Source organism: Heterodontus francisci, chromosome 34 (genome assembly GCF_036365525.1).
Source record: "Heterodontus francisci isolate sHetFra1 chromosome 34, sHetFra1.hap1, whole genome shotgun sequence".
Taxonomy (NCBI): Eukaryota; Metazoa; Chordata; class Chondrichthyes; order Heterodontiformes; family Heterodontidae; genus Heterodontus; species Heterodontus francisci.
In genome coordinates this window covers 20,555,314-20,627,402 of record NC_090404.1, presented here as the reverse complement: position 1 = coordinate 20,627,402, position 72,089 = coordinate 20,555,314, and the positions used below count along the sequence as shown (strand labels likewise).

At 45.4% G+C, this 72,089-nt stretch overlaps 2 protein-coding genes and 2 non-coding genes across 4 annotated transcripts; 3 read left to right on the top strand and 1 right to left on the bottom strand.

Moving 5' to 3' along the window:
* Positions 1–22,393: 22,393 nt before the first annotated feature.
* On the bottom strand, positions 22,394–23,351 carry LOC137349162 (zinc finger protein 239-like). The gene has a single exon (XM_068014583.1). It carries the CDS (start codon positions 23,101–23,103, stop codon positions 22,846–22,848), a length of 258 nt encoding a protein of 85 aa, XP_067870684.1. The 5' UTR covers positions 23,104–23,351; the 3' UTR covers positions 22,394–22,845.
* A 1,927-nt stretch (positions 23,352–25,278) lies between these two features.
* LOC137349130 (zinc finger protein 585A-like) lies at positions 25,279–44,478 on the top strand. The gene is made up of 3 exons (XM_068014509.1): positions 25,279–25,433; positions 26,997–27,119; positions 41,547–44,478. The coding sequence occupies exon 3, from the start codon at positions 41,656–41,658 to the stop codon at positions 43,417–43,419; it is 1,764 nt and encodes a 587-aa protein (XP_067870610.1). The 5' UTR covers positions 25,279–25,433; positions 26,997–27,119; positions 41,547–41,655; the 3' UTR covers positions 43,420–44,478.
* A 20,793-nt stretch (positions 44,479–65,271) lies between these two features.
* On the top strand, positions 65,272–65,353 carry trnal-aag (transfer RNA leucine (anticodon AAG)). Its single transcript has one exon. It is a non-coding gene; the product is annotated as a tRNA-Leu (tRNA).
* Positions 65,354–69,710: 4,357 nt separating this feature from the next.
* Positions 69,711–69,793, top strand: trnas-uga (transfer RNA serine (anticodon UGA)). Its single transcript has one exon. It is a non-coding gene; the product is annotated as a tRNA-Ser (tRNA).
* The last annotated feature ends 2,296 nt before the right edge of the window (positions 69,794–72,089 follow it).

The following is a 72,089-nucleotide window of genomic DNA, read 5'->3' as shown; positions in this document are numbered from 1 at the left end:
CCAAGTGTATTCAAGTGCTATGACCATTGTAAACATAATTGAACTGACGGCTGTTAACTTGGATATGATTTTATCTCCCTGCACCAGATTTAAATGCAATTGTGACTCTTCTGCTTACAAATCAATTTAGATGTAGCTATATTCTTTATTCATTTTCTCGGCAAGAACAAAGAACAAAGAACAGTACAGCACAGGAACAGGCCATTCGGCCCTCCAAGCCTGTGCCGATCTGGATGCCTGCCTAAACTAACACCTTCTGCACTTCCGGGGCCCATATCCCTCTATTCCCTTCCTATTCATGTATTTGTCAAGATGTCTCTTAAACGTCGCTATCGTATCTGCTTCCACCACCTCCCCTGGCAGCAAGTTCCAGGCACTCACCACCCTCTGTGTAAAAAACTTGCCTCGCACATCCCCTCTAAACTTTGCCCCTCTCACCTTAAACCTATGTCCCCTAGTAACTGACTCTTCCACCCTGGGAAAAAGCTTCTGACTATCCATTCTGTCCATGCCGCTCATAACTTTGTAAACCTCTATCATGTCGCCCCTCCACCTCTGGCGTTCCAGTGAAAACAATCCGAGTTTTTCCAACCTCTCCTCATAGCTAATGCCCTCCAGACCAGGCAACATCCTGGTAAACCTCCTCTGTACCCTCTCCAAAGCCTCCACGTCCTTCTGGTAGTGTGGCGGCCAGAATTGCATGCAATATTCTAAGTGTGGCCTAACTGAGGTTCGGTACAGCTGCAGCATGACTTGCCAAAATTCTGGCTAATTCTGTCTTAAATCAGAAATTATTTTCTACCTATTTATTTCTCTCTTACTCTTCAGTTACAGGTAAGTACATTTATACACAGCACAGATACACTGAAATACATGAAGAAATAACATAAAAATGCACACATATTTATTCATAACTAGCACACTGAAACATGCACAATATATTTACAGGCATTTCAGTTTTAACCATAAATAAATATCTAGTTAGAAAGTGATGTATGTTATAAAAGTAAAGTAAATTTACAATTGACACCAACACACAAAATATCGAAATCATAACACAAACACTCAATTTATATGAAAATATGACACCCATATAGACGCATTCACAGTTTGTATTGTCATACGGCCCTGTCTGCAGTTCTAGGAAAAGTCTACATACCAAAACGTAATAGTTTTTGACAAGCTTCCCGCCCTGTTGTGTATTTGGAGCAGTTTCTATTTGTATGGTGGTGATTCTGAGTGATGATGCTGGGACTCTGCTCAGACAATGGGATTTGCTGCAGTCTGCTGGCAGCAAGTGATGAAATTGTCACAGGCAGCTGAACGCTAAATGGTGAATTTGCTTTAGCTTTTGGAGATATGCTTGTCCATTGTCTATTGTCCACTGTTCACAGGTCATGAAATTTCATTGAATCATGAAATTATAGAAAAACACAGTACAGAAAGAAGTCATTCGGCCCATTGAGTATGTGCTGTCTCTTTGAAAGAGTAATAGATTTAGCCCCGCTCTCCATTCTTTCCCCATATGCTGCAATTTATCTTGTCCTTCAAATATGTACCCAATTTTCTGTTGGAGGCTACTATTGAATCCACCACCTCAAATGGCAGTGCTTTCCACGTCCTAAACAGTCCTGTGTTTAAAAAAAAAAAGAACTGCTGGGTGTTGTTACGATGGAGGTGGGAGAAGTGCACTGTTAACTCAGTCCCACTTCTCCACGGGTCACAGTATGTAAATATTTTTTCCTATTTACCGAAACAACGAATTAGATACTGGATTTGTCTGCAGAATAGAGCACATCAACCAGGCTTCTTTAATCAACAACAAAATTAACTATTTATTGTGAACCCAAGTCTTAACCAATAATGAAGTAAATTTATATACGACAGGGATATTAGAGCTCATTATTTTCCCTAGCCCCCAGGCACACATATTTACATCCAAAAACCAGTTAATCTGGAAAAAAAGGATTTTGGTTTACAGATGTTTCATAGGAATGAAAGGAATAATAAAATAATTGACTCTGTCATGCTCTAGAAGCAAGATCTTCAGTTAGGCGAGGTCTCCCAAAGTCGAATAGTTGGATGCCACTTGAAGTCTTTCCAGGTAAAGTTGATGAACAGTCTGCGATGGGTAAGCATTCAAAGATCTTCAACAGTAGAAGGTTTCACAGAAGGTCTTCCATCAAGGGTGTAGCAACAGGTCTTCTTAGGTCTTGCAGCAGCAGTATAGCACTAGAAGGTTTCTTCAAATTTCAGGATTTCTTAAAACACATGAGGCAACAGGAACCACAATTGATGCACGGATCCTTCAGAGGCAGGAGGGAATAGGACTGCTTAAGACTTGGATTCATAATAAATAGTTAATTTTGTTTTTAATTAAATAAATCTGGTTGGGGCGCTCTATTCTGCGAACAAATCGAGTATCTAACTAGTTGTTTCGGTAAATGGGAAACAATATTTATATGCTGTGACCCGTGGAGAAATGGGACTGAGTTAACAGTGCACTTCTCCCACCTCGGTCGTACCAGCACCCAGCAGTTCATTTTCCTTTTTACACAGAACTGTTTAGGAAGTGGAAAGCACTGCCATTTGAGGTGATGGATTGAATAGTGGCCTCCAACAGAGAATTTGGTAAATATTTGAAGAACAAGATGAAATGCAGAATATGGGGAAACAATGGAGAGCGGGGCTAAATGTATTACTCTTCCACAGAGACAGCGTATACTCAATGGGCCGAATGACTTCTTTCTGTACTGCTCTTTTCTATAATTTCATGATTCAATGAAATTTCATGCCACATTTGAAATATAAGGTTTCTTCTCAAAATATGCAGGATTCTTTTAGAGAGAGGTAAAACATTTTTTTGGTTGTTCTTCTGATCTCTAAGCAGGTCAGAATCAGATTTTAGAATGTCTTTTTGTCCAAACTCACTGGCTTTTAAAGTTCCAAACTGAAACCACAAGTTTCCTGAGACAGGTCACATGTCCAGTCATATAGTGCTTTTCATGACGCAGGACGTCCCAAATAGCTTTACAGTCAATTCAGTACTGCTGAAATACAGTTACTCTTTTAGGAAACAGGGCAGCCAATTTGCACACATCAAGTTCCCAGATGCAGCAATGTGATAATGACGAGATCATCTGCTTTTGTCATGTTGATGGAAAGATAAATACTGAGCAGGGCACCACAGATAATTCCCCTACTCTTCCTCAAAACGTGTTCTCTTATGTCCACCTGAGAAGGGAAATGAGCGCTCGGTTTAACGTCTCATCCAAAAGACAACACCTCCAAACATGCGTCTCTCCCTCAGTACCGGAGTGGAATGTAAGCCTTGATTTTCGTGCTCAAGTCCTGGAGCAGGACTTAAACCCGATTTTCTCTGACTCAAAGGCAGAAGTGCTACCAACTGAGCCAATACGGGTGCAATTCACAAGACAAGAAAGTGCATTTCACAAAAAAAAAGGGGTTGTAAGATGGTAAGGCAACTGCCAAGGCAGCAGCAGTGGTGTGGAGAAACATACAATGGTAGCACAGGGGGAGGCCATTTGTTCTTCTTAGACTGGGCAGTCATTCTTGTTCATTGGGAGTGATACTTACACCAGTTTGAACAACAGGCAAAAAAGCTGTCCCAATGTCATAAACATTGGAGCAAATTTTTCAGACTCTCCGACTTCAGAGGGCGTGGCAGTAGGGCCGGTAAATGCTTCCAGCAGAGGCCTGCCACCGGCTCGACGCTGGGAAGGCTCACCCTTATATTGCCGACAGCTGCGAGGCCTTTTCACTGTGGTTCGATGGAATAAATGGTCCTTCAAAGATAGGAATTCAACAGTTCGGCTGTTGTAGCATTAACTGTCCCTTCAGTGATGAACACAACAATACAGATACTTGGTTCAGAAAAAAAATCTTATTTTCTTAGGGAATTAATTTGGCTTGCTGCTGCGCTTTGTAGAATTTTGAGAGAAAAATAACACAGCTTCTTCAGTTTAGACCGCATCAGAACTCTCTCTGACCAAACCAGTCTGTGCCAGCTAATTTTCAAAAGTCAAATTGCAACATTGAATCACGTGACATCTCTCTTGCTGCTGTTGCTTGGAAACCAGAATGCACTCTGGCAGACTGAGCGTCCCGAACTCTGTCTTAAAGGTGCACTGATCTTTTTACAGTCTTAAAGGCACACACAATATTTCCAGGGAGAACAAAAAAACAAGACCATGACACCTCCGTCCCTGGCGAAATGAAACACCATTCCCGAAATGCATTTCAATACTGACAAAAAAAAAGTTGGAAAAATACGAACAATTATTCCCGTGTTTACGCACCATTCACTCCACTAATAATTTCAATATTTTCTTTATACCATCGCCATTTACATAAGTTAACATGGTTAAATTGGTGACAAAGTGTCAGTGATAACATTATTTTTCCTCAAAATATGTGCAACCCTTAGACGGTAAGTCTGTAACAACACACTCCATCTAAATATTCTAGCATTTCTGTTTTTAAACTTTTCCACAAACGTTAATAGGTTGTGGTCAGTGTATATTAATATTTCTTTATAGTCCCGGACATATATTTCAAAATGTTTGAGAGCCAGTAAAAGTCCCAATGTTTCTTTTTCCACAGTGGAATACATTTTTTGATGACAATTTAGTTTTCTGGAAAAATACCCTACCGATTTCTCTGCACCTGATTCATCATCTTGCAATCGGACTGCACCAGCTCTAGGCTGTGAGCATCAATTGCTATTTTAAAGGGCTTAGCAAAATTTGGAGCAGCCAACGCTGGTTCATTAGTTAGGATTGCCTTTAGATTTTTAAAAGTTGCCTGGTATTCATCTGACCATACCACCACTCCATTTATCTTTTTTAGTAGTGAGTCGGTTAATGGTGCAGCCATAATATTAATATTTCGTACAGATTTCCAGTAAAAACCACACATCCCTAAAAACCTCATTATTTCCAGTTTAGATTTAGGGATAGGGAACTCCATTAAGGCTTGTACCTTTGCCGTTTTTTTTGGCAATACCTGTCCTTGCCCCACTATGTGTCCAAGGTAAGTTACTCTTGCCTTTCTGAATTTTTTCCCCCAGATATATCACTAGGCTTGTAACTTTTTAAACAGATTTTTTTTTTTTTAGATGGTTTGAGTGTTCTTGCCAAGTGTTACTCTATATTAGCACATCATTTAGATATACTACACAGTTGGGAACACTGGCTACTACCTGATTCATTAATCTTTGAAAGGTGGCTGAGGCATTTTTTTTTTTAGCCTGAATGGCATCACCTGACACTGATAAAGACCGTCAGGTGTTACAAAAGCTGATATCTCTTTGGCTCGAGGAGTCAAAGGAACTTGGCAGTATCCCTTTAACAAGTCGATCTGGATAAGAAACTTAGCACTGCCCACTCTGTCGATACAGTTTTCTAAATGCGGAATTGGGTAGGAGTCTGCCTTTGTTATCGCATTAACTTTTCTATAGTCTATACAAAATCGTGTTGACCTGTCAGGTTTAGGTACTAGAACTACTGCTGATCTCCAGCTACTTTCACTAGGTTCGATCAAATTATTTTCCAGCATGCACCAGATCTCCTCTTTCACTTGGGCCTGTTTGTCCGGATTCAAGTGGTAAGGATGTTGTTTTAAAGGAATGGCTCCCCCTATATCCACATCATGTTTGGCTAAGGTTGCGCATCCCTCTTTTAAATGTTGTGAAAAGCCTGGTTAGGTCTTCACGTTGTTTTGCCTCTAAGTGCAAAAGCATGTGGTCTAATTTTCCTAACCATTCTGTATTCGCTAATCTGATAGTTGAAGGCTCAATTTGAGAGTTTCCTAGGCCTGCTTCTGCCGCCTCCTCACTACCCTTTCCCTTCTCAACAGTCCCGATTACCTGACATACCTGCACTGGCTTATCCTCATCCCTACGATAATATTGCTTTAACATATTGATGTAACACAACCAGTTCTTCGTCCAGCGATCAGGGGTGTCAATCAAGTAATCTACATTACCCACTCTTTTGATCACTCTGTATGGGCCACTCGTTCTCCCTGTAACGGTAACAACACCAATACTTCATCCCCTGGTTGGAAATCGCGGGATTTTGCATTCTTGTCTGCCCATTTTTTCATATTGGCTTGGGATGCTTCAAGGTTTTCCTAAGCCACACCACAAGCTTTTCTGAACCATTCCTGGAACACAGATACGTAGTTCAGTATCGAAGATTCATTCTTTTGTTCCAAGAATCTGTCTTTTATAAGTTTTGGAGGACCTCTTACTGCATGTCTGTAAACCAATCCAAAAGGACTGAAGCCTGTCGACTCATTCTGTGAGTCTCTGGTGGCAAATAAAAGAAAGTCTGGTACTTTATCCCAGTCATGTGGATATTCGTGACTGTATGTTGCAATGATTGTTCTGAGAGTCTAGCGAAATCTCTCTAAAGCTCCCTGTGACTGTCGATGATGTGCTGAAGATTTCAACTGTGTAATGCCCAAATTGTCCAGGACTTCTTGAAATATCTTAGACCTGAAATTAGAACCTTTATCTGATTGAACTTCAAGTGGTAAACCATATCTCGTAAAGAATTGGGTTAACTTCTCTACCCTTACTCTAGCAGTAATTGCCCTCAAAGGAATGACCTCTGGAAATTGAGTAGCCATATCCATGATCATACGTATGTATTTATGTCCTGCTTTTGTTTTTGGAACGGGTCCTACACAGTCTACTAATACCCTGCTAAATGGTTCCTCAATCACGGGTATGGGAACTTGTGGTGCCGGTTTTATGGTAGGTTGTGGTTTTCCCACAGTTTGACAGGTATGGCATGTTCTACAAAATTGTCTCACATCCTTTGTAAGACCTGGCCAGTATGGTGGTGCATGTGTGATTTGGTCTTCCGAATTCCCTTATGTCCTGCAAAAGGAATATCATGTGATTACCTTAATAATCCTTGACGATATTTAGGTGGTCCCACTATCTGTTCAACTGTCCAGTCTTCGTCTAGAGGTCTATGAGGAGGTCTCCATTTCCTCCTCAAAACCCCATTTGCCTTCCGGAACTCGTTTTGCCTCAGCTTCTGTCAGAGCCATCTATGCTGTTTGGTATATCTCTGGATCAGTTTTCTGCGCTGCAATGATAGAAGATCTGCTAAGCATCTCATTGGGAATATCTAGATCCCCAAATACAGTTTCAGATACTCGGCTATCTGTTTGTGCTGCCACTTATAGCTCCAACAATGGATCCTATTCAGCTATTGCTTGGGTGACTACACAAGTAATACACAGGTAATATTCCCGTAACTTGTTCCTTTAATTGCTCCATTTCCCTAATTTCACTTGGTTCTTCTGTAATTTTAGGGGAAGCTGATACTTTTGATGCAGCCAAATCATTTCCGAGGAGTAGATCAATTCCCTCTACTGGCAAACTGTGGACAGCTCCTACAGTTCCTAGTCCAGATATTAAGTCACTCTCTAGGCATATTTTATACAAAGGTGCAGGTATATACTCCCCGCCAATTCCATTAACTGAAACTTTCGCATTCTCTGGCGGAAACGGTATATCTTTCCCCAGCAAGAGTGTTTGAGTTGCTCCTGTACCGCTGAGTATAATGATTGGTTTTCCTGCCTCACAGGGTATGGAGTTAATTTCCCCTTTGACAAAAAATCATTATAACTTTCGGGTATCTTATTCTTAACCTTTACACTCTGCTTTGTATCTGTTTTTTTTTTTAGCTGTCATTAAAGCTACAGCCTGGTCTGCTGTACTCTCAGTCAGAGTCTTTTCCTCTGCACTAGCTTTGTGTACCACAACAAGTCCTATGGGTTTACCTCGCAATTTCCAGCATTCTGACTGAAGATGACCCATTTTGTGGCAATGATAACACTTTGGCTTGTGAACCTCACTTCTACCCTCAGCATCTTCTTTTCTGCCCTGAGGAGGTGATCCTGGGGCTTTCCCAGCTGTTCCTTCTTGCCGCTGGCTACTTGCCTTCCTTGCACTCTCCCACTTTCTATCCTTCTCGGATGTATGGGGGTGATTGACAAACGGTTTAGGCTTATTCACAAGCTCAAAATCATCAGCAATTTCCACTGCTTGTCTAGTTTTCAAAACTTTCGGGTTATCTATATGAGTTCTCACCACCTGAAGGAATGGAATTTTAAAATTTTAAAGAGAATCAACTCCCGAAGGTTCTCCTATGTGGTTTCTGTCATTAATGCCACTCGGCTGTTCTTTCCCCATTTCCCTTCAATGTTTTTCTTTTACACTTCCCTTTTGAAAGTTACTGTTGAATCAGCTTTCACCGCCCTTTTCAGCAGTTCATTCCAGAATGCAACAACTTGGTGAGTAAAAATAAAATCTCCTCAGCTTATCTCCCCCATGGCGGCTTTTTTTCCCCACCAATTAGGTATCTTAAATTTGTGTTCCCTGGTTACTGACCCTTGTGTCAGTTGGAACAGTTCCACCCTATCTGCTCCATCAAGCGGCCTCCCACCTCCAACCCAAACCCGATAATTTTGAACATCTCTATTAAATCTCCACTTAGCCTTGTCATGCTCACGACAAGCGCAGGAATGAAAATTCAGAACCAAACTGAACAGTTATAAAAATTGACTACGTGCTGCAAATTGGCTGCTGAAGGTCAGCTGACTTTGACTGTACATTCAAACTGTCTCACTGTCCGTTAAGGACAAAAGCATAGGATGTGTCAATTACACCCATACAGAAACTATAAAGAGACATTCTTGAATTGAAGCAAGGAAGGTATGAAGTAGCCTCAACTTTTTACAATTTATTTAAATGACTTAAATGAAGTGACCGAATGTATGGTTGCTAGATTTGCTGATAACACAAAGGTAGGTAGGAAAGTAACTTGTGAAGATGACATAAAGCGGCTGCAAAAGGATATAGATAGGGTAAGTGAGTGGGCCAAGACCTGGCAAATGGAATATAATGTGGGAAAGTGTGAAATTGTCCACTTTGGCAGGAAGAATAAAAAAGAAGTATATTATCTAAATGGTAAGAGATTGCAGAGCTCTGAGATGCAGAGGGATCTGGGTGTCCCAGTGCAAGAATCGCAAAAGGCTAATATGCAGGTACAGCATGTAATTAGGAAAGCTAATAAAATGTTATCAATTATCACGAGGGAAATTGAATACAAACGTAAGGAGGTTAAGCTTCAGCTATACAGGGCACTGGTGAGACCACATCTGGATTACTGTGTACAGTACTGGTCTCCATATTTAAGGAAGGATGTAAATGCATTGGAGGCAGGACAGAGAAGGTTTATTAAGCTAATGCCTGTAATGAGCGGGCTGTCTCGTGAGGAAAGATTGGACAGGCTAGGCTTGTATCCGCTGGAATTTAGAAGAGTAAGAGGTGACTTGATTGAAACATATAAGATCTTGAGGGGTCTTGACAGGGTGGATGTGGAAAGGATGTTTCCCCTTGTGGGACAATCTAGAACTAGGGGGTCACTGTTTAAAAATAAGGGGTCGCCCATTTAAGACAGAGATGAAGAGAATTTTTTTTCTCTCAGAGAGTCGTAAGTCTTTGGAATTCTTTTCCTCAAAAGGCGGTGGAAGCAGAGTCTTTGCATATTTTTAAGGCAGAGGTGGATAGATAGATTCTTGATCAGCAAGGGGTGAAAGGTTATTGGGAGTAGGTGGAAATGTGGAGTAATCAGTTCAGTCATGAACTTACTGAATGGCGGAGCAGGCTCGAAGGGCCGAGTGGCCTACTGCTGCTCCTAATTCATATGTTCATATGTTTGTGGAAGATAAGGGAATTAAGATGGGAAAATGGAATTAAGGCACAGATCAGCGATGGTCTAATTGAATGGTGAAACCGTCTCTAAGAGCTGAATGGTCTGCTCCTGTGCTTCCAACCACAGCAATAACTTGTATTTATTTAGCGCCTTTAACCTCGAAAAAATGTCCCAAGGTACTTCACAGAAGAATTATTGGACAAAATTTGACACCGAGAAATTTAAAAAGCTAATAAGGCAGATGACCAAAGGCTTCTTCAAAGAGGTAGGTTTTAAGGAGCCTCTTAAAGTAGGAAGTAGGTAGAAAGTGGAAGAGGTTTAGGGAGCTGAGGCTTGTGACACTATTTCGCCTCACTATCCATTTCATGTTCATGCCCACCGTACTCCCTGAAGTGAAGGGAACAGGAAAAGCAACGTGGTTCAGTGAACTTGCTCTCAGCTGTGGTTGGATCTCTGGTGTTTTAGAGATTATGATTTGTCTTTCTACCGTCACAGCCCAGGGCCGATTAATTGTCAATGAGCCTAGCATTTTTACTGAATTAAAACAGATATAAAGCATCTGTGGAGTGAGAAAGAGAGAAAAAGCTGCACTTTAATGATCAGAGCTGGAAAATTTAGAGATGCAACAGGTCGAAAACAAGTTCAAAGGCGGAGGTGGGGAGTGAAAGAAAAAACAATGGGAACGACTGTTATAGGTTACAAGGCAGGGGGGGAAAACTGTTCCATATTCACTCAGATGATGGCTGATCTGAGAATTAAATCCATTTACCTGCCTTGTTCCCATTATTTTATCTTTTCTTTTCTCCTTGTTAAAAATAAGTTTTAGACCGTGACTTCATTCAAATTTAGCATCACTGTCTCGATTATTGCAGAAGATCCCATTGAGCTTCAGAATGCTGTTTTTTCCCGACTCACACTTCCAGATTCCTGGATTGTGTGAATGTTCAAGAGGATGAGGCCAAGGTTAATGTTATTGAGGCAATGATGGGAACATGGCGAGAGGTGCAGAAACACTTCGCATGGGACATAGAATTATAGAATTAGACAGTCCAGATGGAGGCCATTTGGCCCATGACGTCTCTGCTGGCTCTTTGAAAGAGTTGTGCAGTTAATCTCACTCTGCTGCTCTTTCCCCATTGCCCTATAATGTGTTTCTGTGACACTTCCTTTTTGAAACGACTATTAATCTGCGTTCTCCGCCTTTTCAAGCAGTTCATTGCAGATGATAACAACTTGCTGAGTAAAGAAAAATCTCTTCCCTCTCCAGCTTTTTTAAATGAATTATCTTAAATTCGTGTTCTCTAGTACCCACCCTCTTATCAGTAGAAACAGTTTCTACCTATCTGCTGTATCAAGCCACTCGTCTCCCTATAAATACAAACTCCTCGATTAAATCTCCACTAAACCTTCTTGACTCGAAAGAGAACAATCCTCTCTAGTCTCTCCACGAACTGAATTTCCTCATCCCTGGTCATGATGCAAGGCGGAGGATTGTGACGGGAATTTGGAAAATACTGGCAATTGGTAGCCGGAAAAATGGAAAGAAAACCAAACAGAAAGCCCAGTCACCAGCTTTGCGAATCTTTAGATCCGCTCTGGGAAATGGACTCAGAGGAGAATGAATGGTGAACTGCTTGATTGACCAGAGGCAGTCAAGGCACCTTTCAGATGCTGGGACAGTAACTCCGATGTTATCAGTGAAATTCATTGTTCTGAGCCATTGAAAGGATTCTCTTTACTGCACATCAGGAATTAAAACCTACTATCGGCTTCAGGACAATCAGAATACTTGGCAACATATGAGGTAGGAAAGGCTGAAAGGGAGGCGGCACCGGTTGTAGGAGAGCTGGTTCACGATGACATGGATGTGTCTGCAGTGGGTAGGACCGTTTCCATGCATCCAAAATGAATGTTCGGCTCTTTATTTTGGAAACAATAAAACTGATCGAGGACAAATTGTCATTTTCTCGCAACAATATGAACCTTTGTCTCGCTGCTCTACAGTGTCTTGCAGTGTTCATGTGAACCAGTCACCTTTGCTCAATTGATTAGCGTGTTTGACCATTAACCGAAAGGTTGGTGGTTTGAGGCCACACAGGAATGAAGCCTTTCATTATTTTTCCCACTTCAGCATTCGTTGCCACAAGTTCCAAATTTTCCACAAGTGCTTTGCCTTCAAATGAAAATGTTTGAAGGAGGAAAATCTACCGGAATATGAGGTAAGAGTGGACAAGTGGGACTGACTGCATTGTTGACACAGACAAGATGGGCAAATGACCTCCTTCTGTGTTGCTCTTCTAAATGCTTTCACAATTCTATGAGTTTTAGTGACCTGTGAAGGATACATAAATATATTTCAGAAAGCTGAAGCAAATTCATCGTTCAGCTGCCAGCCACAACTTCGGGTCTGCTTTCATCACCTGTTGCATTTTTAACCCCACTGCTGCTGCCTTTACAAACAACCTACCGTCTGACAACCTATTGTGGTCAAATCAATGGTCTTGCTTTGTGCCCTGAACTTTTGACGTCATGGCGCAGAACAAATCCAGTGAGTTTTCTTGTCATTTCTATCTCAGGATTTGGAACCAGACCTTCTGAGTGACACTTTAAAGGGGGCAACTTTTAACTGTAGCTCAGGGTCAGAAGAGACACTTTTATCATTAATCTGTTATGTATCTTCTCGCACTACATCGGCTTAACAACATTAGCTCTATTTTCTTCACATTGGAAGCTGATAGAACATAGAACATAGAACAGTACAGCACAGTACAGGCCCTTCGGCCCACGATGTTGTGCCGAGCCTTTAACCTACTCTAAGATCAAACTAACTACCTACCCTTCATTCTACTATCATCCATGTACAGATCCAAGAGTCGCTTAAATGCTTAAATGCCCCTAATGTATCTGCTTCTACTACCACCGCTGGCAGTGCATTCCACGCACCCACCACTCTCTGTGTAAAGAACCTACCTCTGACATCTCCCCGAAACCTTCCTCCAATCACCTTAAAATTATGCCCCCTGGTGATAGCCCTTTCCACCCTGGGAAAAAGTCTCTGACTATCCACTCTATCTATGCCTCTCATCTTCTTGTACCCCTCTATCAAGTCACCTCTCATCCTTCTTCGCTCCAATGAGAAAAGCCCTAGCTCCCTCAATCTTTCTTCGTAGGACATGCCCTCCAGTCCAGGCAGCATCCTGGTAAATCTCCTCTGCACCCTCTCTAAAGCTTCCACATCCTTCCTATAATGAGGCGACCAGAACTGAACACAATATTCCAAGTGTGGTCGAACCAGGGCCTTATAGAGCTGCAGCATAAGCTCGCGGCTCTTAAACTCAATCCCCCTGTTAATGAAAGACAACACATCATACACCTTCTTAACAACCCTATCAACTTGGGTGGCAACTTTGAGTGATCTATGGATCTCTGTTCCTCCACACTATCAAGAATCCTGTCTTTAAGCCTGTATTCCACATTCAAATTCGACCTTCCAAAATGAATCACTTCACACTTTTCCAGGTTGAACTCCATCTGCCACTTCTCAGCCCAGCTCTGCATCCTGTCAATGTCCCGTTGCAACCTACAACAGCCTTCCACACTATCCACAGCTCCAGCAACCTTCGTGTCATCGGCAAACTTGCTAACCCAGCCTTCCACTTCCTCATCCAAGTCATTTATAAAAATCACAAAGAGCAGAGGTCCCAGCACAGATCCTTGTGGAATGTATGGATTGTCAGAATTAACATGACTTCCTTGCTGAATGAAAGCATAAAATTCTCCGTAGGTTAGGCAGCACCTGTGAAGTGAGCAACACAGTTAAAGTTATAGGGCGATGACCTTTCAGAGATGTAACAGGTCGAAAACAAGTACAGAGGTGGAGGTAGGAGAGTGAACAAAAAGGAAGGATGGGATAGGTTGCAAGGCACGAGGGATAAACTGACAAAAGGGATGAAGGCGCAAGACAAAATGTGAGTAGTAAGAGAAAGCTTTTCTCTGTCTGCTGTTCAAACTGACACATGCATTGCTTCCGATGAACCAATCACAACTGTTCTTTCAAGGAAGCTCAAAAAGCTGAATGGCGTCCACTGTGCAGTAAGTTTCTGTAATTGTATGCTTCTCAATACAACTGCTACGGCCGTAACAGTCATTCTACCATCTTACAACCCATTATATCCAAATGCGCTTTCTTGCTTTGCGTCCTGCTGTTTTGAAGTCAATGCCCTGAGCGGGTTCAGCGAGAGTTGGTTTCTTGTCGTTTCTAAAATGAGATTCGGAACCAAACTTGCTGAATGACACGTTAAATAGTGTCGGCCATCAAATTCAGATCTTTGTAGGGTAAAACCAGTCACTGTTATCATCAACCTGTTATATATCTTCTTGAAGGGCATATTTTGTATTCGTTCATGGGATGTGGGCATCCCTGGCTAGGTCAGCATTTGTTGCCCATCTCTAATTGACCTCGAGAAGGTGGTGGTGACCATGTAGTGTCGGTATACCAGAGTGCTGTGAAGGAGGGAGGAGGGAGGCCCTTGCACCGGCCTGAACAGGCAGTTTACCCACAACCCCAAGAGGAGCCAACTCCCTCACTGCTTCAGTGAACTGTCACCGATGTTTGATGTGTTTTAGTCCAAATCAAAGGCCGAACTATTACCATTGAGCCGAACTGACGCATATTATGACCTCCAACAGCTGCCCAAACACATTCACTGCTGTGAAGGGGGAGTGAGCTGATGATGGAATGAGTCCTGTCACAATTCCTGGTCCTGCTTCTCTTCTCCACATTCTCTTCTTTTGGAGATGAACTCGAGGGTTTCCTCCGCACACCATGGCCATCACCCAATCTCTGTCTGTCTGTTGTTCATTATGTTTTTATCAGTTTATACTACTGGGACTGTCGGTAATGGTGAGATTATCTTGATTATCAAATTATTTGATTATTTGGTTATCCAGGCGGAGTGAAGCCTGCACATTCCCATGTACCTGTCAATAGATCTAATGATGGCTGCGGATATTTGTTACATCACATTCAGTGTACCCAATGACAGTGAATATAATACAGCACAAAAACATTTCATACTGTAGGTGTGCGGCCCAAACGCTCTTCGTGCACTACCTGCTGAATGGCTGGTTGACAACTTTATGTATCATGAGTAATGATTGAGATGTTGCGATCACAGCAAAAAATTCTGCTGAAGAGCTACTTCATTCTCTGGGCCATAAACTGCTCTTTCGCTTTAGCGCCCATTGGCCTCACCCTACGGCTGCACTTTTACAGATCAATGGTGATTGAGATTATGGTCTGCATTGACATGACCGTGGTCAAGATATCATGGGGTGACATCTCACTGAACAGCACGTTCTGGACGTGTGAGATGGTCACTGTCCACTCAGCTGTTTCTGTTTCACTGCCTTCAGTTAATGTATGATTGGGTTTGCTGTTCTGAAGGTTAGTTCACATGTCGGGTGGCAGAAGGGGATTCAGACTTACGTTTGCTACCAGTGGGACCTCTGTATATATTTTCTGTTCATTTGCCTCATTGTTGTATACTGTGTGAACTGTACGGAACATGTGTAAGAAATGTGTGCGCACACACACATACATGCACACATTTACATACACAGTCCAAACATTGCTTTTTACTCTGATGTGGGTCAGAATAACTCTCAAATTCACTGAAGATGAATTTTGTGTCAGAAGTTCCTGTTATTGCTGTCAATTCATGCCGGTCTTTTATAAGCACTGATATCCTTGACCAAGAGCATATCCACCCATCCAGATACATTTGCTGTCGGCAGCCTTTCCCATTATTTTCCTACATTTAAACTTGTAAAGCTCCAAACATTCTGATTATAACTGACTTCAAATTTACCATGAACTCCATCAGAGGGGCAACATTGCAACCTAATGAACACATCGAATTCTCCATTCCAGTATTTGCCTGGTTGAATTACAATACTTAGTTGCACTAAGTACTTGGTGGACTGTTGCAGACTTCACATGTTCGGATTTGACGCACTCTAGCGATATTTACAGTGTTGGCGCTTGGATCAATTTTCTTGATGATTTTAGATATAAAGGTGGATTCAGCTTATTATGGTCTGGAACCTCAGGCGCTGACACTTTAATGTCTGTGTCAGCATCCAGAGCCTATATTTTATTAAAATGGGTCCATCCATTCCGGGTAGGGTTTGGATGATGGGATTGATATTTTACAGCGATTAGTTTTGGGATGTGATGGAGGCAGATCCTTGTTTTATGATAAGGAGCTGCCAGATTCAGAAGGAAGCACTGACCAGTTCTCTGTGCTGCACTAATCCCACTGAGAGGTACACGTGATCCTTACCAGCAACTGGTTAGTTGTTGAAGCGCTGGCCGATTTTCACCCTCCCTAACCCAGGAGCATCTACGCCAAGTGCAGCGCGTTTGCCACCCCTTCCACTGGAGGAAATTAATTCAGCATAACCTTGGGATTTCCCGGATTCGACAGGTCAATTTCCCACACCATAAATTCGTTCCTGAATGGGGAATGTCATGGCAGTCAGGAACTCAGTAAGGCTGCGAACATTCAATAACATCAACCTAAAATATAACGCAGTTAGCAGCTTCCAACCCTCTTGTACCCAGGTCCTCATATCAGACCTGGACCCGGTACCCTAAGCACAGCAGTCTGATAATCGGCAAATTGATCCATGAAAAGCAGTGATTGACTTCAACAGCTGCCAGATCATCTTTAAGGATTAGACTCAGTGAGAAGGCGAGTGGAGGATTGTACCCTAGTCTAGTCCATTCATAGGAATTAGGGCAGGAAGAGTTTTCATACTCGGCAAAGGGTCCTAAATACGTAACTATAAGTAGAATTGATAATAAAGTAACTGGAAAAATATCTGTGAATAAGCAGGTATGAAGATAATCACGCAGTGAGGTATACATTCATCTCAAAGTTGACATTCAGTATTGTCTCTGCGAGTGCTGTTGTAGCTGAGAATATACCACTGCCTCAAATTAATTAAGGAATTCACACCTTATAAAGGAACAAATACATGCTTAAAGTGGAACAAGCCACACTAAATTTTCAAATCACTGTATATAATGGCGATAAAAGGCCAGAAAATTGTCTGGGGCGGTGGCGCAAAATAGGCAGTATTTGATCGGCCACCCATTCTTGGCAGCGCCTGATATTTCATTCAATTGGAAGCAAAGTTATTGGTTATTGGTGTGTGGGAACAGTTTGAGAGCACTATCAATGACACCTGCCATCACTTAGAGAGTATACTACTGGGCGGCAATTGGCCGGATTGGATTTTAATTTTTAATTTTTTTTAAAATTTGGAGATACAGCACTGAAACAGGCCCTTCGGCCCACCGAGTCTGTGCCGACCAAGAACCACCCATATTATACTAACACTACAGTAATCCCATATTCCCTACCACCTACTTACACTAGGGGCAATTTACAACAGCCAGTTTACCTATCAACCTGCAACGGTGGGAGGAAACCGGAGCACCCGGTGAAAACCCATGCAGACACAGGGAGAACTTGCAAACTCCGCACAGGCAGTACCCAGAATTGAACCCGGGTCCCTGGAGCTGTGAGGCTGCGGTGCTAACCACTGATTTGTCCTGCTTTTTGTGGACAGGACATACCTAGACATTTTTCCACATTGTTGAGTAAATGGCTTTGTTGTGGCTGTACTGGAACAGCTTGCCTGAGGGCGCAGCTAATTTCTGGAACACAGGTCTTCAGTACAACTGCCAGAATCTTGCCAGGGCCCATTGTCTTTGTTTTATCCAGTGCCTTCAGCCGTGTTTTGATATCACGTGGAGTGAATTGAATTGGCTCAAGAATGCCCTCTATGATGGTGGGGACCTCAGGAGGAGGGCGAGATGGAGCATCCACTTGACACATCTAGATGATGATCGTTGCAAATGCCTCAGCCTTTTCTTTTGCACCGCCAGGTCTGCCATTATATCCAATGTGAATGCTCACGGAGCCTTCTCCTCCTCCTGTTAGTTGTTTAATTGTCCACCACCATGCAGGGCTGGATGGACAGTAAAACAGAGCTTTGATCTGATCTTTTGGTTGTGGGATCAATTGGCTCTGACAATAGCATACTGCTTCTGTTGTTTTGCATGCATGTAGTCCTGTGCTACAGCTTCATCAGGCTAACACGTCATTTTCAGGTACATCCGGTGATGCTCCTGCCATGCTCTGCTACACTCCTCACTTAACCAGTGTTACTCCTCTGTTAGTCCGGAGTGCAGATTGTAAGCAGAGTGTGCAGATACGAGTTTGGTGAGTGGGGATTTTTAAGAGTCGGTATCTTTCCAAAAGTCTGGACTGTAGTTAGCATTTAACTGGTATTTACTGCCTATATAAGTTTTGCAAGCATGGGCTGGTTGGGTACGGCCTGTACCTTGCTTGTTGCGAACAGCAGAAGGGGCATGTTGTTTGATACGATCCGCCAGTCTTTGGGACGTACGGCCTATATACCTAGCATCACACTGGCATTGAAATTCATCTATGACATTACTCATTTGTGTGATCGGCAGGACGTCTTTTTGGCTTGACGGCAGCACCCTCTTAGTGGTGAACACCACACGTGTTGCTACTTCTTAGCAGCAGTGTGAAACAGCTAGCATCAGCTGTTGCTAAAATTTGAGTAGAATTGAATTTCAGGGTAATTTGAGGTCGACTGGGCACTTTTCAGTGCCAAAAATGATGGCCTGAGGCCTAAGTAAAAGGTTGCGTGATATACAGCAAGAAATGATCCGATCAGGTATATAGGCCATACGTCCCAAAGATTGGTGGATCATATGAAACAGCATGTCCCTTCTGCTGTTCACAACAGGCAAGGTACAGGCCGTACCCAATCAGCCCGTGTTTGCAAAACTCAAAACACAGTGTCCAACATTAGATGTGATTTCACGATTGGACAACATTTGCTAAATAATCCGCAGTGTGCTAAGAATTACACTGACAACCAATTTAAGATTGTCGTTAGTGTCGCGGTGTGGTGCATTTCCGTGTGCTGGAAGCTACATATATTAATACACAGGGCCGTGTTCTTTGCAGACGGAAAGAACATATATAAACATTGCACCAGTTTCAGCTGAACAAAATAAATGACAGCCATTCGCTGGTTCATTCCTCAGGGCAATGTCTTGACCAATCAGAGTCAAGCTACTTGGTTTAAATTTCAAAGAAAGATTGTCAGTTAACTGTCAGTCACCATAAATTGGTGCATTCTCCAGGGCAACGTCTCTACCAATCAGAGTTCACTTGCCAACCAATCAGCATCTCTTCTCATGCAATATACATTGTTGTTTTCCCTTACATTGGTTATTCTTGCATATTGTCCTGATGAGTGCAAGACGAAAAGTTTTGACAACATGTCTCTATTTTCAACAATTCTCAAATTCTCCACTCCCAAACAACTATTCCAGAAAAAGAATCAAATAAAGCAAAGGTTCAAGGTAAAGTCAGGTTCAACCTTTGAAAGGCCAAACGCATGTTTGATAAAAGTTTAGTATACCTTCCTTGCTTTTGTATCTTATGCCGCAATTTATAAAGCCCACGACCTGTTTGTTTTCAACTAATGTTATCAGATTTTCCTGTCGCCTTCATATATTTGTGTACACATGCACTCAGATCTCTCTGTTCCTGCATCCCCTTTAAAATTGCACCATTTATGTAGTATTGTGTTTGATAATTCTTCTCACCAAAATGCAAAATGTAAACTTCAAAATTATATCCCATAAACCTAAATACCTAACCTATAAATATACATCAAAAGGGCAGAGTTCATAGGAACATAGGAACATCGGAGCAGGAGTAGGCCATTCAGCCCATCGAGCCTGCCTTGCTATTCAATATGATCATGGCTGAGCATCGACTTCATTGCCTTTTACCCACACTATTCCCAGATAAGAACAGAAGAACTAGGAGCAGAGTAGGCAATTCAGCCCATCGAGCCTGCTCCGCCATTCAATACGATCATGGCTGATCTCATCTCGGCATCAACTCCCCATATCTCCTTATGTCATTGGTATGTAGAAATCTGTCAATCTCTGCTTTAAACATACTCAATGACTGAGTTTCCACAGCCCTCTATGGTAGAAAATTCCAAAGATTCACAACCCTCTGAGTAAAGAAATTTCTCCTCATCTCTGTCCTAAGTGGCTTCTCCATTATTTTGAAATTGTGCCCCTTGGTTCCAGACTCCCAACCAGGGGGGAAATTTTAGCTGCATCTACCCTGTCTATCCCTTTAAGTATTTTGTAGGTTTCAATGAGATCATCTCGCATTCTTTGAAACTCTAGAGAATACAGGCCTAGTTTCCCCAATCTCTCTTCATAGGACAGTTCTACCACCCGGGAACAAGTCTGGTGAACCTTCGTTGCACTCCCTCTATGGCAATAATATCCTTCCTACAGTAAAGGGAGCAAAACTGCACGCAGTGCTCCAAGCGTGGTCTAAGCAAGATTCTATACAATTGAAGCAAGACTTTACTACTCCTGTACTCAAATCCTCTTGTGATAAAAGCTAGTATACCATTAGCCTTCCGAATTGCTTGCTGCCCCTTCATGTTATCTTTCAGTGAATTATTGACAAGGACACCCAGGTTCCTTTGTACATCTACACTTCCCAATCTCTTACCATTTAAGAAATAATCTGCACATCTGTTCCTCCTCCCAAAATGGATAACCGCACATTTTCCCACATTATATTCCATCTGCCAAGTTCTTGCCCACTCACTAATTCTGTCCAAACCCCCTTGAAGCCGTTTTGCATCTTCCTCACAACACACATTCCCACCTCGTCTTGTGTCATCCGCGAATGTGGAGAACCTACATTTGATCCCCACATCAAAATCATTCATATATATTGTGAACAGCTGGGGCCCAAGCACTGAACCCTGCAGTACCCCACAAGTCACAGCCTGCCAATGTGAGAATGACCTATTTATTCCTACTCTCTGCTTTCTGCCTGTTAACCAATCCTCAATCCATGCCAGTATATTACCTCCTATCCCATGTGCTGTAATTTTGCTAACAAATCTCCTGTGGGGGACTTTATCAAAAGCTTTCTGAAAATCCAAGAGTACCAAGTCCGCCGACTCCCCTTTATCAATTCTGTTAGAAGCATCCTCAAAAAACTCCAACAGGTTCATCAAACATATTTTCCCATTCATAAATGCATGTTGACCATGCCCAATCAGATCATTATTATCCAGGTGTCCATTTATCACATCGTTTAAAATAGATTCTAGCAGTTTCCCAATGACTGATGTAAGGCTAACAGGTCTGTAATTCCCTGTTTTCTCTCTCCCTCCCTTCTTAAATAGCGAGGTGACATTTGCAACCTTCCAATCTGGAGGAACCATTCCAGAATCTATAGAATATTGGAAGATGATCACCAATGGAACTATTATCTCCACAACTCCCTCTTTCAACACTCTTGGATGTAGAATATCAGGTCCTGGGGACTTAACAACCTTCAACCCCATTAATTTCTCCAATACACCCTATACACAGTGTGTGGGCATCGCTGGAAAGACCAGCATTTATTGCCCATTCCTAATGGGCCCTTGAGAAAGTTGGTGGTCAGCCACCTCCTTGGATAGAGCTGAGGCTTGCTAGGCCATTTCATAGGGCAGTTAAGTCAACCACATTTCTGTGAGTTTGGAGTCACATACAGGCCAGATCGGGTAAGGACGGCAGATTTCCTTCCCTAAAGGAAATTATTGAACCAGTTAGGTTTTTAGGACAATCCAGTAGTTTAATGGTCACCATTACTGATAGTAGCTTTTTTATCCCAGGTTTATCTAATTAATTGAGTTAAACTCCCTAAACTGCCATGGGGGGATTTGAATTCATGTCTCTGCATCATTAATCCAGGCCTCTGGATTACTAGTTCAGTAACACCCACTCTGCTACATCACCCCCACTATGATCCATCTGCTCCCGTGAGGAGAGATTGAGTTGACTAGGCCTATATTCCATGGAGTTTAGAAGAATGAGAGGTGATCTAACAGAAACATAATAAATTCTCAATAGACTTGACAGGGTAGATGCTGAGAAAACGTTTCCCCTGTCTGGGGAATCTAGAACACTGGGTCACAGTCTCAGGATAAGGGATCGGCCATTTAGGACTGAAATGAGGAGAAATTTCTTCACTGAAAGGGTTGTGAATCTTTGGAATTGTCTACCCCAGGGAGCTGTGGATGCTCAGTCGTTGAGTATATTTAAGACAGAGATTGATAGATTTTTGGGTACTGAGGGAATTAAGGGATATGGGGATAGTGCGGGAAGGTGGAGTTGAGGTAGAAGATCAGCCATGATCTTGGTGAATGGCAGAACAGACTCGAAGGGCCAAATGGCCTCCTCCAACTCCTATTTTTTATGTTAATTAAACTTCAGTCTGGTTCCTCTCAAGCTGCTGAGTGAATTAAATCTTTCTTGACAAATCACCAAGATACCAGACTACAAGTCATGCCTGAAACATCATTTATTGGTTACAAATCACAACTTAGTTAAATCTGGACACACAGACACTTCATAGACATGTATAAACACATAGAAATGTAATCAGAGTTATCCAGCAGTTGAGCACGAATAGGGAGAGTATTTCACAAAACAAGTAAGAAAGATTAACCAGAATATTCAGTGATTGACTGTAAATCAGCACTAATGGATTCTGAGTATTAATTACAGCAGGGACCGGAGTCTGAGGTTATAAATTGGTGAGTTTACTTTAAGAGTAATTCCTTCAATATCTGACATGTTAACAGCTGTGTACAGCCTGTCTATCAAACAGCTCAAGTCTGCTGGTGCTTACAAACATTCAGAGCTTAAACAGCCTCATTCTCGAACTAAAGAACAGACTTTCTCCTGTCAATATAGAGCTGCAGGATTGGCCTGTGATCTGTTTATTGTTCATCTTTTGTTCAGTACATTTACTGAGTGGATTTAAATTGAAAATGTGGTTTGCAGACATGATGGTCTATTCACACATGAATGAGAGATGCTGTGGGGCACACGCTCAGTCCAAGAGGGGCAACCGACATCAGAAATAAACCCCAACTGTCAGAATGAATATGGTTCAGTCCTGGATGTGATTAACAGCAGCAATAACAGCAGAATCCAACCCTTGCAGTCACTTGTGAACTCGCTGGTGTCTGAGCAGCTTGGATGACTGAGTGAATCCCCAGTGTGAACTTGCTGGTGTTTCAGCAGGTGGGATGACTGAGTGAATCCCTTCCCACACTCAGAGCAGGTGAACGGCCTCTCCCCAGTGTGAACTCGCTGGTGTATCAGCAGGTGGGATGACTGAGTGAATCCCATCCCACACTCAGAGCAGGTGAATGGCCTCTCCCCAGTGTGAACTTGCTGGTGTGTCAGCAGGCCAGATGTTCAACTGAAACCTCGTTCACACACAGAACACGTGTGCAGTTTCTCTCCACTGTGATCGCTGCTTTTTCCTTCTATGTTCAAAATCCAGTGATATTCGGGTTACGATAAATTGGGAGGCTCTTTCAGATCCTGATCTAATGTTTGCTTTCCATTTCCCGACTGCAAATCCTCCCCTTCTAAAAACCAGTGGAATTGATTTAAAACAGAAAAAGAAAAAGTGTGAGAGAACCCACAAAAACAAAGGCAGGTTGTGAAATGGAGCTGAATGAATCTGGTAATTTGTGGGGCCGACACTGGGAAAAAGTGGCCATGAAAGCTGCTGGATTGATGTACAACCCCAACTGGTTCATTAATGTCCTTCAGGGAAGGGAACCTGCCACCCAGTCTGGACCTACACAAGACTCTACCCTCTATGGGAGGAGAAAGAGGGAGAGCTGGGAGGGGCAGGGAGAGGAGAAGTGTTTTACATATATACAACTTGACCAGAACTTTGACAAAACCTCCCAAACCCTCAACTTCCATCATCTGGAAGGACCAGGGTAGCAGGTGTATGTGAACACCATTAGCTCCAAGTTCCTCTCCAAGTCACACACCATCCTTACTTGTCTGACATCCAGTACTGGATAAACAGAAATTTCTTCCAATTAAATATTGGGAAGTCTGAAGCCATTGTCTTCAGTTCCTGCTACAAACTCCACTTCCGAGTCACCGACTTCATCCCTCTCTCTGGCAACTGTTTCAGGCAAAACCAGACTGTTCATAACCTTGGTTCATATCTGACCCTGAGATGAGCTTCCAGTTGCATATCGGTGCCATCACTCAGACCGCCTGCTTCCACCTCAGTAAACTCACCCAACTTCACCACTGCCTCAGCTCATCTGCCTCCGAAACTTCCATCCATGTATTTGTTACCTCTCAACAGGACTATTCTAACACACACCTGGCCGGCCTCACACATTCTACCCTCCGTAAACTTGAGATCATCCAAAACTCTGCTGCCTGTGCCCTTACTCGAACCAAGTCCTGTTCACCCATCACCACTGTGCTCACTGGTCTACACAGGCTCTCAGTTAAGCAGTACCTCAATTTTGAAATTCTCATCTGTGCTTTCAAATTTCGCCATACCCTCGCCCCTCACTATCTCTCCTCAGACAGCTCCTTCCAAATCCACAACCTCTACCACCTAGAAGGACAAGGGCAGCAGATGCATGGGAACACGTTCCCCTCCAAGCCACACACCATCCTGACTTGGAACTATATCGCCGTTCGTTTGTTGTCGCTGGGTCAAAATCCTGGAACTCCCTACCTAACAACACTGTTGGTGTACCTACCCCACGTGGACTGCAGCGGTTCAAGAAGGCAGCTCACCACCACCTTCTCAAGGGCAATTAGGAATGGGCAATAAATGCTGGCCTAGAAAGCAACCCTCCGAGAGATCAGGGCTTATCTCGCTCTGGCAGCTTGAGCATCCCCGATTTTCATTGCTCCACCACTGGTGGCCGTGCCTTCAGCTGCCAAGGCCACAACCTTTGGAAATCCCTCCCTAATCCTCTCCGCCTCTCTACCTCACCTTCCGTGATTCAGACACTTCTTAAAACTCACCTCTTTGATCAAGCTTTTGGTCATCTGCCCTAATTATCTCCTTATGTGTCTCAGAGTCAAATGTTGCTTTATAAACACTCCTGTGAAACGCCTTGGAACATTTTATTACATTAAAGGCGCTACATAAACACAAGTTGTTTTTAACTTGGACATGTATCACTCAACCTTTACCAGCCAACAGAAACAATGCTCCGCACTGCACATGCTCCGAGCACTGAGTCGCACAGCGCCTGCGCACTCGGGTACTTGAAGCTCCCACCGGCGACCTCTCAACTCAATGATTGACTGAAGCTCCTGACCAATAGCCAGAGGGGTCGGGACTGGAGGGCTGGGGGTGCCCCGCCCGCTCTTTTCCGCGAAACCCCGCCCCTCACGCGCTCCCATTGCGTGGAGGACCACAGCATGTCCGGTCCTCCAGACCCGCCCCCGCACTTGCTATTGGTTGGGAGCTGCTGTCAGTCAGCCGGGCAGGCGCGCGTGCGGAGCATGCGTGGCAGGCGGGGTCTGAGGCAGAGAGCGCGGTTCCAGCAGGTGAGAGGGAGGCTGGTTAATAAAGCCCGGGACTCGCAGGCTGCAGACACACTGAGTGCGGAGCCAGGAGACAATCTAAACAGGGAGATCATATTGAACTGCTTGGCTGCGCTGGCCGAGTGGTGAAGGTATTGGAATTGAAATTTAATAGGAGATTTTCCCATGCAGTTTCAAACCCTTAAGCTGCAAGAGCATTGTTTTAGTAACAAGTATTTCTGGAGAGACATTTAATCCATTTTACATATGGAGATTTTTTTTTTACTTCATTCCTGGGATATGGGTATCACTAGCCAGACCAACATATATTGCCAATCCCCAGTTGTCCATTGAGAAGGTGATGGTGGGCCTTCCTCTTGAACCGCCGCAGTCCGTGTGGTGAAGGTGCTCCCACAATGGTGTCAGGGAAGGAGTTACAGGATTTTCACCCAGTGATGATGAAGGAACGGTGATATATGTCCAAGTTAACATCAACTTGTATTTATATAGCGCCTTTAATGTAATAAAATGTTCCAAGGCTTTTCACAGGAGTGTTTATAAAGCAACGTTTGACACTGAGCCACATAAGGAAATATTCAGGCCGATGACCAAACGTTTGTTCAAAGAGGAGTTTTAAGTTTTAAGGAGTGTCTCCTCAGGACAATGTGCAGCAGGGGGCACATCCTGGGTCAGGAAGCAGGAGGAGAGAATGTTGTGAAATTCTATCCTGAACTGAGTGATGGCTTTTGATTTGGACATAAATGTAGGGGGCACGATCAAGAAGTTTGCAAATGACACAAAAATTGGCCATGTGGTTGATAGCCAGGACGATAGCTTTATACTGCAGGAAGATATTAATGGACTGGTCAGTTGGGCAGAAAAGTGGCAAATGGAATTCAACTCAGAGCAGTGTGAGGTGATGCATTTGAGGAGGTCAAACAAAGCAAAGGAACACACCATTAATGGGAGAATACTGAGAAGTGTATAGGAAGTGAGGGACCCTGGAATAAATGTCCACAGATCCCTGAAGGTAGCAGGACAGATTGAAACGGTGCTTAAGAAGGCATATGGAATCCTTTCCTTTAATAGCCAAGGTATTGAATATAAGAGCAGGGAGGTTATGCTGGAACTGTATAACTCATTGGTTAGACCACAACTTGAGTAGTGTGTACAGTTCTGGTCACCTCATTACAGAAAGGATGTAACTGCACTAGAGAGGGAACAGAGGAGATTTATGAGGATGTTGCCAGGACTGGAAAAATGCAGATTGAGGAAAGAAAGGATAGTCTGGGGTTGTTCTCCTTGGAACAGAGGAGGCTGAGGGGAAATTTGATTGAAATGTACAAAATTGTGATAGAATGGATGTGAAGGGCCTATTTACCTTAACAGAAAGGTCAATGACGAGTGGCATAGAGTTAAAGTGTTCGATAGAAAGATTTGAGGGGAGATGAGGAAAAGTTTCTTCACCCAGAGGGTGGTAGGGTCTGGAACTCACTGCCTGAAAGGGTAGTAGAGGCAGAAACCCTGAGCTCATTTAACAGGAATCTGGATATACACCTCCGGTGCCGTAATCTGCAGCGCGACGGACCAAATGCTGGAAGGTGGAATTAGGCGAGGTGCATAGTTTTTCGGCCAGCACAGAGACGATGGGCCAAGTGGCCTCTTTCTGTATCGTAAATTTTCTATAACTCATGATTCTCTAAACTCTTTTACAGGGGCTAAGAAGGGGAGAATGTGCAGATGGGGAATCTCAAAGCAAACATCATATCAAGATCTGACAGAGTCACTCAATTCATCAGGATCTGAATATCATCGGCCTTTGAACGTGGAAGAAAAAGGTTTGTCTGTTCTGTCTGTGGGAAAAGATTTCAGGTATCAGTGTGATTAGAAAAGCACCGAGATACACAAAGCCCTGGTTAGACCACACCTGGAGTGTTGTGTTCAGGTTTGTGCACATATCTAAGGAAGGATATATTGGCTGTGGAGGGAATGCAGTGTAGATTTACCTGAATGATTCCTGGACTCCAAGGGTTAAATTACAAAGAGAAATTACACAAATGAGTCATAGTCATTACACAGAAGGAGGTATTTAGCTTTTTGATTCCATGCCAGCTCTCTGTAGAACAATCCAGTCAGTCCCATTCCCCTGCTCTATCCCCGTAATCCTGCAGGTTTATTTCCCTCAAGTGTCCATCCAATTTCCTTTTGAAATTATTGATTGTCTCCACTTCCACCTCCCTCGTAGGCAGTCAGTTCCAAGTCACTAACACTCACTGTGTCAAAACAGTTCCCCCTTACTTCCCTTAATCTGTGTCAGACCTTGCATTGTACTCCATCAGCCAATTTTGTTTCACTCACCTAACTATCTGTTTCCCTTTGCAGACACCTTGTTTCCTCCTCACAGCTCTCCTACTTACATTTGTATCATCAGCAAATTTGGCCCTGAGCATTAATCCACCCCTGGGCCCTGTAATCCCGAGCATTAATCCACCCCTGGGCCCTGTAATCCCGAGCATTAATCCACCCCTGGGCCCTGTAATCCCGAGCATTAATCCACCCCTGGGCCCTGTAAACCTGAGCATTAATCCACCCCTGGGCCCTGTAATCCCGAGCATTAATCCACCCCTGGGCCCTGTAAACCTGAGCATTAATCCACCCCTGGGCCCTGTAAATCCGAGCAGTAATCCACCCATGGGCCCTGTAAACCCGAGCATTAATCCACCCCTGGGCACTATAAACCCCAGCATTAATCCACCCCTGGGTCCTGTAAACGTGAGCATTAATCCACCCCTGGGCCCTGTAAACCCGAGCATTAATCCACCCCTGGGCACTATAAACCCCAGCATTAATCCACCCCTGGGTCCTGTAAACGTGAGCATTAATCCACCCCTGGGTCCTGTGAACCCGAGCATTAATCCACCCCTGGGTCCTATAAACCTGAGCATTAATCCACCCCTGGGCCCTGTAAACCTGAGCATTAATCCACCCCTGGGCCCTGTAAACCCCAGCATTAATCCACCCCTGGGCCCTGTAAACCCGAGCATTAATCCACCCCTGGGCACTATAAACCCCAGCATTAATCCACCCCTGGGTCCTGTAAACGTGAGCATTAATCCACCCCTGGGTCCTGTGAACCCGAGCATTAATCCACCCCTGGGTCCTATAAACCTGAGCATTAATCCACCCCTGGGCACTATAAACCCCAGCATTAATCCACCCCTGGGCCCTGTAAACCTGAGCATTAATCCACCCCTGGGCCCTGTAAACCCCAGCATTAATCCACCCCTGGGCCCTGTAAACCTGAGCATTAATCCACCCCTGGGCCCTGTAAACCCGAGCATTAATCCACCCCTGGGTCCTATAAACCTGAGCATTAATCCACCCCTGGGCCCTGTAAACCTGAGCATTAATCCACCCCTGGGTCCTATAAACCCCAGCATTAATCCACCCCTGGGCCCTGTAAACCTGAGCATTAATCCACCCCTGGGCCCTGTAAACCCAAGCATTAATCTACCCCTGGGCCCTGTAAACCCGAGCATTAATCCACCCCTGGGCCCTGTAAACGCGAGCATTAATCCACCCCTGGGCCCTGTAAACCAGAGCGTTGATCCACCCCTGGGCCCTGTAAACCCCAGCATTAATCCACCCCTGGGCCCTGTAAACCTGAGCATTGATCCACCCCTGGGCCCTGTAAACCCCAGCATTAATCCACCCCTGGGCCCTGTAAACCCGAGCATTAATCCACCCCTGGGCCCTGTAAACGCGAGCATTAATCCACCCCTGGGCCCTGTAAACCAGAGCGTTGATCCACCCCTGGGCCCTGTAAACCCCAGCATTAATCCACCCCTGGGCCCTGTAAACCTGAGCATTGATCCACCCCTGGGCCCTGTAAACCCCAGCATTAATCCACCCTTGGGCCCTGTAAACCTGAGCATTGATCCACCCCTGGGCCCTGTAAACCCCAGCATTAATCCACCCCTGGGCCCTGTAAACCGGAGCATTAATCCACCCCTGGGCCCTGTAAACCCGAGCATTAAACAACCCCTGGGCCCTCTAAACCCGAGCATTAATCCACCCCTGGGCCCTGTAAACCCCAGCATTAATCCACCCCTGGGCCCTGTAAACCCCAGCATTAATCCACCCCTGGGCCCTGTAAACCCGAGCATTAATCCACCCCTGGGCCCTGTAAACGCGAGCATTAATCCACCCCTGGGCCTTGTAAACCCGAGCATTAATCCACCCCTGGGCCCTGTAAACCCGAGCATTGAACAACCCCTGGGCCCTGTAAACCCGAGCATTAATCCACCCCTGGGCCCTGTAAACCTGAGCATTAATATACCCCTGGGCCCTGTGAACCCCAGCATTAATCCACCCCTGGGCCCTGTAAACCTGAGCATTAATCCACCCCTGGGCCCTGTAAACCCGAGCATTAATCCACCCCTGGGCCCTGTAAACCTGAGCATTAATATACCCCTGGGCCCTGTGAACCCCAGCATTAATCCACCCCTGGGCCCTGTAAACCCCAGCATTAATCCACCCCTGGGCCCTGTAAACACGAGCATTAATCCACCCCTGGGCCCTGTAAACACGAGCATTAATCCACCCCTGGGCCCTGTAAACCTGAGCATTAATCCACCCCTGGGCCCTGTAAACCTGAGCATTAATCCACCCCTGGGCCCTGTAAACCCGAGCATTAATCCACCCCTGGGTCCTGTAAACCTGAGCATTAATCCACCCCTGGGCCCTGTAAACCTGAGCATTAATCCACCCCTGGGCCCTGTAAACCCGAGCATTAATCCGCCCCTGGGCCCTGTAAACCCGAGCATTAATCCACCCCTGGGCCCTGTAAACCCGAGCATTAATCCACCCCTGGGCCCTGTAAACCTGAGCATTAATCCACCCCTGGGCCCTGTAAACCTGAGCATTAATCCACCCCTGGGCCCTGTAAACCTGAGCATTAATCCACCCCTGGGCCCTGTAAACCTGAGCATTAATCCACCCCTGGGCCCTGTAAACCCGAGCATTAATCCACCCCTGGGTCCTGTAAACCTGAGCATTAATCCACCCCTGGGCCCTGTAAACCTGAGCATTAATCCACCCCTGGGCCCTGTAAACCTGAGCATTAATCCACCCCTGGGTCCTGTAAACCTGAGCATTAATCTACCCCTGGGCCCTGTAAACCCCAGCATTAATCCACCCCTGGGTCCTGTGAACCTGAGCATTAATCCACCCCTGGGCCCTGTAAACCCGAGCATTAATCCACCCCTGGGCCCTGTAAACCTGAGCATTAATCCACCCCTGGGTCCTGTAAACCTGAGCATTAATCTACCCCTGGGTCCTGTGAACCTGAGCATTAATCCACCCCTGGGTCCTGTGAACCTGAGCATTAATCCACCCCTGGGCCCTGTAAACCGGAGCATTAATCTACCCTTGGGCCCTGTAAACCCCAGCATTAATCCACCCCTGGGCCCTGTAAACCCCAGCATTAATCCACCCCTGGGCCCTGTAAACCCCAGCATTAATCCACCCCTGGGCCGTTTAAACCCGAGCATTAATCCATCCCTGGGCCCTGTAAACCCCAGCATTAATCCACCCCTGGCCCCTGTAAACCCCAGCATTAATCCACCCCTGGGCCCTTTAAACCCCAGCATTAATCCACCCCTGGGCCCTTTAAACCCCAGCATTAATCCACCCCTGGGCCCTGTAAACCCCAGCATTAATCCACCCCTGGGCCCTGTAAACCCCAGCATTAATCCACCCCTGGGCCCTTTAAACCCGAGCATTAATCCATCCCTGGGCCCTGTAAACCCCAGCATTAATCCACCCCTGGGCCCTTTAAACCCCAGCATTAATCCATCCCTGGGCCCTGTAAACCCCAGCATTAATCCACCCCTGGGCCCTGTAAACCCCAGCATTAATCCATCCCTGGGCCCTGTAAACCCCAGCATTAATCCACCCCTGGGCCCTGTAAACCCCAGCATTAATCCACCCCTGGGCCCTGTAAACCCCAGCATTAATCCACCCCTGGGCCCTGTAAACCCCAGCATTAATCCACCCTTGGGCTCTGTAAACCCCAGCATTTATCCACCCCTGGGCCTTGTAAACCCCAGCATTTATCCACCCCTGGGCCTTGTAAACCCCAGCATTTATCCACCCCTGGGCCCTGTAAACCCGAGCATTAATCCACCCCTGAGCCCTGTGAATCTCAGGATTAATCCACCCCTGGGCCCTGTAAGCCCGAGCATTGATCTACCTCCGGGCCCTGTAAGCCCGAGCATTAATCCACCCCTGGGCCCTGTGAAGATACTGACAATAAATAGGAGCAGGAGTAGGCCATTCGGCCCCTTGAGCCTGCTCCACCATTCACTATGATCATGGCTGGTCTGATTGGCCTTAACTCCACTTTCCTGTCGGCCCCCAATAACCCTTGACTCTCTTGTAGATCAAAAATCTGTCTCACTCAGCCTTGAATATATTCAATGACCCAGCCTCCACTGCCGTCTGGGGAAGAGAATTGCAAAGATTAACAATCCTCTGAGAAGAAATTTCTCCTCATCTCCATCCGAAATGGGAGACCCCTTATTTTGAAACTGTGCTCCCTAGTTCTAAATTCCCCCCATGAGGGAAAACATTCTCTCAGCATCTACCCTGTGAAGCCCCCTCACAATCTTACATGTTTCAATAAGATCACCTCTCATTCTTCTGAACTCCAATGAGTAGAGGCCCAACCTGCTCAACCCTTCCTCATAAGACAACTCTTTCTTCCCAGGAATCAGCCTGGTGAGCCTTTTCTGAACTGCTTCCAATGCAAGTATATCCCTTCCTAAGTTACAAGACTAAAACTGTACACAATGCTCCAGGTGCAGTCTCACCAAAGCCCTGTACAGTGTAGCAAGCATTCTCCACTTTTATACTCCATTCCCCTTGCAGTAAAGGTCAATGTTCCATTTGCCTTCCTACTTACCTGCTGTACCTTCATACTAACATTTTGTGATTCCTGTACACGGATACCCAGATCCCTCTGTACCGCAGCATTCTACAGTCTCTCTCCTTTTAAATAACATTCTGATTTTCTAATCTTCCCACCAAAGTGAACAACCTCACATTTTCCCATATTATACTCCATCTGCCATTTTTTTCCCACTCATTTAACTATCTGTATCCCTTCACAGACTCTGTGTCTTCCTCACAACTTGTTTTCCTACCCACTCAGTCCCTTCATCCATGTCATTAATATTGATTGTAAATAGTTGAGGCCCCAGCACTGACCCCTGTGACACTCCACTAGTTACAGTTTGCCAACCTGAAATTGCCCCGTCAATCCTGCCTCTCTGTTTCCTCTTAGTTAATCCTCTAATCATGCTAATAAATTACTCCCAACACCATGAGCTCCTATCTTGTGTAATAACCTTTTATGTGGCACCTTATCAAATGCCTTTGGAAATCCAAATACACTACATCTACTGGTTCCCCTTTATCCTCCCTGTTCATTATATCCTCAGACAACTCTAATAAGTTAGTCAAAATGATTTCCCTTTCATAAAACCAAGGTGCCTCTGCTTGATTGTATTATGATTATCGAAATGTCCTACTACTTCCCTAATAATGTCCTCCAGCATTTTCCCAATGACAGGTCAGGACTTGTGCCTTGTAGATGGTGGACAGACTTTGGGGAGTCAGGAGGTGAGTTACTCGCTGCAGAATTCGCAGTCTCTGTCCTGCTCTTGTAGCCACGGTATTTATGTGGCTGGTCCAGTTCAGTTTCTGGTCAATGGTAACTTCCAGGATGTTGATAGTGGGGGATTCAGCGATGGTAATGCCATTGAACATGAAGGGGGGATGGTTAGATTCTCTCCTGTTGGAGATGGTCATTGCCTGGCACTTATGTGGTGCAAATGTTACTTGCCACTTATCAGCCCAAGTCTGGATGTTGTCCAGGTCTTGCTGCATTTCTACACGGACTGCTTCAGTATCTGAGGAGTCGCAAATGGTACTGAATATCGTACAATCATCAGCGAACATCCCCACTTCTAACATTATGATGGAGGAAAGCTCTTTGATGAAGCAGCTGAAGATGGTTGGGCCTCGGACACTACCCTGAGGAACTCCTGCAGTGATGGCCTGGAGTTCAGATGATTGACCTCCAACAACCACAGCCATCTTCTTTGCGCTCGGTATGACTCCAGCCAGCAGATAGTTTTCCCCTGGTTCCCATTGACCTCAGTTTTGCTCGGGCTCTTTGATGCCATACTCAGTCAAATGCTGCCTTGATGTCAAGGACAGTCACTCTCGCTTCACCTCTTGAGTTCAGCTCTTTTGTCCATGTTTGGGCCAAGGCTGTAATGAGGTCAGGAGCTGAGTGGCCCTGGCATAACCCAAACTGAGTGTCAGTGAGCAGGTTCTTGCTGAGCAAGTGCAGCTTGATAGCAATGTCGACGACCCCTTCCACTTTACTGATGATTGAGAGTAGACTGATGGGGCGGTAATTGGTCAGTTTGGATTTGTCTTACTTCTTGTACCTGGGCAATTTTCCACATCGCCGGGTAGATATCAGTGTTGTAGCTGTACTCGAACAGCTTGGCTCGGGGCACGGCAAGTTCTGGAGCACAGGTCTTCAGTCGTATTGCCGGAATATTGTCAGGGCCCATAGCCTTTGCAGTATCCAGTGCCTTCAGTCATTTCTTGATGTCAGCATCTGTGATGCTGGGGATCTCAGGAGGAGGCCGAGATGAATCATCCACTCGACACTTCTGGTTGAAGATTGTTGCAAATGCTTCTGCCTTATCTTTTGCACTGATGAGGATATTTGTGGAGCCACCTCCTCCAGTTAGTTAAAAGCAAAATACTGCAGATGCTGGAAATCTGAAATAAAAACAAGAAATGCTGGAACCACTCAGCAGGTCTGGCAACATCTGTGGAAAGAGAAGCAGAGTTAACGTTTCGGGTCAGTGACCCTTCTTCGGAACTGACAAATATTAGAAATGTCACAGGTTATAAGCAAGTGAGGTGGTGGTGGGGCAAGAGATAAAAAAGGAGAAGGTGTAGATTGGACAAGGCCACATTGCTGACCAAAAGGTCATGGAGCAAAGGCAAACAATATGTTAATGGTGTGTTGAAAGACAAAGCATTAGAACAGATAAGGTGTTAACGGACTGAATATTGAACAGCAGCAAGTGCAAACATTGACAGGTAAATTGGTGAGGGTGAGGTCAAGTATATTATTCCCTCTTGTTGGTTTCCTCACTAACTGCCGCAGACCCAGTCGAGCAGTTATGTCCCTTAGGGCTCGGCCAGCTCGGTCAGTAAAGGTGCTACCGAGCCACTCTTGGTGATGGACTTTGAAGTCCCCCACCCAGAGTACATTCTGTGCCCCTGCTGCTCTCAGTGCTTCTTCCAATTGGTGTTCAGCATGGAGAATCATGGCAAGTTTACAGCACAGAAAGAGGCCACTTGGCCCATCGTGTCTACGCTGGCCGAGAAGCACCGATTCATCAGCAGAGGGGAGGCAATAGGTGGTGATCAGCTTGAGGTTTGCTTGTCCATGGTTGACATGATGCCATGAGACTTTATGGGGTCCAGAGTTAGTGCTGAGGACTCCCAGGGCAACTCCCTCCCGACTGTATGCCACTGTGCCACCCCCTCTGGTAGGTCTGTCCTGCCAGTGGGGCAGGACAAATCCAGGAATAGCGATGGTGGTGTCAGGGACATTGTAAGGTATAATTCTATGAGTATGACTATGTCAGGATGTTGCTTGACTGGTCTGTGGGACAGCTCTCCCAACTTTGGCACAAGCCCCCAGACTATGTAAAGAGGACTTTGCAGGGTCGACAGCGCGTTGTCATTTCCGGTGCCTAGGTCCATGCCGGGTGGTCCATCTAGTTTCATTCCTTCTCTTCGACTTTGTAGTGGTTTGATATAACTGAGTGGCTTGCTAGGCCATTTCAGAGGGCATTATAAGAGTCAACCACATTGCTGTGGGTATGGATTCGCATGGAGGCCAGACCAGGGAAGGACGGCAGATTTCCTTCCCGGAAGGGCATTTGTGAACCAGATGGATTTTGACAACAATTGACGATGGTTTCATGGTCACTATTAGACAATCAGATTTATTAATTGAATTCAAATTCCGTCATCTGCTGTCATGGGATTTGAACCAACGTCCCCAGACCATAAGGGTGGGGCTGTGCGTTAGCAGACCAGTGACATTGCCACTATACCACTGCCTCTGCTAATAAATGACAAACGTTATGAGGGTCTGAGACAGAGTGGATAGAAAGGATCAGAGAGGAAAATAATTGGGGGCTTAGATTTAAAGTAATTGGCAGAAGGATTGGGAGACAGTTGAGAAATCTTTTCACCCTCAGTGTTGGGACGGGGGTTGGTGTCTGGAACTCACTGCCTGAAAGGGTGATAAAGGCAGAAACCGTCATCACATTTAAAAAGTACTTGGAATGCACAAGGATCTTTTTTATTATTCCTTCATGGGATGTGGGCATCACTGGCCAGGCCAGCATTTATTGCCCATCCCCAATTGCCCTTGAGCTGTTAGTGAGCTGCCTTCTTGAACCGCTGCAGTCCATGTGTTGTAGGTAGACCCACAGTGCTGTTAGGAAGGGAGTTCCAGGATTTTGACCCAACGACAGTGAAGGAACGGCGATATAGTTCCAAGTCAGGATGGTGTGTGACTTGGAGGGGAACTTGCAAGTGGTGGTGTTTCCATGCATTTGCTGCCCTTGTTCCTTCTAGTTGGTAGAGGTTGCAGGTTTGGAAGGTGCTGTCTAAGGAGCCTTGGTGCATTGCTGCAGTGCATCTTGTAGATGTGCATCGGTGGTGGAGGGAGTGAATGTTTGTGGATGGGGTGACAATCAAGCGGGCTGCTTTGTCCTGGATGGTGTTGAGCTTCTTGAGTATTGTTGGAGCTGCACCCATCCAGGAAAGTGGAGAGTATTCCATCACACTCCTAACTTGTGCCTTGTAGATGGTGGGTGGGTTAGGAGGTGAGTTACTCACCACTGATCTGCTCTTGTAGCCACGGTATTTATATGGCTACTCAAGTTCAGTTTCTGGTCAATGGTAGCCCCCAGGATGTTGATAGTGGGGGATTCACCAATGGTAATGCCATTGAATGTCAAGGGGAAATGGTTAGATTCACTCTTTTTGGAGATGGTCATTGACTAGCACTTGTGTGGTACTTGCCACTTATCAGCCCAAGCCTGGTTGATATCCAGGTCTTGCTGCATTTCTACACAGACTGCTTCAGTATCTGAGGAGTCACGAATGTTGCAGTACGTTGTGCAAACATCAGCGAACATCCCCACTTTTGATCTTATGATTGAAGGAAGGTCATTGATGAAGCAGCTGAAGATGGTTGGGCCTAGGACACTACCCTGAGGAACTCCTGCAGTGATGTCCTGGAGCTCAGATGATTGACCTCCAACAACCACAACCACCTTCCTTTGTGCTAGGTATGACTCCAGCCAGCGGAGGGTTTTCCCCCTGATACCCATTGACTTCAGTTTTGCTAGGGCTCCTGCTAGGTCAAATGCTGCCTTGATGTCAAGGACAGTCACTCTCACCTCACCTCTTGACTTCAGCTCTTTTGTCCATGTTTGAACCAAGGCTGCAATGAGGTCAGGAGCTGAGTGGCCCTGGCGGAACCCAAACTGAGCGTCACTGAGCAGGTTATTGCTAAGTAAGTGCCGCTTGATGGCACTGTCGATGACACCTTCCATCACTTTACTGATTGAGAGTAGGCTGATGGGGCAGTAATTGGCCGGGTTGGACTTGTCCTGCTTTTTATGTACAGGACATACTTGGGCAATTTTCCACATTGCTGGGTCGATGCCAGTGTTGTAGCTGTACTGGAACAGCTTGGTTAGGGGCGCGGCAAGTTCTGGAGCACAGGTCTTGAGTACTATTGCCAGAATATTGTCAGGACACATAGCCTTATGGCAGGAACAGAACTTCAGGGCAACACTGTGAGGAACAAACGGCACTTTGGTTTTTCTCGTCTCTTCACTGACAGCAAAGTTCCCGTGTGGGTTAATCCTGAGGCCTGTAAGAAATGTCTCCCAGACGCTCTCTTCCATGGTTCAGAGCTGGGCACGGAACAGTAGGCTCCTTTACAACTGTGTTTAGAATCAGGAAGAACAACAGTGAATGCTGGAAACGTGCTGTCAAATCAGAGATTGGTGTAAAACTGTGATCTGTTCCTGACTGAAAGTGAAACGGCAGGTTTAAATTTCCAGTCTGAAAATGAACTGGACCTGCCAGACAAATACTGTGGATACAAGAGCAGGTTAGAGGCTGGGAATTCTGCAGCGAGTAACTCAACTCCTTCTGAACTCCAGCCAGGTGATGCTAAACACTCAGGTGGGAAAGACAAAAATTGACAACAGTGTGTTTAAAACAAAGCTGATTTATTTGATATTTATCCAGAATGTTCAGATTGTTAATGTGAAAAATACAAGATATGAACCCCCAGACCAATTTAACAAATTACACAAGATTTCAATTTTAAGTCTTTTATTTTCACAACTATTATAACTTAAACCTGCCATTTCACATTGTCAGGAACACATCACAGTTTTACAGTCTGTCACAGCAACCTACATTACCGGGACTGAGAGACAGAGTTTAGAAACACTCAGCAACACGACTCCAGTAAAACATCCCAGGAGGAAAAGGGGGAGCAGTGTGTGTACCTGCCCTGATATCCCCCTCCCCAGGCCTGTCAGTCAAACCCCCCCACTCCTCCCAGTCCACAGCTCAGCCTATCAGCTTGCAGCTTCCTGCACCTTGAGCCAGCCCTGCCCAGGTGTGGCCCAGTCCAAGGGGAGTCTTTGTGGAACCAGGGAGTGGGGGAGAGGGGACCTCCTGCCCTGTGCTGTGTCCCAAATGGTTCCTCCCTCCCCTCCCCCAGGCCCCTTTATAACTTTGCTAAATTTCCTTTAATGTTTCAAAGTGGCTTCTGACAACGCAGCAGCCTGCTGACGTCATCAGAGTGCGCCAAGCTGCGCACATGCACAGCTGCATCTTGCCAGGACTAAGTGGCGCATGTACGGGATGATGTCATCGCGTATCTGCGTCTGGTCCATCTTCGCGCATGCGCGATAAAGCGTCATCAGTTATCCAGCACCCCACCCCCCCCCCCCCCAACTCGGCTGGAGGGAGTGGCTGAATGGGAGACTTTGAGGCTGGAGCTCCATCCTGCCTCGGCAACTCCTTCCAGACCTCACTGCTCCCCCCCACCCACTTCCCTGGCCGATTGTTTCTCACTTCGCACCACCCCGCTCTCTGTCTGCTCGCTGCCCGCTTCCCCCTTCCCTCCAACCGCTAGCTCGAGGCCGCGCTACTTCCCTCCTCTCGGCTACCAGCTCCTATGTCACCCCGTCCCCCCTTGTGGACCGCCTTGCTTCGTCGGGCAGTGCATGCAGAACGATCGAATGTGGGAGCCAGTGGCCGACAGGAGGTAAGCGGTGCAGCTTAGTGCTAGCAGCTGGGGTGGGTGGGTGTGCAAGGGGAGCGGGGAACAAATGGCCAGAGAGTGGGGTGGTGCGAGCGGGGAACAATCAGGCAGGGAAGTGGGGAGGAGCAGCGAGCGACTGAGGGGGTCATGGGGGGGTGGTGAAGTGGCCAGTGGGGAGAAGGGAGAGAAAGCGAGTTGCCGAGGGGGGAGAGCAGCCAGTGGGGTGGGAGTTAGTAGCTGCGTTTGTGTGAAATCAGTCCTGGTCAGTCATAGAAACAAATCACAATAACGAATTGGCAGCACATTTTATACTCTGCCCGATTTTCTTCTCCATCGATCGGGGTGCCAATCTTCCAATGGAAATGCAATCATAAAATTCCTTTTGTATTTAATAGGATTACTGGAATATTAAATGGAGCTGAGGATTACAGTTAGTATCCTATAACTACATAATGACATATTACTAGGCTTCCATCCAACTTGATGTAAGGTTATTTTGCTGGAACGATCTAGCCATAAGCATTTCCTGTGATAAATTGAGCAGCGCCATCTTTAATCCTGGCAGCGGCCTGAACATCACAGACACTGACGTTCTAGTTGAAGAGTTGGTATTTGCGCATGTGCAAGTACTGCGCCGCCCACTGGTTGCGTTGCCAGCAAACGCAGCCTTAAAGTTTTGTCCTTTGATGTTACAGTTTATTCATCTTTAATTCCTCCAAAAGAGCTGGAAATCTGGCGGCCGTTAACCCCGGGCCTGTCACCGGGAAAAGCCCCGCAGCTGCCGCCCTGCTCGGTGTAAACACGGGACTGGGAGCTTCTTATTGGGGGTGTTGAGGCCTACACCGGGTGTTTTTGAAGCCTCCCTGCTCACCCACCGGCTCCATCGCTCCCTCCGCCCCACCGACTAGAGACGCGACTTGAACTCACACGCTCCAAACACAGTGCCGCACCGCGCACGCGCACTCGGTCCATGAAAGTCCCGCCAGCGACCTCTCACCTGACAGCTCACAATGTCTGGGTGATTGACGGCAGCTCCGGACCAATAGCAAGAGTGGGGCATGTAGAGGCCTGCGGCGGTGCCCCACCCGCTCCTTGCCACATGTCCCACCCCTTACTCGCTCCGATTGGATAGAGGTTCCCAGTGCCCGTCCGGTCCGCCAGCGCCGCCCCCGCTCTACCTATTGGTCTGGCACCGCCGTTGATCAGCCGGGTGAGCAGGCGCTGTGAGCTGAGCATGCGCGGCCGGCAGGTGAGAGGGAGTCGGGTTAATAAAGCCCGGGGCTCGCAGGCTGCAGACACACCGAGTGCGGAGTCAGGAGACAATCTAAACAGGGAGATCACAACAAACAACAAGATCAACCCCCAGCCGCGGCTTCCACCGCTTCCCTCCGGCCCGAATCTCAACAAAGAGCCGAGACTGTCCCAAAATCCAGGAGGGGCAGGGAGCGTCTCTAAATGGAGGAGAAATGGGGCTGGTTAGGGAGCGTCTCTAACTGAAGGCTAACTGGGGCTGGTGCAGGGAACATCTCTAAATTAAGGAGAAATAGTGACTGGTCCGGGAGCGTCTGTAAATGGGGAGAATTGAGGACCGGCCGGGAGCGTCTATAAATGGAGGAGAAATCGGGACTGGGTGGGCGGGGAAGCTTGCGAAACACACACTGTGAGCCATAAACCCATTTAATAACCTCCAGGTGCCACTCTGCAGCTCTGGGGTTTGCTTCTGATAACAGGCCCAGGTTAACGGCCGCCAGATTTCCAGCTCTTTTGGAGGAACTAAGGATGAATAAACTGTAATATCGAAGGACAAAACTTTAAAGGAAACTGAGCTCAGTTATAAAGGGGCCTGGGGGAGGGAGGGAGGAACCATTTGGGACACAGCACAGGGCAGGAGGTCCCCCCTCCCTGGTTCCACAAAGACTCCCCTTGGACTGGGCCACACCTGGGCAGGGCTGGCTCAAGGTGCAGGAAGCTGCAAGCTGATAGGCTGAGCTGTGGAGTGGGGGGTTTGACTGACAGGCCTGGGGAGGGGGGATATCAGGGCAGGTATACACACTGCTCCCCCGTTTCCTCCTGGGATGTTTTACTGGAGTCGTGTTGCTGAGTGTTTCTAAACCCTGCCTCCCTATCCCGGTAATGTAGGTGGATTGGAGGTTGCCCTGAGGGTTGGAAGCTCATCTTGGGGTCAAATATGACACCAAGGTTATGAATGGTCCCATTTAGCCGCAGACAGTTGCCAAGGAGAGGGATAGAGTCGGTGACTAGGGAAAGGAGTTTGTAGCAGGAACTGAAGACAATGGCTTCAGACTTCCCAATATTTAATTAGGGGAAATTTCTGTTCATCCAGTACTGGATGTCAGACAAGTCAGGATGGTGTGTGATGTGGAGGGGAACTTGGAAATGATGGTGTTCACATACACCTGCTACCCTGGTCCTTCTGGATGCTGGAAGTTGAAGGCTTAAGAGGTTCTGTCAAAGTTCTGGTCGAGTTGTAGACAGAAAAATCACTCTCCTCTCCCTGCCCCAACCTGACCCTTCTTCTCCCCCTCTCTCTCTCTCCTCCTCCCATAGAGGGTAGAGTCTTGCGTAGGTCCAGACTGGGTGACAGGTTCCCTTCCCTGAAGGACATTAATGAACCAGTTGGGGTTGTACATCAATCCAGCAGCTTTCATGGTCACTTTTTCCTAGTGCCGGCCCCATAAATTACCAGATTCATTCAGCTCCATTTCACAACCTGCCTTTGTGTTTTTGTGGGTTCTCTCTCACTCCCTTTTTTTTCTGTTTTAAATCAATTTCACAGGGTTTTAGAAGGGGAGGAATTGCAGCCGAGAGATGCAAAGCAAACGTCAGATGAGGATCTGAAGGAGTCGCCCAGTTTATACTAACCTGAATATCACCAGATTTTGAGCATGGAAGGAAAAAGCAGCGATCGCAGTGGGGAGAAACTGTACACATGTTCTGTGTGTGGACAAGGTTTCAGCCGATCATCTGGCCTGTCGAAACACAAGTGCAGTCGCACTGGGGAGAAACCATGTAAATATGGGGACAGTGGAAAGGGATTGAATTATCCAGTTGAGCTGGAAACTCATCCACAAAGTCACACCCTGGAGAGGCTGTTCACCTGCTCAGAGTGTGGGAAGGGATTTGCTGATTCATCCAACCTGACACACCAGCAAGTTCACAGTGGAGAGAGACCTTTTAAATGTCCAGATTGCAGGAACTGCTATAAAAGTTCTGCTGAAATGATGTCCCATCAATGTGTTCACACTGAGACACCGTTCAGGTGCTCTCACTGCGGGACTGGGTTCAGGTGTTCATCTCAACTCACTGTACACCAGTGTACTCACACTGGAGGGAGGCTATTCACCTGCTGTGAGTGTGGGAAAGGATTCACTACTTCATCCCACCTGCTGACACACCAGCGAGTTCACACTGGGGAGAGGCCATTCACCTGCTCAGAGTGTGGGAAGGGATTCACTCACTCATCCACCCTGCTGAGACACCAGCGAGTTCACACTGGGGAGAGGCCGTTCACCTGTTCACAGTGTGGGAAGGGATTCACTACTTCATCTCACCTGCTGACACACCAGCGAGTTCACACTGGGGAGAGGCCGTTCACCTGTTCACAGTGTGGGAAGGGATTCACTACTTCATCTGACCTGAGGACACACCAGCGAGTTCACACTGGGGAGAGGCCATTCACCTGCACAGAGTGTGGGAAGGGATTCACTCGGTCATCTACCCTGCTGACACACCAGCGAGTTCACACTGGGGAGAGGCCATTCACCTGCTCTGAGTGTGGGAAGGGATTCACTACTCCATTCAACCGGCTCACACACCAGCGAGTTCACACTGGAGAGAGGCCGTTCACCTGCTCAGAGTGCGGGAAGGGATTCACTCAGTCATCCAGTCTGCTGACACACCAGCGAGTTCACACTGGGGAGAGGCCATTCACCTGCTCTGAGTGTGGGAAGGGATTCACTTACTCATCCACCCTGCTGAAACACCAGCAAGTTCACACTGGGAAGAGGCTGTTCGCCTGTTCAGAGTGTGGGAAGGGATTCACTCAGTCATCCAGTCTGCTGACACACCAGCGAGTTCACACTGGGGGGAGGCTGTTCACCTGCTCAGAGTGTGGGAAGGAATTCACTACTTCATCCTACCTGCTGACACACCAGCGAGTTCACACTGGGGAGAGGCCGTTCATCTGCTCAGAGTGTGGGAAGAGATTCACTCACTCATCCACCCTGCTGAGGCACCAGCGAGGTCACACTGGGGAGAGACCATTCACCTGCTCAGAGTGTGGGAAAAGATTCACTCACTCATCCACCCTGCTAACACACCAGCGAGTTCACACTGGGGAGAGGCCATTCACCTGCTCAGAGTGTGGGAAGGGATTCACTACCCCATTCAACCGGCTGATACACCAGCGCACTCACACTGGGGAGAGGCCGTTCACCTGCTCTGAGTGTGGGATGGGATTTGCTCAGTCATCCACCCTGCTGAGACACCAGCGGGTTCACACTGGGGAGAGGCCGTTCACCTGCTCAGAGTGTGGGAAGGGATTCACTCGGTCATCCTACCTGCTGATACACCAGCGAGTTCACACTGGGGAGAGGCTGTTCACTACTTCGAGTGTGGGAAGCAATTCACTCACTCTTCCAAACTGCTGAAACACCAGCGAGTTCACAAGTAACTCGGGAATGAGAAATTTCCGCCAAATAATGGAATTCCGACTTTGGGTTTTTGGAAATAAACCATTGGCTTCTTTATCTCCGACCTTAACCAAAAGACTGGCTTCAAAAAAAAAAGTGGAACTGTCAGTTCAGTTCTTTTAAAGCCGCCAAACACCAAGCTGCAGGACAGGGACAGGACGTCCCACCAGCTAGTGGGACCCGGAGTGCAGGATTTGCTTCCGAGAGGTACAACACTAGTCTCATTAATTTTCCACTGTCGCCAGCAAGGTCTGGTGCAATGTTTACATTGCATAATATTTGGACCCTTTGAAGACAAAAAAAACACCTTTTTATTTAGTTTTGATTAAGATTGTAATGAGATCGGCACTGCACACAAGATTATTTTAGTTTACGATCTTTTATAATGTGACTCATTATTTAAATTATAAAATCTACCATGAGTCATGATATTTAAATTAGATATTCTATCTATAGAGGCATCACATTTGCTAAAGTTAATTAGGTTATTTTCCTCTTTTGTGCTTGGAGCTAAATAACTGTTCAAAAGAAAATTGGGTCGGGAGTATCACATGCTCCTAACAGAATGGATGTGATATTCCTGTCCATTTCAGTTAATGGACAGCAAATTGGACAGGCTGCATAACTGGCATACAATCCTCCCTACCTGGTTTTGCTCTCTGCTTCGTTCAGGTGATTATGTCACAGCACAAAATAAGAAAATTACCCCACTTATGTTCAAGTTTCTGGATTATCATTGTCACATAAATGTTCACTTTTTATTAATTTATATACCTACTGATTTGTGCACATCGCTTACCAAGGTACCAGAACGTGCCATCTGGTGTGCTTCCTATATTGCTTTCCTTTAAAGTTGACACATCGTCACAGAACACCTTTCGCATGAGCAAGCGAGAAATTGGCAGAAGCAGGACTGTTAATTTTGTGATTACATGCAGCTGCAGGGACTTAGTTGGAGTTTTAGTTATCAGTTAAAAGCAGACACTCACGGGACTGGGAGAGGGATTTCTGTGAAGAGCTACATGTTTGTAATCCTTTCACTCTGCACAATAAATGTGAAACTGAGTAAATATAGGCTCCAGCCTTATCCTTCTGTCACAAGCTTTCTGGAGTTTAACATGGTAGCAGAGGATGATTGCCTAAAGCTAAAGGTTGGAAAATAGGATTTTTTTTCGGATAGAAAACTAAAGTCTCAAGGGCCATTGTGAAAAATATGGCAGAAGGAAAGTGCAAATTGTCAGGGTATGATCACCCTCCAGTGTTTTCGAAGTCTGAACCACATGACCAGTGGAAGAATGAAGTGGATATGTGGACACGGGTTACATCTCTACCAAAGAGGAAACAAGGTATGGCCTTGGCGTTGTCACTTCCTACCAAAAGCAAAATCAGATGTGAGGTGTTTTCTGAACTGGATGCTCGTCACTTGGATGCTGATGAAGGGTTGGATCTTCTGTTAGGATTTCAGGATGAAATTTACAAGAAAGATGACCTATTGAATGTGTACAAGGCATGGTAAGACTTTGATAGATTTCGGGAAAAGATGGTTATTCAAAGGAGGAATATATCATGAACTTTAACAGACTGTATAGAAGAGTGAGGAAATTCAATTTGGAGATCCCTGGTTCAGTGCTAGCTTTTAAATTGCTAAATTGTGCTAGGGTGTCTCCTATGGACAGGCTCCTGGTTCTAACTGGGGTTCGGTTCCTGGACAAAGACTCCCTGTTGGACCAAATGTCTGCAGCCTTAAAAAAATTGCTGGGGAAACAGTCATTTCCCGTAGTCCTGGTAGAACAAGCAGGGCACTCTACGATGACATAAAGAATGGAGGAATCAATGTTTACAAGATTTAGAAATAATCCAGGTACTGGAAGCAGGCCTAAGTACAATGGAAGAGATAAAGACAGGAGGAATGAAGATGAAAGCACCTTTAGCAGGTCTGAATATTACAATGGAAGACAGGGTTGGAACAGCAATCAAAGGCGAATGAATCTCAGGAATACCCAAGGAACAGTTAATAGATGCTTCAGATGTGACTCAAAATATCATTATGCAATGCCCTAAGTGGAGGGGCAGAGTCTTTGAAATAACACATGATGCATAAAATTCTGAGGCAGAAGAGGAAGAGACTGATGGATCTGAATGAATTGTTACTAGTCACAAGGAGTTTTAGTCCTGTAATGAACGTGTTGGTTGCAGATTTGTTCAACTGTGCTGCTCTGGGTAGTGCTTGTACGTCAACAGTATGTGGAACTGATTGGTTACAGTGTTATCTAGATTCACTCCGTAGTGAGGATCAACACAAGACTAAGGAGTACAAAGGTACTACCAGCTTTAAGTTTGGTGATGACAACACATTGAAGTCACTGAAGAGAGTAGTAATCCCATGTAAAATAGCTGCAGTAAGCCACTTTATCAGTACTGATGTAGTCTCCAGTGAGATACCTTTAATCTTGAGTAAGTCTTCAATGAAAAGGGCACCATTGAAACTTGATATAGATATAAGGCAGTTGTTTTTGGGAAGCCAGTGAATTTGTAATTTACCCAATCAGGGCATTATTATATCCCTTAACAAAACCTGATATTTCTAGTCAAGAGTGTTGGAGAAGTGTTGATGGCATCAGGTGTTACAAATCAGAGAGATAAAAGGCAAATTGTCAAAGTTGCGCAGGCAATTTGCTCACCCTTCTTGTCAGATTAAAAACTCTACTAAAAGATGCAGGTGTGATTGAAGAAAAGTATACGAGAATAATAGAAGAGATTAGTGAAAAGTGTGAAATCTGTAAAAAGTATCAGAGGACACCATCACGTCCTATTGTTAGCCTTCCATTGGCACGTGACTTTAACAAGGTAATTGCCATGGATTTAATGGTATGAGACAAAGACAAGAATATTTCCATTCTACATTTTAGAGACCTAGCAACTAGATTTAGTCTTTCTACAATAATAAATAGTAAGGACAAAAGGGTGATTACAGACAAAATTATGGAGAAATGGATAGGGACCGGACTTGGGGCACCAGCTAAGTTTCTGACTGATAATGGAGGGGAATTTGCCAATGGTGAATTCAGGGATATGTGCGAGAGCATGAACATTACATTTATGAATACTGCTGCTGAAAGTCCTTTCAGCAATGGGCTTTGTGAATGGAATCATGCAGTGGAGGATGAAATGTTACATAAAATCTTGGCTGACCAGCCATAATGCAAGTTGACAACTGCCCTGGCATGGGTGGTTCATGCAAAGAATTCACTTCAGATGGTTGGAGAATATAGTCTCAATCAATTGGTCTATGGGCAGAATCCCAAATTTCCTTCTGTACTGTGCGATAGTCCTCCTGCTCTAGAAAGTACTATGGTTAGTTCCATTTTTTCTACACATTTGAATGCTTTACATGCAGTGAGATGGGCTTTCATCAAAGCTGAGGTCAGGATAGTAATACAGTAGTTATCAAGCATGGAAATCAAACTGTTAAGGTTCATTCTTCACGATTAATCGGGGTTGGTAACACAAAATCTCAGAATCTAAGCAGCTAATAGAGGGAGCAGAGGCACCTTGGACCTCCAATACTCAAGTGTTCTGTGATTCAGATCCTGAGGCACAGGTAGATCAAGATAATAAAAGCAGAATGCTGCAGATACTGGAAATCTGAAACAAAAACAAAGAGTGCTGAAAATACTCAGCAGGTCTGGCAGCATCTGTGGAGTAACAAGCAAAGTTAACCTTTTCAGGTCTGTGAACTTTCATCAGAACAGAATACTGAAACCACCTAAAGAGGCAGCAGATACAGAAGGAAAATTATGGAAACTGAACAAATGCATCTGTGGCCTTAATGATGCTTCCAGGGTGTGGTATTTCTCAGTGAGAGCTGTTTTGTTGAAAATTGGTTGTGTTCAACTAAAGGCAGATCCCGTGATGTTTTATTGGTATCATACAGGGAAACTTTCAGGTACCTCCATGATGCACGTTGATTCTTCTGGGGTGTAACTATGGATTTTGAGAAATATGTTAAGATTAAGGCAGAATTTAAGATTGGGAGTCATGCTTGTGGGGCCTTTAAATATATTGGTTCAGATATTAAGCAGACGAAGTCTGGAATAAGTTTGAATCAACAATCCTATTTAGAGAGTGTTACTCCCATCCCGTTTAATAGTGTTAGGTCATCACAGACAGATGATGATCTAACTAAATCAGAGACTGAGCCATTGCGAAGCTTGGTGGGTCAATTAAACTGGTTGTGCTCTCAGACTAGGCCTGATGTTAGCTTTGATGTGCTGGAGTTAAGCACGATGATCAAACATCCAAAAGTTGAGAATGTTTTAAGGGCAAATAAAACATTGAAAAACTAAATCTGGAGAAGTGTGGGCTGAAGTTCCCATCCTTAGGTGACCCAAAGAACATGAAGCTAATCATTTTTAGTGATGCTTCACATGCTAATCTTGCTGATGGCTATTCGAGTGCAGCTGGCTTCATAATATTTCTGATGGTTAAAAACGGGAAATGTTGTCCTTTAGCTTGGGAGGCGAAGAAAATAAAATGGGTTGTTAAAAGCACGTTAGCTGCGGAAACACTGGGTCTTGCGGAGGCAGCGGATATCAAGTGGAGGTAAGTCATCAGCTCTCCGATTGTTTCACAAAAAAAAATGCGAGTGCAAAGAAATTGTTGGAGGTGCTGGACAAGGGGCATCTCACAATGTAAAAAAACTTTGTACCCAATATGGAATTTAATTTTGATTTATTTAAAAATATTCTTTGAGTATGTTAATCTAAGTTGTATTGTAAAAGGAAGAAGGGAATCTGGTCATTGTGTGATTATATGCAGATGAAGGGAGTTAAGTGGGGTTTTAGTTGATCAGTTAAAAGCAGACACTCACTGGAACTGGGAGAGGGATTTGTGTGAGAAGCCACATGTTTGTAATCCTTTTACTCTGCACAATAAATGTGAAACTGAGTAATTACAGGCTCCAGCATTATCCTTCTATAACAAGCTTTCTGGAGTTCAACAATGGAGAGCTGGACAATGCTGTCTCAAATCACATTCCAACCTATTCATACGGAGAACCCAGGGTGGAGAGCTGGAACATACTGTCTCAAAACACATCGCACCCTGTTCACACTGAGTATCCCTGGGTGGAGAGCTGGGACATCCTGTTTCAAAACACACAGTTACAAAGTTATTTTCGCCACAGAATGGAGGCCATTTGGCCCATCAAATCCATGTCAGCTCTCCAGGGAGCAATCCAGTCCGTCCCACTCCCCTCTTCACCCTGCAAGTTTATTTCCTTCAAGTGACCCTCCAATTGCCTTTCAAAATCATTGATTATTTCCACTTCCACCGCACACATTGGCAGCGCGTTCCAGGTCAGAACCACTTGTTGCGCAAAAAGTTCTTCACATTCCCACTGCAACTCTTCCTCAAAACCTTCAATCTGCGTTCCCTAGTCCTTGTACCTTTAGTTAATGGGAACAATTTTTCTTTGTCTAATTTATCTAAGCTTGTCATAATATTGTACATTTCTATTAAATTTCCCCTCAATCTCCTTTGCTCCAAGAACAACCCCAACTTCTCCAGCCTAAACTTGTAACTAAAATCCCCCATCGCTGGAACCATTCTGGTAAATCTCCTCTGCACCCTCCCCTGGACCCTCACATTCTTCCTGAAGTGCGGTGACCAGAACTGGCAGCAATCCTCTAGTTGGGGCCTGAAGCTTTATCAAGGTTCAGCATCCCCTCCTGTCATCGGCCTTACTGTTTTCACCCAATCCTGCGCCCCGCCCTACGATACCTTCAATACCCAAACATGACACTGGACCTGCCCTCCTATCGAATTGAACTCTCCCGTGACTGTGACCATTCCCTCCACCAGCCTGAGTTCAACCCACAGGACCCCAATGTGGACAATAGTGACCCGCAAGAGGAGCTCATTCACCTCACCTTCACTGACTGTAACTCCCACTACTACACTCAGGACACTAGGCCCTTCTCTCCGTCCTCCCTTGCATTCCTCCTCTGCAGCCCTACACACTCAAACCCCACCCTCTCTCCTCCTTTACATCCCTCCTGCACACCTCCATTCACCTGAACTCCACCCTCTGTCCTCCCTTGCATCCGTCCTCACCTCCATCCACCCAAACCCTACTCTCTCCTCCCTCGCCTCCCTCCACCAGAACCCCACCCTCTGTCCTCCCTTACATCCCTTCTCCTCGCTTTCTTCAACCCAAACCCCGCTCTTTGAACTCCCAACCCCCCGCCGGATTTACCCTTGCCAGTCCCGAGCCTTCAGTCAAACATCCATTCCACTGTTGCCCTTCCTTGTGCCGCAGAGTTCCAGAAAGAAAACCGCTAATGTCAGATACAAGGGCACTCCACCTTTAAACAAACAAAGATGAACCGGGTGCCACGAGATTCCCGTGTGCCACTGACCTCACCTGGAGGGTAGAACTTAATTCCAATTGATAAGATAATGAATATTCATGACATGCAAATATATTAAAAGTAGGAACTTGCTACGGGACACCGTTGGTCCCGAGCTGCCAAAAAGCACGCCGCTGACTTCATCCCCAAATTTGAACCCGCCGTCGGGAAAGCAAAATTTCACCTCCCGCTGAATTAAGTCACCCCACCCGCCACATTTCCCACTCTTACAGCTCCAATAAAATTACTCCGTGTTTTTGACACAAAGCTGATTTATTTGACATAAATCCAGAATATTAAACTCCAGCCCAGTTAAAGGGATTATCAACTGAAATAAACTCAAGTCAGAATGAACATGGTTCAGTCCTGGGTGTGATTAACAACAGCAACAACAACAGAATCCAGTCCCTGCAGTCATTTGTGAACTCGCTGGTGTTTCAGCAGGTTGGATGACTGAGTGAATCCCTTCCCACACTCAGAGCACGTGTACGACCTCTCCCCACTGTGAACTTGGTGGTGTCTCAGCAGATAATTTTTAGTTATGAGGAAAGATTGGATAGGTGAGGGTTGTTTTCTTTGGAACACAGGAGGCTGAAGTGTATAAAATTGAGGGTCTAGATGGAGTGGATAGGAAGGACCTATTCCCCTTGGTTGAGGGGTCTATTGCCAGGCAGCATAGATTTAGAATAAGAGGTAGGAGGTTTAGAGGGGATTTAAGGGGAAATGTTCCCATCCAGAGGGCAGTGGGATCTGGAACCTACTACCTGGGAGGGTGGTAGAGGCAGAAACCCTCACAATAATTAAAAAGTAAGTGGATATGCACACGAAGTTCCCTAAACTGCAAGGGTAAGGACCAAGAGCTGGAAAGTGGGATTAGGCTGGATGGCTGCTTGTCAGTCGGCGCAGACACGATGGGCCGAATGGCCTCCTTCCGTGCTGTAAATTTCTATTATTGTAAGTTGAGGAGCAGCCCCTTCAGGTAACTATACAGGGACTGTAACCTCTCACACTGAATATATACATGACCCATGGATTCTTCTGGGCTGCAAACACCACATGCAGCCTGCGAGTGGATGAAGCTGTTTAAAACCCTGTTGTCCAGGATGCTCCATCTCCTGGGCACTAGGACCTGGCTGGGAACAGAGACCCTGAAGCCCTGCCCACTCCCTGTGCCCTCACCAAGATGGCCACACATGCACCTTGACCCCACCCTGTCCAAGATGGCAGCCAGTGACCCCTCTCCCCCAGGCCTGTTATCACGAGGTAAACATGACCGACCCTAGGTGTTTATGAAGCTTCCCAGCCTACCCACAGCTCCAATTCCTCCCCTGTGCCCACAATCTCCTCCCGCCTCCCGAGCTACCTGGTTCATCTCAGTCTGTCTTCACCATCCACACTGCACATGCTCAGAGCACAGTCCGATCCCACACCAGCGCACTGGGCTCCTGTGCTCATTGACAGGGGACTTTCTGGCCCACGGAGAGTCCTGAGTACTGAAGCCGCCGCTGAAAGCTCCAATTGTTGAATGGATGATTTTGTGTCATCCCATGGCGATCAGGGCCGGAGAGGCAATGAACAAAATTATTAACTAAATTATACAGAAACCCGAGCACCCGGGCCATCTACTATGGTGTGAAGTACAGTGGGATTTCTGTTCTTTACCCACATTTCGACTCAGGAATTAGAGGAATATTTTTACAATTTGCAGATGACACCAAATTGGGTGGTAGAACTAATAATGTGGAGACTGCACTGAAATCCAGGAAGACAAACAGGCTGGCAGACTGGACAGATAAATAGGAAATGAAATTCAACACAGTGAAATGTGAGCTGGTTCATTTTGGGAGGAGGAATAAGGAGGCCAGTTATTGGTTAGAATGTAAGAAATTAAATGGAGCAGAGGAGCAAAGAGATCTGGGAGCAGAGTCACATAAATCACTAAAAGGAGCAACACAAGTCGATAAGAGAGCAAAGAAAGAGCTGATGTTCTTTTCTAGAGGAATACAATGTAACAGCAGGGAGGGAATGTTAAATTTATAGAGAACCTCACTTAGAAGGACTGTGAGCTGTTCTGGTCTCCAGATTAAAAAAGGATATTGAAGCACTGAAGAAAGTGCAGAATAGATTTACAAAGATATCACCAGAGAGGATGTTACTATCCAGCAAGATTGAGCAGGCTGGGGCTCCTTTCTCTGGAAAAGAGAAGACTAGGAGGAGATCTGATAGTGGTCTTTAAAATTATCAGTGAGTCAGAATAAGGGGGCAGCAATATAAGACAGACATTAACAGGTCAAATCGAGAACTTAGGAGGAATTTCTCTACTCAGAGAGTGGTGAGAATATGGAACTCACTGCCATGTGGAGTGGTTGAAGCAGATAGCAATGATGTGTTTAAGGGGAGGCTCAATAATTTGAGGCAAACGGGAATGGGTGCAGGGTGGGATGAGGCTCATGTGGATTATAGACATCAGCACTGACTCTTGGGACCGAACGGCCTGTTTCTGGGTGTGATTCTGTCTATGTACAACAGGAGTGGATGAATGTTTAAGTGTGCAGGCCCAGGGGTGGAATAATGAAAGGTCTGGCTCTTACTTTAATGCTCTGACCCCTAGTATTCAGTTCCCCAACCAGCGGAAATAATTTCTGTCCATCCTATCTGTTCCAATTAATAGTTTGAAAACTGTTGAAAGCACCCTTCATCTAAATTCCAGGGAATATAACCAACGTGAGGTGAGGCATTTTGACACAAGGTGCAGGGGAAGCAATATATACTTCATGGCACATTTAGAATGAGTGTGCAGGGACAGAGGGACCTGGGGGTTCATGTGCATAGATCTTTGAAGATGGTCAGACATATTGAGAGAGTAATTAGCAAAGCATAAGGAATCTTGGGCTTCATAGATAGAGCACAAAATCTGAGAAGTTTTGCTGAACCTTTATAAAGCTCTGGTTCGGCCATAACTAGAGTATTGTGTCCAGTTCTGGTCACCACACTTTAGGAAGGATGTGAAGGTCCTTGAGAGGGTGCAGAGAAGAGTTAACAGGATGGTTCCAGGAATGAGGGAATTTAGTTGTAAGGTTCGGTTGGAAAATCTGGGACTGTTCTCCTTGTATCACAGCAGAATGAAGGGAGGTTTAATAGAGATGTACAAGATTATCACAGGTTTAGATCAGGTAGACAAAGAAGGTGCAGAGTGAGTGATGGTGACGGAGAGACGCCTGTGCTTCAAGGACTACGGGACACAGATTAAGGCTTTGGGCAAGAAATACAGGAGGGATGTGAGGAAGATCTTTTTTACTCAGCGAGTGGTAATGACCTGGAACTCGCTGCCGATGAGAGTGGTGGAAGTGGTGACAATCAATGATTTCCAAAGGAAATCGGATGGGGACTTGAGGGAAATAAACCTGCAGGACTACAGGGATAGAGCGGGGGATGGGACTGACTGGCTTGCTCTACAGAGAGCTGGCATGGAATCGATGGACAGAATGTCCTCCTTTTCTGCCGTAATAACTGCATGACTCATTTGTGTAATCTCTCCCTGTAATTTAACCCTTGGAGTGCAGGTATCATTCAGGTAAATCTACTCTGCACTCCCTCCAAGGACAATATATCCTTCCTACGGTGTGGTGCCCAGAACTCAATACTCCAGGTGTGGTCCAACCAGGGCTTTGTGTATCTCAGTGCTTTCCCATTCACACTGACACCTGAAATCTTTACCCACAGACAGAAGAGACAAACCTTTTTCCCTCCACATTCAAAGGTTGATGACACTCAGGTCCTGATGAATCGATTGATTCTGTCAGATCTTGATGTGATGCTTGATTTGAGTTTCCCCATCTGAAAATCCTCCCTTTCTAAGCCCCTGTAAAAGGAGTTTACAAAAGCCATTCTGCTGCCTCTACCCCTTCCCTCCCTCCCTTCCCTCAACCATTGGGTCAAACATCCCCTAATGTTCCCCCGTACCCTAGCCCTGAACTCAGATCCGTCTCTAGTTTTTCTCCAGCTCACCTCATTCCCACTGATCACCCAACTTTCCTTGCTGGTGCCCATGTTAATTGATTTTTTTTCGTGCTTCTCACTCCTCGGGTTCTGTCCACTTTCCCTTCAAATTTGCCATCATCACCTTCTCCTCAAAAAACAATCCTCGATCCCTCTATCCTTGCAAACTATTGTCCCATCTCCAACCTCCTTTTCCTCACCAAACTCCTTGAGTGTTGTCACCTCCCAAATCCGTGCACATCTTTGCCAGAACCCATCTTTGACTCCCTCCAATCAGGTTTCCACCTCTGCCACAGAACCAGAACGGTTCTTATCAAAGTGACTGTGACAAAGTGACTATCCATCCTCGGCCTCCTCGACCTGTCTGCAACCTCTGACATGGTTCACCACACCATGCTCCTCCGTGATCTGGAATGTACTGCCTGAAAGGACAGTGAAAGCAGATTCAATCATAACTTTCCAAAGGGAATTGGATAGATATTTAAAAGTAAGAGTTTGCAGGGCTCTGGGGAATGACCAGGGGAGTGGGACTAATTGACAGCTCTTTCAAAGATGCTGCCGGCCCTGCAATGCAGCTATATATTGACAGGAGACAGTCAGATAGCCAACTCCCTGAGACTAAATATCCAAACTCTCTATTAATCAGCTTTATTTCAAACCATTGCAAGTTGGGCTCCAGTTACCTCGCTCCCCTTGTCCTTGGGGTACACTGTGAGTTGCTGTGCTCTCTAATTGTGGTCCTGAGGTTGCGCTTCCTGTTTAAAGTGCTGTAGCGCCGCGTCCCCGCGGTTCAATCCTCTGCTGTTTCCGCGCTCCCTTCCCGACTCCGGCTGCTGCGCCCGCAGCCCTCGCCTCCCTTTCCGCGTCTGCGCGCTGGGCTCCTGTAACAAGAATAGGGCGGGTTCCAGCGCGCGGTGTATTCTGGGGAATAACACCCGCCATTGAAATCCATTCATTGCAGTTCGTTCTGATCCTCTGAGATGGAAACGGAAATCTCCGCCAAGAGCAGCCGAAATAAAGGAATTGGAAGAGAAGTACAAAAGCCTGCAGCCCAGCACCACATAGAGCGGGTTCACTCGCCCAAAGGCTCGCTGGGCAAACACTATTAATGTTCAGAATAAGGAAACCGCCCAGAGCCAGAAAACTATCAATAGGAATCTTCAGCTGAACACGTCACTCATTCATAAAGGGCGAGTAGGGGGTTAGCTTAAGATGCAAATACAGCTTCATGCTTCTGTATGTTCATTATTTTTTGGTAGTTACATAAGAGCATGAGAAATAGGTGCACAGCGATTGTGGCCTTAACTCCCTTGAAGATCACAATGCTGCTGCTTGCCTCTGGGATTGAGGTAGATGTGGGAAGCATACATCAACAAAACAAGGAATTCATGGAAACGTTACACATTCTTCACTATCTACAGATCAAATGTCTGTTGTATAATGAGCAGCACAGTGGTGCAGTGGTTAGCCTCACAGCTCCAGCGACCCGGGTTCAATTCTGGGTACTGCCTGTGTGGAGTTTGCAAGTTCTCCCTGTGTGGGTTTCCTCCGGGTGCTCTGGTTTCCTCCCACAGCCAAAAGACTTGCAGGTTGATCGGTAAATTGGCCATTATAAATTGCCCTTAGTATAGGTAGGTGGTAGAGGAATATAGGGACAGGTGGGGATGTGGTAGAAATATGGGATTAGTGTAGGATTAGTATAAATGGGTGGTTAATGGTCAGCACAGACTTGGTGGGGCAAAGGGCCTGTTTCAGTGCTGTATCTCTAAATCAAATCTAAATAATTGTACCACTAGTTAACAGGCTCCTGTGAACTCCTCAATCTGTTATGTGAATGCAGATTTGAACCATTTTTTACAGAGACGTTAAAATAGTAGACTCAGATCTCTCACACAAGCATGTTAAATCTTTGTAGGATTATTAAGTTATTTTCAGAGTGGAAACTTAAACCTGCCGTTTCACTTTCAGTCAGGAACAGATCACAGTTTTACACCAATCTCAGATTTGACAGCATGTTTCCAGCATTCACCGTTGTTCTTCCTGACTCTAAACACAGTTGTAAAGGAGCCTTCTGTTCCGTGCCCAGGAGCTCTGAACCATGGAAGAGAGCGGCTGGGACACATTTCTTACAGGCCTCAGGATTAACCCACACGGGGACTTTGCTGTCAGTGAAGAGAGACGAGAAAGACCAAAGTGCCGTTTGTCCCTCTCAGTGTGATCCTGAAGGACTGTGTTCAGGTTGAAGTTCTGTTCCTGCCATACGTTCCTCCCCCCAGATTGTCCTTTCTGAGCTCCAGCCAGGTGATGCTAAACACTCAGGTGGGAAAGACAACAATGTGTTTAAACAAAGCTGATATGTTTCATTTATCCAGAATATTAAACCTTATAACTGGGCCGGAGTTTATTAACCAACAGAAACAAACCCCGACTGTCTGACAGGATGGTCGAGCCAGAAACCCTCATAACATTTAAAAAGTACTTGGATATGCACTTGAGGTACCCTAACCTACAAGGCTACAGGCCAACAGCTGGAAAGTTTGATTAGCTGCCTGTTGGCTAGCATGGACACGATGGGCCAAATGACCTCCTTCCATGCTGTAAATTTCAATGGCTCGCTGATTTCCATGTCAGAATGAACATGGTTCCAAATGTGCCACATCTCGAATACTGTGTACAGTTTTGCTCTCCTTATTTTAGGAACGACGTGAACGTGTTGGGAGGTTGTTCCAAGGAGGTTTACTAGATTGATACCTGGAATGAGCAGGTTGTCTTATGAGGAAAGGTTGGACAGACTGGGCTTGTTTTCACTGTTCAGAAGAGTGAGGGGAGACTTGATTGAAGTAAATAAGATCCTGAACGGTCTTGACAAGTTGGAAGTGGAAAGGATGTTTCCTCTTATGAACATACATATGAACTTACAAATTAGGAGCAGGAGTAGGCCACTCGGCCCTTCAAGCTTGCTCTGCCATTCAATAAGTTCATGGCTGAACGGATTACTCGATATTTCCACCTACCCCCGATAACCTACCACCCCCTTGTTTATCAAGAATCTATCTACCTCTGCCTTAAAAAATATTCAAAGACTCTGCTTCCACCGCCTTTTGAGGAAGAGAATTCCAAAGACTCACAACCCTCTGAGAAAAATAAATTCTCCTCATCTCTGTCTTAAATGGGCGACCTTTTATTTTTAAACAGTGACCCCTGGTTCTGATTCTCCCACAAGGGGAAATATCCTTTCCAGATTCACCCTGTCAAGATCCCTCAGGATTTTATATGTTTCAATCAAGTCCCCCTTACTCTTCTAAATTCCAAAGGCTACATGCCTAGCCTGTCCAATCTTTCCTCATAAGACACCCCGTCTATTCCAGGTATTAGTTTAGTAAACGTTCTCCATACTGCCTCCAACACATTTACATCCTTCCTTAAATAAGGAGATCAGTACTGTACACAGTACTCCAGATGTGGTCTCACCAATGCCCCGTATATTTAGATTTTTTAGATTTAGAGATACAGCACTGAAACAGGCCCTTCGGCCCACCGAGTCTGTGCCGACCATTAACCACCCATTTATACTAATCCTACACTAATCCCATATTCCTACCACATCCTCTATTCCTATATTCCCCTACCTATACTAGGGGCAATTTAGAATGGCCAATTTACCTATCAACCTGCAAGTCTTTTGGGAGGCATATAACAGTATAATTCTCAATTGAACCTGCTTTCACCACATTCTCAGGCAGCGCATTCCAGACCTTAACCATACTCTACGTGGAAAAGGTTTTCCTCTTGTCACGTTTGCATCTCTTACCACATATTTTAAATCTGTGCCCTCCCATTCTCGATCCTTTCATGAGTGGGACCAGTTTCTCTCTACCTACTCTGTCCAGACCCCTCATGATTTGGAATACCTCTATCAACTCACCTCTCAGCCTTCACTTCTCCAAGGAAAACAGTCCTAACTTCTCCAATCTATCTTCATAACTGAAATTCCTCATCCCTGGAACCATTCTTGTGAATCTTTTCTGTACTCTCTCCAATGCCCTCACGCCTTTCCGAAAGTGCGGTACCCAGAACTGGATGCAATACTCCATCTGAGGCTGAACTAGTGTCTTATGCAAGTTCAACATAACTTCCTTGCTCTTGTACTCTATGTCTAATATTTATTTAAGAGATACAGCACTGAAACAGGCCCTTCGGCCCACCAAGTCTGTGCCGACCATCAACCACCCATTTATACTAATCCTACATTAATCCCATATTCCTGCCACATCCCCACCTTCCCTTAATTCCCCTACTACCTACACTAGGGGCAATTTATAATGGCCAATTTACCTATCAACCTGCAAGTCTTTGGCTGTGGGAGGAAACCGGAGCACCCGGAGGAAACCCACGCAGACACAGGGAGTACCCAGAATTGAACCCGGGTCACTGGAGCTGTGAGGCTGTGGTGCTAACCGCTGCGCCACTGTGCTGCCTATTTTGGAGAGAGTACAGAAAAGATTCACAAGAATGGTTCCAGGGATGAGGAATTTCAGTTATGAAGATAGATTGGATGTCCCTATTAATAAAGCCCAGGATACTTTATTAACTGCTCTCAACCTGTCCTGCCACCTTCAATGACTTAGGTAGGTTCCTCTGCTCTGCACCCCCTTTAGAATTGTACCCTTTATTCGATATTGCCTCTCCGTGTTCTTCCTACCGAAATGAATCACTTCACATTTCTCTGCATTGAACTTCATCTGCCACCTGTCCGCCCATTCCACTAACTTGTCTATGTCCTTTTGAGATTCTACACTATCCTCCTCACAGTTCACAATGTTTCCTAGATTTGTATCATCTGCAAACTTTGAAATTGTGCCCTGTACACCAAGGTCTCGGTCATTCACATATATATCAGGAAAAGCAAGGGTCCCAACACTGATCCCTGGGGAACTCCACTATAAACCTTCCTCCAGCTTGAAAAACATCCATTAACCACAATGCTTTGTTTCCTGTCACCCAGCCAATTTCTTATCCATGTTGCTACCGTCCCTTTTATTCCATGAGCTATAACCTTGCTCATAAGACTGTTGTGTGACACTGTATCAAACGCCTTCTGAATGTCCATGTACAACACATCAAAAGCATTGCCCTCATCAACCTTCTCTGTTACCTCCTCAAAAACTCCAGCAAGTTTGTTAAACATGACTTTCCCTTAAGAAATCCATGCTGGCTTTCCATAATTAGCCTACATTTGTACATGTGACTATAAATTTTACCAAATTATTTTTTCTACAAGTTTTCCACCACTGAGGATAAGCTGACAGGCCTGTAGTTGCTGGCCTTACCTTTAATGAACAAGGGTGTAACGTTTGCAATGCTCCAGTCCTCTGGCACTACCCCCAAGTCCATGGAAACTGAAAAATTATGGCCAGTGTCTCTGCAATTTCCACTGTCACTTCCCTCAGTATCCTTTGATGCATCACATCTGGCCCTGGTGCTTCATCCACTTTAAGTACAGACAGCCTAGCTAATACTACTTCTTTATCAATTTTGAACCCCTCCAGTGTCTGACCTACCTCCTCTTTGAACATTGCCTGGGTTGCATCTACTTCCTTGGTAAAGACAGACGCAAAGTATTCATTTAATACCTCAGCTATGCCCTCTACCTCCATATGTAAATCCCCTTTATTGTCCCGAATTGGCACCACTCCTCCTTTTACGCCCTTTTACTATCTATTTGTCCATACAAAACGTTTGGATTCCCATTAATGTTAGCTGCCAATCTCTTTTCATGCTCTCTCTTTGTTTCTCTTATTTGCTTTTTCACTCAATACTACTAAAAGCCGAGAGGAGTATAGAAAGTGGAAGGGTGAAATCAGAAAGGAAATTAGGAAAGCAAAGAGAAGGGATGAAAGAATATTGGCAAGCAAAATCAAGGTGAACCCAAAGATGTTTTATCAATACATTAAGAGTAAAACTAAGGAGAGAGTAGGGCCCATAAAAGACCAAAAAGGTAAACTATGTGTAGGAGTGGAACATGTTGGTATGGTTCTTAATGAATACTTTGTATCTATCTTCACAAAAGTGGGGGACGATGCAGATATTGTAGTTAAGGAGGAAGAATGTGAAATATTGGATGTGATAAACAAAGGGAGAGAGGAAGTATTAACAGGATTAGCATATCTGAAAGTTGATAAATCACCAGGGCCAGATGAAATGTATCCGAGGCTGTTAAAAGAAGCAAGAGAGGAAATAGCAGAGGGTCTGACCATCATTTTCCAGTCCTTACTGGATACAGGTGTGGTGCCAGAGGATTGGAGAATTGCTAATGTTGTACCTCTGTTTAAAAAGGGAGCGAAGGATAGACCGAATAATTACAGGCCAGTCAATCTAATCTCTGTTGTGGGCAAATTATTGGCAAATATTCTGAGACACAGGATAAACTGTCACTTAGAAAGGCATAGGTTAATCAAGGATAGTCAGCATGGATTTGTTAAGGGAAGATTTTGTTTGACCAACTTGATCGAACTTTTTGAAGAAGTAACAAGGAAGATGGATGAGGTTAGTGTAGTTGATGTGGTCTAAATGGATTTTAGCAAGGCTTTTGACAAGGTCCCACATGGTAGACTGGTTTAACAAAATAAAATCCCATGGGAACTAGGGAAATGCAACAAGGTGGATACAAATTGGCTCAGTGGCAGGAAACAAAGGGTAATTGTTGACAGCTGTTTTAGTGACTGGAGGACTGTTTCCAGTGACTTTCCACAGGGCTCAGGACTGGGTACCCAGTGATGTGTATTAACGATTTGGGTGTAAATGTAGGGAGCATGATCAAGAAGTTTGCAGATGACACAAAGATTGGCTGTGTGATAGATAGCAAGGAGGATAGCTGTAGGCTGCAGGAAGATATTGATGGTCTGGTCAGATGGGCAGAAAAGTGACAAATGGAATTCAACTTGGAGAAGTGTGAGGTGATGCATTTGGGGAGGTCAAACAAGGCAAAGGCATACATGATTAATGGGGAAGTACTGAGAAGTGTAGAGGAAGTAAGGGACCTTGGAGTGAATGTCCACAAATCCCTGAAGTTAGCAGGACAGGTCGATAAGGTGGTTAAAAAGACATATGGAATCCTTTTCTTTATTATCTGAGGTACAGAATAAAGAGAGGTTCTGCTAAACCGTGTAAATCATTAGTTAGGCTACAATTTGTGCAGTTCTGGTCATCTCATTACAGAAAGTATGTAATTGCACTAGAGAGGGTCCAGAGGAGATTTATGAGGATGTTGCCAGGACTGGAAAAATGCAGCTATGAGGAAAGATTGGATAAGCTGGGGTTGTTCTCCTTGGAACAGAGAAGGCTGAGGGGAGATCTGATTGAAATGTACAAAATTTTGAGGGGCCTGGATAGAGTGGAGGTGTTGGGTCTATTCACCTTAGCAGAGACGTCAGTGATGAGGGGGCACTGATTTAAAGTGATTGGTAGAAAAATTAGAGGGGAGATGAGGAAACACTTTTTCACCCAGAGGGTGGTGATGGTCTGGAACTCACTGCCTGAAAGGGTAGTTGAAGCAAAGACCCTCAACTCATTCAGAAGGAGTCTGGATCTGCACCTCAAGTGCTGCAAGTTGCAGGGCTATGGACCAAATGCTGGAAGGTGGGATTAGAATAGGTGGATGGTTTTTCGGCTGGCACAGACACGATGGGCCAAGTGGCCTCTATCGGTGCCTTAAGTTTTCTATGATTCTACTTCCCCTCTGGACCTACTATATTCAGCCTGGTTCTCAATAGTATTTTCACCCTCGCATCTGTCATAAGCACATTTTTCCTTCTTTATTTTAATGTCTTTTGTCATCCAGGGAGCTCTGAATTTTTTTGACCTACCTTTTCCCTTCGAGGAAACACTCCTTGGCTGTGCCCCAACTCTCTCTTCTTTGAAGGTAGCCCAATGTTCAGCTACTGTTGTTCCTGCCAACATTTGACTCCAGTTTATTCGGCCCAGCTCCATTCCTACCCCATTGAAGTTGGCTTTCCCCCAGTTCATTATTATTACTCTGGATTGTTCATTGTCCTTTTCTATCGATCGTCACCTCTATCCCTATTTCTTTTCCTTTACTTTTGTTATTTTTTTCTGGTTTAAATTTCTATATTTTTGCATCCTCCACACTCCCTGTTTATTTCTTAATCCCTTTGCTTTGTGTTCAGACGACTGCTATCCTGTGATCTACACCAAAAAACCTTTTGTTTCTTTTAAACTTGGCTTTGTACTATGAAACCTTTTGTCATTTAATCTCTCCTGCCCTCTGCCCTATCATAGACCTTCCCTTTTGTTCTTCTTCCCCCCTCTCCCCTGCCCTTTTCTTCTAAACCTAATACATTTTCTGTTCTCCTGAAAGGTCATCAACCTGAAATGTTAACTAAGATTCTGTCACCACAGATGCTGCCAAACCTGCTGAGTATTTCCAGTGTATTTGTGTGTGTCTCAGAAGAGATTACATAGTTTCCAGTAATGAGCCCCTGATCCAGGGGGACAGGAGGAGTTGTCTCTCTTTGAGGAAAAGGTTATTCAAACGAGCATCAGTGTTTTCCAACCTGATCTGAGTGATCTGTTGAAGATACTATGTTTCTATAGAATCATTAAGTTGACTTTCAACCTGTGTGTTAAATAGATAAGTCTGATTCTTTACAAGCACTTTCTTTATGGCTGAGCCCTGACCTGTCACCAAATCTTTTTACCTCATAGATGATCCATGACTCGACTCCATGGCTGCATCATTTACAGGCACCTCCAAAACAGTCACTATTGCTTCCCGTTTACAGATACTCCCTGACCTTTTGCTATTTTTCATGCTTTAGAGATACTCCCTGGCCAGTCTCCATTTCTCCCCATTTACAGATCTCCCCTGACTTGACTACATTTCTTCTTCATTTACAGAATCTCTCTCAGCAGTCCCCATTTTGAAGGTGAAAAAACACCTTTAATTTTTGTCTGGACAAGACAAAAAAAAATTAAGGAAGTAGGATCACTGACCAGAAATATTAACGCTGCTTTTCTCCCCACAGATGCAGCCAGACCTGCTGAGTATTCCCAGCATCTGCAGTATTTATCTTTTATTAAGAAGTCCAGTTAATGAACCCAAGTTGGGCAGCACAGTGGCGCAGTGGTTAGCACCGCAGCCTCACAGCTCCAGTGACCCGGGTTCAATTCTGGGTACGGCCTGTGTGGAGTTTGCAAGTTCTCTCTGTGTCTGCGTGGGTTTCCTACGGGTGCTCCGGTTTCCTCCCACGTGCCAAAGACCTGCTGGTTGATAGGTTAATTGGCCATTATAAATTGCCCCGAGTATAGGTAGGTGGTAGGGAAATATAGGGACAGGTGGGTCAGTTCCGAAGAAGGGTCACTGACCCGAAACGTTAACTCTGCTTCTCTTTCCACAGATGCTGCCAGACCTGCTGAGTGATTCCAGCATTTCTTGTTTTTGTTTCAGATTTCCAGCATCCGCAGTATTTTGCTTTTATTTTAAGGACAGGTGGGGATGTGGCAGGAATATGGAATTAGTGTAGGATTAGTATAAATGGGTGGTTGATGGTCGGCACAGACTCAGTGGGCCGAAGGGCCTGTTTCAGTGCTGTTTCTCTAAACTAAAGTAAGGCACTTGCAGCAATTCTGCTTAAAGCATTGGGATTGAACACCTGACCTTGGCATTAGTCACACCACACTCCTAATAACTGAGCTGACATGCAACTGTAGTGTTAATGTTTCAGGTCTGTGATCTTTCATCAGATCACAGGAATGAAACGGAATACAAAGGACCACCCAGCATCGACCTAGGCACCGGAAACGACAACGGCAAACCCAGCCCTGTCAACTCTGCAAAGTCCTCCTTACAAACATCTGGGGGCTTGTACCAAAGTTGGGAGAGCTGTCCCACAGACTAGTCAAGCAACAGCCTGACATAGTCATACTCACAGAATCATACCTAATAGACAATGTCCCAGACACTGCCATCACCATCCCCGGGTACGTCCTGTCCCACCGGCAGGACAGACCCAGCAGAGGTGGTGGCACAGTGGTATACAGTAGGGAGGGAGTTGCCCTGGGAGTCCTCAACATCGAATCCGGACTCATGAAGTCTCATGGTATCAGGTCAAATATGGGCAAGGTAACCTCCTACTGATTACCACCTACTGCCCTCCCTCAGCTGATGACTCAGTACTCCTCCATATTGAACACCACTTGGAGGAAGCACTGAAGGTGGCAAGGGCACAAAATGTACTCTGGGTGGGGGACTTCAATGTCCATCACCAAGAGTGGCTCGGTAGCACCACTACTGACCGAGCTGGCCGAGTCCTAAAGGACATAGCTGCTAGACTGGGTCTGCGGCAGTTGGTGGGGGAACCAACATGAGGGAAGAACATGCTCGACCTCGTCCTCACCAATCTGCCTGCCACGGATGCATCTGTCCATGACAATATTGGTAGGAGTGACCACCGCAGAGTCCTTGTGGAGACTAAGTCCCGCCTTCACATTGAGGATACCGTCCATCGTGTTGTGTGGCACTATCACCGTGCTAAATGGGATAGATTTCGAATGGATCTAGCAATGCAAAACTGGGCATCCATGAGGTGCTGTGGGCCATCAGCAGCAGCAGAATTGTACTCAACCACAATCTGTAACCTCATGGCCCAGCATATCCCCCACTCTACCATTACCAACAGGCCAGGAGACCAACCCTGGTTCAATGAAGAGTGCAGGAGGGCATGCCAGGAGCATCACCAGGCATACCTCAAAATGAGGTGTCAACCTGGTGAAGCTACAACCCAGGACTACTTGCATGCCAAACTGCGTAAGCAGCATGTGATAGACAGAGTTAAGTGATCCCATAACCAACGGATCAGATCTAAGCTCTGCAGTCCTGCCACATCCAGCCATGAATGGTGGTGGACAATTAAACAACTAACTGGAGGAGGTGGCTCCACAAATATCCCCATTCCCAATGATGGGGGAGCCCAGCACATCAGTGCGAAAGATAAGGCTGAAGCATTTGCAACAATGTTCAGCCAGAAGTGCTGAGTTGATGATCTGTGACCATGCCTGTGACCTTTCATCAGCACTCTGTTTCTCTCTCCACAGATGCTGAGTATTAGCAACACTTGCTGTTTTTATTTCACATTTCCAACATGCACACAGTTTGACTTTTATTTCTAGATTGAAATTGCTTTTCCAAACTCCGTTTATCCATAAACCCTGCATTACCAATTCAACAATGCAACCACTTGGCCTGCACTTTCAATGCATTGTGCTTGCAAATTCCTCTCACTTCAATCTTCCAAAGCAAAGACCTCCATTCACAGGATAATTCTGAAGAAAAGCACCTTTCAATCACCAATCAATTCTTTTACAGCCACAGCACTGGCTGCATGGTAGCGTGGCCGAGCGGTCTAAGGTGCTGGATTAAGGTTTCAGTCTTTTCGGAGGCGTGGGTTTGAATCCCACCGCTGCCAGCATTTGACTTCCTGTTCCTTTTGGGCACACTCATTCTGCTGTGCTGGACACATTGTCGCTGGGACAAGTCCACTTCTTCTCCGCGGCCCCTTTGCTTCCACCACCTTGGCTCCTGTGTCAGTATTTGAGGACACGGCTAATGCTCGCAAACTCTCTTGGCCTGCGAGCGTTACCTTTCTATTTATGCTACTCTTTCAATAAAACTTCAATGTCAAGACATTCTACCAGGGCATTTTGAAAATCTTCATTGTCATTCGCAACTCTGCAATTCTTTCACATGAGTCCATTTCAGAAAGGTTTCAATCCTTGCCATTGTCCCTACAGCCACTGACAAATTGCTCCATTCTCTCTTTTCACCGCTGTCCATATCACAGAAATTCCAACCCATGTCTCCTGAAATTGAGTTTCACATGGATTTCTGCTTCTCGAGTGCTCTATATTTTCTTACCATCTTTCTGATCATCTTCCGATAAGCCTCAGCTATTCGGCCTCTGAAGACCTTCGATTGCCAAAGCTATCTTCATTTGAACTGCTAGTTTATCTGCTTCTGATGCAGCCAAATCAAGGAACCATAGCTCTACCATTTCTTTGAAAAGTTTGAATTTGGCAAGAGGATCGAGGCTTTCCACTTGGTAGATGGGAATTTAAACGTCATCTTGTGGACATTCCTGGGATTTTCCCTGCTTTCCGAGGTAGGAAGAAGCTTTCCTGCTTTCCTCTGCAGGAGGGTTTCAATGTGCTGCCGATCTGGCTGCCTGCAATACTTTTACTTGCCATCACCTCTTTCTGAACTCAATGGCACTGCAGGTCTGTGGCCCTGTTGCTCCCCTTCGCACACTTTTTCAGGCATTGTCAACAAAGCAGAGTTTTGACACGAACGGCACCAGGATGCCTCAAATGGCTGTGTTGGCTTTTTTCAGCATTTCATTTTAAGCCCGCTTTTAAATCGACCTGCACTGGCCTTTTCCATTGTTTTAAGCTTGCCTTTGAATTAACTTGTATTGGCCCGATCCAAATCAACTGATAACACCCCTTTGCTACTGAACCGCTGGCCCCTCAGTACAGTTACTCACGGTTGCCAATGAAGTACTGCCTTCTGATAGTGCTTCACCTCTCGGAGCTCTGTCGACAGCTTCTGCGCCCCTCGCGAAATGCTGCTGTAGTGCCAAGCTGAATGTGACGCTCTCCCGATGTGCCGTAAAAAGTCCAAATCTTCGACAAATCATTTGCTGTGACCACATTGTGTTTTCTCTATCCTTCAAACACAAAGTCACCAATCAATCACGCAGGTAGGACAGGTAAACTATATTGTGACTTCTTGATTTGACAATTAGAGTAGAATATCAATATCGCTGGAAAGAGTTTACCAGAGCGTCTTGCTTGTTCAACTAACAGATGCCAACTACTGTGTCACGTGACGGACGACATCATATCCTCCCTGATGATATATACAAATTATAGACATACCCATTTCAAGAGGTATTAGAACAAGAGCCACAGTCAGGGATCTGTGGACTTGCACTCCAAGGTCCCACTGTTCCTCTATACTTCTTCCATTTATTGTGTATTCCCTCACCTTATTAGCCTTCCCCAAATTCATTCCCTCACACCTCTGTGGATTGAATTCCAATTGCCACTGTTCTGACAATGTCACTTGTCCATTCATATCTTCCTGCAGTCTCCAGCTTTCTCCTCATAATCACCCCTAAAGCCCAGTCTCTTTTGACAACACCTTCCAAACCCGTCACCTCTACCACCTTGATTGACAAGGGCATCAGACGCATGGGGAACACCACTACCTACAAGTTCCCCACCAAAGCACACACCATCCTGACGTGGCATTATATCGCCGTTCTTTCACTGTCACTGAGTCACAATTCTGGAACTCCCTCCCTAACAACACTGGGTGTACCGGCTGCACATGGACTGCAGTAGTTCAAGAAGGTGGCTCGCCACCACCACCTTCTCAAGAGCAATTATTGATGGGCCAGCGACGCTCACATCCCATATACGAAAACAAAAGGAAACATCTTAGAACCTCAATTCTCCTGGGTGGCAATCAGTTATTTGTTCATTTGAACAGCGGTAAGCCAGCAAGAACACTCGATGTAATTTTACAATGGACTCAAACTTTTCTTTTATTGCCCATCCCTCATTACCTTTGACATGTGAGTAATTTGGCTGGCAATTTCAGAGGGGAGTTAAGTGTCAACCACATTGCTGTGGGTCTGGAGTCATATGTATGCTAGACCTGGTAAGGACAGCAGATTTCCTTCACTGAAGGACATTAGTGAACCAGATGGATTTTTACAACATTCAATGACAGTTTCATGGCACTGTGACTGAGGCTAACTTTGTATTAATTTGTTAAACTGAAACAGTACCAGCTACCATGGTGGGTTTTGAACACAGGTCCCCAGTGCACCATCGTTTCCTGTGGGCAGATGCTAACAGCTCACATCATCCTGAAAAAAAAAACATGGGGATTCAAACCACCAAAATAAAAGCAAAATACGGCGGATGCTGGAAATCTGAAATAAAAACAAGAAATGCTGGAACCTCTCAGCAGGTCTGGCAGCATCTGTGGAAAGAGAAGCAGAGTTAACGTTTCGGGTCAGTGACCCTTCTTCGGAACTGACAAATATTAAAAATGTCACAGGTGATAAGCAAGTGAGGTGGGGGTGGGGCAAGAGATAACAAAGGAGAAGGTGTAGATTGGACAAGGCCACATAGCTGACCAAAAGGTCAAGGTACAAAGGCAAACAATATGTTAATGGTGTGTTGAAAGACAAAGCATTAGTACAGATAGGGTGTTAACGGACTGAATATTGAACAGCAGCAAGTGCAAACATGAAAAAAAACAGTCGGTAAGCAAACTGAACAAACTAAGATGAAATGAAATAAATGCAAAAAAAAAAGGTTGTAAAAAATGTAAAAAAGAAAAAAGAGAGAAGAGAAAACAACTAAAAATGAAAGTAAAATGGGGGGCTGTCATGCTCTGAAATGATTGAACTCAATGTTCAGTCCGGTAGGCTGTAGTGTGCCTAATCGGTAGATGAGGTGCTGTTCCTCGAGCTTGCATTGATGTTCACTGGAACACTGCAGCAATCCCAGGACAGAGATGTGAGCATGAGAGCAGGGGGATGTGTTGAAATGGCCAGCAACCGGAAGTTTGGGGTCATGCTTTCGGACTGAGCGGAGATGTTCCGCAAAGGGGTCACCCAATCTACGTTTGGTCTCCCCAATGTAGAGTAGATCACATTGTGAGCAGCAAATACAATATACTAAATTGAAAGAAGTACAAGTAAATCGTTGCTTCACCTGAAAGGAATGTTTGGGGCCTTGGATAGTGTGGAGAGAGAAGGTAAATGGGCAGGTATTACACCTCCTGCGATTGTAGGGGAAGGTGCCATGGGAAAGGGACAAGGTGGTAGCGGTAAGATCCCTTCAGAATGCTGACAGGGGAAGGGAGGGGTCCCAACTCTCTTTCCAGTACGGAAAACTTTATCAACTTTGCTTGTAATTTCCACCCTTCTCTCACTTTTATATGGTCCTTTTCTGACACTTCCCTCCCCTTACTGGACTTCTCTGTCTCCATTTCTGGGGATAGGTTGTCTACTAATATTCATTATAAGACCAACGACTCCCACAGCTACCTCGACTACACTTCTTCACACCCTACCTCCTGTAAGGACGCCATTCCATTCTCCCAGTTTCTCCATCTCTGACGCATCTGCTCTGATGATGCCACCTTCCATGAGAGCGCTTCTGATATGTCTTCCTTTTTCCTCAACTGAGGATGCCCCCCCCCCGCACTGTGGTTGACAGGGCCCTCAACCGTGACCGGCCCATTTCCCACACCTCTACCCTCACCCCTCCCCCTCCCTCCCAGAACCGCGACTGGGTTCCCCTCGTCCTCACTTACCAGCCCATCAGCCTCCATATCCAAAGGATCATCCTCCACCATTTCCACCACCTCCAGCACAATGCAACTCCCAAACACATCTTCCCCTGTGGTGGAATCAAAGGACCAGGGCCAGCGTGGATACATAATTTGCTGAGGGACATAAAAGAGAGAATAGCGACAAAAGAAGAGGATGAGTTTCCAGGGTGATGAGAAAAAGCTGGATTGAGGGATTAAACTGACAGTTCTATCAAAGAGCTGGTACAGGCTCGGCGGGTGGACAGGCTTCCTTCTGTGCTGTAAAATTCACTGATACCATCATGTTCATTTTCACAAACTGGAAGATACAACACAATTCAAGGCTGAAAGACAATGATTCTGCAGAACCTGTGCACAGCAAGTCTCTAATGCTTTGTACGGACAATTTAATTACAGAGGTGTACAATTGCAGAGCTGTGATGGCCGAGTGGTTAAGGCGTTGGACTTGAAATCCAATGGGGGTTTCCCCACGCAGGTTCAAACCCTGCTCACAGCGAGTTTGTGTCAGTTTTCTTCAGTTGGCTGTCTGGGGAGATCACAGAGTTATTCACTAATCAAACAGACATTTGCTTTGAACTGGTTGAGGCCAAGCTAATCCTGCTGATTGGAAATGTTCAAATTTATCGATAGCAATTAGATATTGTGAATTTGTTAGAAACTAAACTAAAGGTGAAAATGGATGAGAAAGAAACACAGAAAACAACCAGGACAAAAAAGTATGTTTTCTAAAGATCCTTGCAATGTTTTGAAGGAAATTGAACCTCCAGTGAATGAATGGGAATGTGGTCTGCTTTCATTAGTTTGAACCAGGTTTCTATGTGTAAAATGACGGCGGCAGAACTCGAATCTTCATGGAATCGGAGCAATTTCCTGCTGAAAGTGAAAAAATGGGAAAGGCAACTAACCTGAAACAGCATTGCCAATCTTCACTGGTGGTCGAGTGGTTAGGATTCAGTGCATTTACTGCCGTGGCCTGGGGTTGATTCCTGATCAGAAAATGCGACCACAGGAGTCAGGAGCAGAAGTAGGCCATTCGGCCCATCGAGCCTACTCCGCTATTCAATAAGGTCATTGCTGATCTGTTTCTGCCTCGAATTCCACACTCCCATCTACCCCCGATAATCGCTGATTCCCTTGCCTAACAAGAATCTATCTACCTCTGCCTTAAAAATAATCAAAGACCCCGCCTCCACCACCTTCTGAGGCAGAGAATTTCAAAGTCGCACAACCCTCTGAGAGAAAGAATTCTCCTCGTCTCTGTCCTAAAAGTGCGACCCATAATTTTCGAACAGTGCCACCTAGTTCTAGAATAACACACAAGAGGAAACACACTTTCCACAACCGCCTTGTCAAGACAGTTCAGGATATTATATACTTCAATCAAGTCTCCCCTCACTCTTCTAAACTCCAGTGAAAACAAGCCCAGTCAGTCCAACATTTCCTCATACGACAAAACACTCATTCCAGGTATCAATCGAGTAAATCTCCTCTGAACCACCTCCAATGCATTCACATCCTTCCTTAAATAAGATGCCTCTTAAACTTCGCTATCGTACCTGCTTCCACCACCTCCCCCAGCAGCAACTTCCAGGCACTCATCACCCTCTGTGTAAAGACTTTGCCTCGCACATCCCCTCGAAACTTTGCCCCTCGCACCTTATACCTTTGTTCCCTAGTAACTGACTCTTCCACCCTGGGAAAAAGCTTCTGACTATCCACTCTGTCCATGCCATTCATAACTTTGTAAACCTCTATCATGTCGCCCCCTCCACCTCCGTCGTTCCAGTGAAAACAATCTGACTTCATCCAGCCTCTCCTCATAGCCAATGCCCTCGAGACCAGGCAACATCCTGGTAAACCTCTTCTGTACCCTCTCCAAAGCCTCCATATCCTTCTGGTAGTGTGGCCACCAGAATTGCACGCAATATTCCAAGTGTGGCCTAACTAAGGTTCTGTACAGCTGCAGCATGACTTGCTAATTTTTATACTCTATGCCCCGACCGATGAAGGCAAGCATGCCGTATGCCTTCTTGACTACCTTATCCACCTGCGTTGCCATTTTCAGTGACCTATGGACCTGTACGCCCAGATCTCTCTGCCTGTCAATACTCCTAAGGGTTCTGCCATTTACTGTACACTTCCCACCTGTATTAGATCTTCCAAAATGCATTACCTCACATTTTTCCGGATTAAACTCCATCTGCCATTTCTCCGCCCAAGTCTCCAACCGATCTATATCCTGCTGTATCCTCTGACAATCCTCATCATTATCCGCAACTCCACCAACCTTTGTGTCGTCCGCAAACTTACTAATCAGACCAGCTACATTTTCCTCCAAATCATTTATAAATACTACAAACAGCAAAGGTCCCAGCACTGATCCCTGCGGAACACCACTAGTCACAGCCCTCCATTCAGTAAAGCACCCTTCCATTGCTACTCTCTGTCTTCTATGACCGAGCCAGTTCTGTATCCATCTTGCCAGCTCACCTCTGATCCCATATGACTTCACCTTTTGTACCAGTCTGCCATGAGGGACCTTGTCAAAGGCTTTACTGAAGTCCATATAGATAACATCCACTGCCCTTCCCTCATCAATCAAACCATTCTGTGATTTGGTTCCCAAAGTTGATAAGGATGTAAAAAGTGCCATGCAGCATGATATATAACACTATTTTGGGTGGGGGGGGGGGGGGGTACGGAGAGTAATGCAATATTCCCAATTTTTTTGCATCAGAAAATGAGGCTTGGATTTCCTATGTTGCAGGAGGATTTTCATTTTTCAGGATTCC

Excerpts from the sequence above, each read along its gene's own strand:
- LOC137349162 (XM_068014583.1), bottom strand. The coding sequence starts at position 23,103 with ATGGGATTCACTCAGTCATCCCACCTGCTGATACACCAGCGAGTTCAC.
- LOC137349130 (XM_068014509.1), top strand. The coding sequence starts at position 41,656 with ATGGAAGGAAAAAGCAGCGATCGCAGTGGGGAGAAACTGTACACATGT.